The following is a 70,044-nucleotide window of genomic DNA, read 5'->3' on the forward strand; positions in this document are numbered from 1 at the left end:
AGAGGAGGTAGAGGCATCTTCTGAGACTGGGACGACATGAGGCACCTGAGAACCCCAGAGGGCACGTGGCTGCTGGATGTCAGTCTGCAGCTGGCCAAGAGGCCATCTCCGACTCCTTCCAGGGCAGCAGGATGCAGGGATAGACTTGTGACCCCCTCACTTCCCAAGAAACTAGACCTCCTCTCAGTTTTCTGGTATCCCTTACTACCCAGAGTCTTCCGATGATTCTTTTTTTTTTTTTTTTTAACGCATTTTAAATGCTGAATAGATAAAATTAGTAGGTATCCACTACACCTTCCATGATGATGGTGGTGATGTGGTGCTGGGGACTGAACTCAGGGCCTTGAACATGGGAGGCAAGTGCTGAGCCACCAAAGCGCACACCTTGCCCCATCTTACAGTATTCTTAGCATCTCATGGTCCATACCCTAATTGGAATGAATGATGATCCCAAATCCTCCACTTCCTGCAACCCTCCCGCCTTTCCATCTAAGATCAGAATCCAATGCCTGGAGTCTGTGCCCTTACTACATACCAAGGAAAATCAAGTCCTTCATGATCTCTGAGGACTCTCAAGGTGGGATTCCCCTCTCCTGGGTCAGGCAGTGCCTAGATGATTTCTTGACTGTCACTATATGTGCTTGGCCTCGGGAGTCACTGTCCTCTTTCTGCCCGTTTTTGGCTCCAAATGGAAACCCCCGAATTCCTGATTGCTCCAAAGCTCCACTAACTCAAGGTTGGGTGATGAACAATCTCCTTCCCTCAGCTGCCAGTAAATACCTCTAAATTGCTTTTCTTCCACCCACATTTCCATCCTAAACCAGGCACTAGATGGTATATAGTCTTGACATTTCTGAGAGGGAGGTGCTGTTCAGGGACTCCCCCTCACTGATGTGAATCTAAGTTGAGGGGGCATCTATTGTGCTGAGCAAAAGGCAAAAAGGGGCCTTTGAGGTTGCTCCTTCCAATATCCCTTGCCTTGGAGAGCTTGTGGGGAAAATCTGCATAGAGTTCAAGGAGCGTCTTGGGAAAAAAGGAATCCAGATCACAATCTTTTCTCCTTCTGAAGTTCAATGTTATTGGAATTTTCTGATGGACTGAGTTAGTTCAGATGGGAGACCACAGACAGAGAAGGACACTGAGCTCATGTAAGAGGGAACTTCTCATGATCAAGAGGAGGGGACCCAGGCTAAATGAAAGCTCCCAGGGGGCCTATAAGAAACCTGTCTGGTTTTCATGCAGTGTGTGGGTGAAGCTGCCCTAAACCTTTCTTATCAAGCTATTAGCATGGTGGGGCAAAGGCTTTGTGTGTTAGGTGGTGATGTTGCCAGAGTGGCGGAGACAGAAGCCATAGCAACAGGAAGCCAAGGCCCCCTAGTGGTAAGTTCTGACATTCTTGGACACATCGGGAGTCCTAAAGAGGTGCTAATTTGTACACCAAGCTGGGGGACCCACCAGGCTATGCTGTTTGCATTTGTAGATTTCCTCTCTACGCTCCAATCTATTCAAGTAAAGGGACTATTGCCTCAGGTGTCTGTCCTTACCATTGCAGGATGGTGGTAGACATTTTGAAATGAGTTTTTCTTTAACATATCCTAGATCAAATTCGTGGGTAGGAGTCCTTCTGCTTCTGATCTGGTCAGGGTGGCTTTTTTCTTTTTTTCCATTTCTTTCTTTCTTTTTCTCTCCCTTCTCCCATGTCATAGATCATTATGTAACCTATTTAATGTCTGTTTTCCTCTTTAGGAAAGAAACTTCGTTTTTTATTTTTTGGTATGGGGGATGTGAACCCAGGGTTGCTTAACCAATGAGTCACATCCCCAGCCCTTTGTTATATTTTATCTAGAGACAGGGTCTCACTGAGTTGCTTAGGGACTCGCTCAGTTGCTGAAGCTGGCTTTGAACTCATGACCCTCCTGCCTCAGCCTCCCGAGCTGCTGGGATTCCAGGTGTGGATAGCCTGCCTTGTCTGCTGCTGGATCCTCTCTCCTAATGCAGTGTTGGGTATTCGTTTGTTAATTTCATCAATTGTGGCGAAGTTCCCATCATGCACCAGGCCCTTTACCAGGCATGGAGGGGGCGGTGGGGAGTCGCAGTTCGCCAAATCCTGTGTCTGCTCTTATGGAACTTGCATCCTAGGAGGAGACAGGGATGACAAACACATGGCACTGCAGTGTCGCCTGTGCAGTGTGTAATGAAGTCGGATGAGGACCCGCAATCCCAGACCTTTGACGTTTGGGCAGGGGCCTGAAGGAGGGAGGGAGCCCTGGGGAGAGGTGGGAGAGCCCAAGGTAAAGGTGAAGGCCCTCAGGTGAGAGCATGCTTGGCTTTCTGGGAGCAGCAGGAGGCAGCATGGAGGCAGGTAGTGCTGGGAGAGGAGCCCGGATGAGGCTGGAAGGCAGGAGGACCAGACCTGCTACCACATGGGAACTTCGGGGCCTCTGAGAGGGCTCTGGCTTTGATTTGGAGAGCTAGTGGAGGGTTCTGACAGAGCGACAGATCTTTTAACCCTGCTGCTCTCCCGTGAAGAGCTTGAGGGGACTGTGAGCCAAGGAGGCTATTGCGACAGGCTGGGGGGCGGTGCTGCCTGCAGAGTCCTTCTCTTGACAGGAGCAGATCATCAGCCCGCATTGCTTTGAATCACCAACCTCCTCATAACCACCCCACGTGCCCAGCTTCAGAGCCTCCATTGGCCTTTGGCCACATCTGTGGCCCACTGAGCTTCCACCGCATGAGTCCCAGTGCCCAGAGAACTAACCCTCCGGTCCTGGGGAGTGCCAGTGCCTGGCCTTCTGTTTGGGTAACGTCCGTGTCCATCATTAGATGGCTGCTGCCAAGTGCAGGGGCCCTATCTGTCCTGCTCACTGCTGTGTCCAGAGCCAGTATACCAAAGGTGCTCAAAAAATGGTTGCTGAGGGGTGTCCAGATGAATTGGCCTGCTCTGTTCTCCTGGGTGTTGGCCTGTTTCCTGCCCAGTCTGAAGGGCTCCAAGCTGAAGCTGGACACCAGGCCAGGGACAACTCCCAGCCCATCCCCAGAATCAGGTCCTCAGTGCCCCCATCTCTGAGCCCTGGCCCGGGGTGGCTGCCCCAGCTCTGCAGATGCCACCTCAGAGCACTGATCAAGATCAACCTTTCAGTTTCCAGAGAGGCCCTGTGTGTTCCCTGCCACCCACAGCCAGACCACACAGCCACCAGGGATGATTTTTCTAAACTTTTGTTTATTTTATAGCAATTGTCATGATTAGAGAAGTAGATAACACATTTAAAAACCTTCTCAGGGCCAAAGGGTGCCAGAGTATTTACAAACACATACTGGGGGTGGGGGTGGCGGTGGCAAGACGTGAATCTGGGGCTCCGGGGCTGGGGTCCGCCCAGGACCCTGCCCCAGGTCCCGAGCCAGGCTTGAATGCTACCAGCCTGGGGCTCTGTTCAGTGGACCTGGTGGACACCCTCCAGCTGGCCTGTGGCCCCCTCCCATCCACGGGGCTCCCCACACCCCACAGGCCAGCTCAGAGGGCCTCTGGGAAGCACCGAAGGACGGGGGCAGTGTGGGAGACACAGGGGCTTGGACAGAGGTCCGGGACGCCCCGGCCCACCCCAGGGTGGGTGAGACACCCACGTGCGCACACACATGTACACATTGTACCTTCACAGAAGAACCGCGAGGGGGAGGTTTTTTTGTGTTTTTTTTTTTTTGTTCTTTTTTTTTTTGTCTTCTACGTTTCCATGTCTACGATGTTATTAATTTTTTGCTATTTTTTGTTTGTTTCTTCGACAATGACATAAACTGAGGTAAACATCTGTGACCAACACCTCTCCTAAGGGGCAAAGGGTCCCAACCCGACCAACAGAGACGGTAGCAGCAGCAGCGGCGGCGGCGGTGGCAGGAACAGAATCCTGGCCCAGTTCCAGTCCTGCTCAGGGTCAGGCTGGCTGCTGCCGCTGAAAACGAGGGGACTGGGCTACGTACCTACGGTCCCCTCCGAGCTCTAACATCCTAGATACGAGTACGGAGTACGACGAGGGAGAAAACTCCCACACAGGATCTCAACAGAGGGGGAGAGGGCGTCTGGCGAGGGACGTGGACTGTGGAATCTCGCTTCCTTGTTATTGCAGGAGAGATCAGGATGTCGAGAGGCCTAAGGCAGAAGGAGGAGTGGCTGCTGGGAGAGGAGGGCCTGGGCGGCCCAGGAGGCGGCCGGGGCAGTGGTGGGGCCTTCTCTGAGATGTGGCCCTTGGCGGGAGGGGGTTTGCTACTTACCTGGCGTATTGGGCCCCGTGCCCGTGGGGGAGGTGGGGTCTCGAGGATCGGGTGCATCGAGGCGCAGGCCAGGCCCTGGGACGACCACACGCTGATTGTAAACTGGACCCGGGCAGGGCAGGGGCACCTATAGCCCTTTTGCGGGATGGGACTGAGGGGTGAGTGGAGATGTGGGACTCCAGGCCAGAGGGTGGTGGTGTCCCATGTAGCAGGCCTGGCCTATCAAGGAGTCCCCTCAAAGGCTCCAGAACCCCAGGAGGAACCCTGGTAGAGGCAGCCCCGGCTGGTGGGTGGGGCACTGCCAGGCAGAGGGAGCAGCCTCACCCACTGAGGTTATTGCGGGCCCAGGGCTCCACAGAGGGCAGGGTGGCGGGGAGCGCTGGCTGAGGCTGGCTCCTTTCCTCTCCATTTTGCTGCCCAGGGACCTGGACCAACCTGCAGGTGCCTCCTCACCGGATTCCCTGAGGGGTGTGGTCAAAATGCAGGCCTGGCCGCCCTCTTTGACAGCTGCCTGGTGAGGAGGCCTTGGGGGGCTGGGCAGGGGATGGAGGCGTCTGGACGCACAGTCACCGGGATGCACCAGGCTGCACACGTGTGTGCTCTGCGCACCCGCACACACCCCCTCACACTTCCACGCCCCCCACGCCCACAGATACACTCCTACCCCTGCTTCTCCAGGGGCTGTGGAGATGGGGGGGCAGCCTGACAGAGCAATGTCGAGGTGTCTGACCCCAGAGAAGCCCAGGAGAAATTACTGATGCAAATCAACTCGCTGCCTCCTGGAGCCCAGGCCTTGTGTCCGGCTGGAGCAGCGAGGGCTGGGGGATCTGCGAGGGGGTCCTGTGGCAGGCAGCAGGTGGCCCTGCCGGGGGAGCTGGACCTGCCCTGGGCTTCCCTGCCCTAGAGGTTGTAGTGGCCCCTGAGACCCCTGCCCTGGAGCCCTCTGTCCCCAGAGGTGTAAGGACAGTAGTTTGGGGGGATAAGGGAAAGGGGAAGGTCTACCAGAGCCCTGACTCAGTGGCTGTGTGGCCAAGGCAATGGCCCTCCCTCCTGGGCTCAGGGTTCTCATCAGCAGAATGGGGGTGTAGGGGCGTACTAGATTCTTGGGGGTCTGTGCCCGCACACACGCTTATGTGACATCCAGACTTCTGCTACATTTTCCAGGGGCTTGGCCTCTCCCTCCAGCCTCCCAGGAAAGGGGCAGGACATGCCCACAGTCGCTGGATCCTCTACTACCTGGCCCCATGCCAGGGCTCAAGGCCCCTTCTCTGCCCTACACTTCAGTCCCTTTCTGTGCCCAGGGTGCAGAAGGGACAGAGGAGTGGCCAGAAGGGCAGGAACTGTAGGATGATCTACCAGGGGGTGCAAAAGGTCAGGAGCAACTTTTAGGGGGTCCCAGGGCTCAAGGAGGTATGGGGGAGTCTGGCCCGCAAGCTCCCTGGCTTCCGGTGTCAGGGGGTCTCTGAATCCTCGGGTCTGCGGGGCTTGGCTTCTCTGGGCCAAGGCCCACGAGCCGGGCCGCGCGCGAGGTCTCCTGGTGGCTCTATCACCCGCCGCCGGACCGGCCGGGTGCCTGGGCCGCCTACTCTACTACTACTCCCTCCCGCCGCCGCAGCGGCTGTTCCATTTCCCGCCGCCCGGCAGAACCGGCTCAGCGCGGACCGAGGGCTGCTCCCCAGCCGCCCGGCTGCGTGCTCGGCGCCCTGGCCCGAGGGCGGCGGGGCCGGCTCAGACGCAGATCTCGATGGCCGTGGCCAGCACCACCTGCCCTTTGCTCTTGTCCGGGCGGCCGTCGGTCCTGCCGGGGGGCCCCGGGGGCGCCAGGCCAGCCTCGGGCACCGGAACGGGCACGGGCACGGGCACGGGTACCGGGCCGACGGCGGGGGGCGCGGGCCGCGAGCCGCTGCCGCTCTCGGTCAGCACCGTGCGCTTGAGCGGCCCGGGCGCCTCCAGGCGCAGTGGCCCCGCAGCGGGCAGGCGGTCCCCGGGGCCGGGCGGCTTGCGCGCGCGGTGCGAGGGCCGCCGTCGCAGCTCGGACGTGAGCTCGTGCTTGAGGAAGCGGAAGACCTCCTTGGCCGGCCCACGGCGCTCGGGCTCCAGGGCCAGAAGGCGCTGGAACATGCGCAGCGCTGGCTCCGTGAAGCGGCGCCACTGCGACGGCAGCCCCGGCAGGCGGCCGCGCTGCCAGCGCACGAACTCCTCGAAGAAGGCGTCGGCGCCCGACGCCGCCTCCCACGGGAAGTTGCCGGTGAGCACGCAGAAGATGAGCACGCCGAAGGCCCACACGTCCACGCCCGTGTCCACCGCGAAGCCGTCGGCGCGGCCCGCCTGGCACACCTCGGGCGCCGTGTAGGGGATGGTGCCGCTCACGCGCTTCACGCGGCAGCCCACGCGGCGCGTCATGCCGAAGTCCGCCAGCTTCACCCGGCGGCACTCGCGATCGAACAGCAGCACGTTCTCTGGCTTGATGTCGCGGTGCACCAGCTGCCGCCCGTGCATGAAGTCCAGCGCCAGGCCCAGCTGCTGCACGCAGCGCTTCACTGTGTCCTCCGGGAGCCCAACCTGCCGGCGGGGCAGGGAGAGCCGGGCTAAGTGGTGACCCAGCACGCCTGCCCAGACCCCTACTTCCTCCTCCTTTCAGGCCCTTCCCCCGGGCTGCGACCCTATGGCCATGCTCTCACTGGACACTGCCCCTCTCCTGTGACTCTGCCCCAGATCCTGGTGCCAGCTACCCTCCCCCATCCTACCAGGCACTTTCCCACCCATCTCTGGAGAGGTGGCTTTCATCCCCCACCCTTGTTCAAATAATGGCATATGGAGCCCCAAGTACAGACCAAGTGCTGCCATAGCTCCTTTTCTGATTGGGTCCATCAGATCCTCAGTGGTTACTATGTCCATACTGAGGCTCCAGGAAGCCTCCTGAGCCAGCACCTGGCACAGCAGAGTCTGTCCTGGGCCTGGAACCCTCCCCCACTCTCTCTGCTCTAGGGTCACCTCCTTTCCAGGTGGACCTCCCTCCCTGTGCACAGCAGGGTGCCGTTGGACTAGAGCCCATGGCTCTGGTTGTCTGCTTCAGAGGGCTCATCTCAGTCTGCTGTCATCTGGCTTATCAGGGAGGGTGTGTTGCCCCACTAGGACAGGGGCAGGACCTTTCAATCCCCAAATAGTGATTGACATACAGTAGGCACTCAATAAACACTTGTTGATTAAACAAGACTCCTCCCCAAGTCTCATACTCTGGGGACCCTGAAGACCATCTCCCCTCTCTATGCCACCATCCCAGGTACCTGGGGAGGGATGATGTCAAACAGGTCCCCAGCAGGCGCATACTCCTGGGCGAAGACGTAGCAGTCCTCCGTCTCAAAGACCACGTCGAACACCTTGATGATGAAGGGGCTGGACGAGAGGCTGTTGGTGATGCTCACCTCCCGCAGGAAGTTCTTTAGCTTTGTTTTGCTCTTGTTCACAAACTTCAGTGCCATTTTTGTGCCTGGTAGAGGCCATGGTGACAGTGGTGAGGCTCCTTCCCGCACCCTGCGCCCGCCACATACCCATACCTGTCTGTCTGCACAGCCTGTCCAGCAACAAGACTGTCCCCATCCTGTAGATAGGAAACAGACCCAGAGAGGCAAAAGGACTTGCTTGAGGCCACACAGCAGGGCCTGGCTCACGCCGTCCACTGCCGGGTGTGCAGCCCTCCCCACAGGGAGGTGCTCAGGAGGGCCGCTGCCTCCCGCCCCTGCTCTCCTGTTCCGCTGCCATGCTGTCTACTTCTTTGTGGCATCTGTTTTCCCAGCTAGAACATGGCTCCTTGAACACAGGAAACTATCTTGTCAACTGCTGTCTCTCTAGAGTCCAGCACAGAGTAGTTGCTCAGCAAAAATGTTTGTTAAATGGACGAACAAGAAGAAGAAGATATGGCACCGTAAGACACAGGTCCTTGACAGTGCCTGGACAGACGTGTGCACTGTCCACAGAGCACCGACATGTTACAGGCCGCCTCCAGCACTTTCTAGAAGAGGGAATGGAGGCACAAGGAAGGTGGTCACTTGTCACCCAGCAAGTAGTCAGGGGACCCCATGTCCAGGGCTCTTCCTGCTGCCCTCAGTGGGTACAGAGACCCAGTCCCAGCTGTGTGCTCCTTTGATTGAGTGGGCCCAGCTGTGAGGTGTGGTCTGGGACCCCTCAAGCCGAGCTAAGCTCGATGACTCTGGAGCTGATGACTGGGTGTCATTCTAGTTCAAGACCTGTCCCAACGGCACCCAGATGGCCCCCAAACAGCCCGCTCTCCAGTCTGGCACTCTGCCCCGAGTCCTCCTTGTCCCATCTGCTCAGGCGCCTCTCTGGGCTGCTTCAGGTTCATCCCACCACCTGGACCGTGATCTCTGCCTCCTTGCTCCCCACCAACCTTAATGACTGTCCCCCTGCAGATACTCACCCGTACCCTTGTAGGCCACCAGGTCAACCTTTCCGTAGGTGCCTTTGCCCAGCTCCCGGACGAGTTCATAGTGCTTGGTGACATCGCTGGCAGCCAGAGTGCGGAGGGTCAGCGCCTGCATGTCTTCCGTGAGGAGGGGCACACCTGTGCCAGGCCCCGGGGTGGTCCCCGGCCCACAGCAGGGCAGGGAGTGAGGAGGGTCGGGCTCTGGGCAGCCCACACTCATCTTCTCCCTGTTGGGGGTGGGATTTAGTGTGAAGAGTGACATCAGACCAGGTCCCCATTCTCCACCTACCTCCTGCCTGCCCTTGCACTCAGGAAACTCTCCTGGGCCCCATGCCAGGCCCAAGCCGACCACAAGGGGGCGACAAGCATCTCTGTGGAATCACCTTTCCAGAAGCTTCTCCTGCCAGGCTGGAGTCGGTCCCTGTGCCTCACTAGCACTTGAGCACCCCTGGTCCATTGGTTCTGCTGTCATCCAACCAGTGCCAGGCAAGGCACACATTTATGTCACATAGCGACAGGACCATAAATAGAGCTCATGTGCATGTGTCCATTCGTGTTTGTCGTTTTGCTTTTTATGGAGATGGGTGTGCGCATCTGCTTGCTGGGTTATCACTGAGCCACAGCCCAGCCCCAGTCCCAAACGCGAAGCAAGTGCTGACTGAGAGGCGGACATCGAAACGCTGGGGACACGACACTGACCCATCACATACAAATCCGGGCTCTCCAGTGCATACGTCCCAAGGAGGATGGACAATAAACAGAGAACACACAATTTATATATTATGATCAAAGGGGACATGGGCTGAGGGGAAAATAAGGCCGGGATGGAGGAAGGGCAGGCCTGAGGCGGGCTGTGGAATCCAGCACCTCAGCCATGTGGTCTTGCTCCCGCTGTGGCAGGACAGTGCGGACGTGGCCACACACCGCACTGCCTAGGTCTCCCTCAACAGATGACAACACAACCCTACTCAGGCACAACGCAGCTGTGGTCCCAGGGCCCTGCCCTACCCAGTCCCTGACACTGGGACAGAGCACCTGTCCCACAAAGATCCACTCCTCCCTTCCAGTCACTGCCTGAAACCCCTTTGCTGCCATGCAAGCTGGGGTGAATCCTGACTACTGAGTTTGTCCCCACATAGACAGGTGTCCTTGAATCTACACATAGATGTGAAGATGGGGGAGCAGGGTGTCACGGGGTGAGCCTAGGGCTGGGGACAGGAGACCTGACTTAAAGGTTCCAAGTGGGTGACAGGAAACTCAATAGGGTGATAGAGAGCTAACACCCCATCCAGGGCCTTTATTTTTTCCCTGTTATATTACTTCACTTAATTTTCCTAGTTTCGTTGAGGCATATTTGATGTACATAAACCAACATTTAAAGCATATGATTTGATTACTTTTGACATATACATATTCATGAAACCATCACTTTGATCAAGATAATGAATGTGTCCATTACCCCGAGAGTTTGGTTTTGCCCCTTTACAAGCTCCTGTCCCTCCCTACCCTCGTCTTCCAGGTGTCCACTCTGGAATCTTCATTCCTTACGTGCAAAGTAGGGAGGGCTTGGCTAGGGGAGCCGGGCCTTTTCCTGGCGCATGCGTGAAGGTGCGTGTGTGCAGGCGCGTGCGCATCAGCAGTGGAGGCCAGTACGCGCCCTCTATCAGCTGCGCTCCTGACGCACCTCCCTCCGTCCTGGCCTCGTTCCCTGTTACTTCTAATCCCAGAGGCCTCACCCAGCGTTCCCAGCACCCCCAGTCCTCTGCTCCCTGAAGGACAAGCGCCATAGCTCCATCTGAGAGAAAGCAGAGACTGGAGTGAGCCAGCCTGGATTTGAATCCTAAATCTGCCACTCACTAGCTGGATGTGCTTGGGCAGGTTAGTTCATGTCTCTCTGCTTACGTTTACTCATTTACAAAAAAGATGTAACAACAGCACCTATTTTCTATGCTATTAGGATCAAGTAAAATAATAGATATGAAGGGCCTGGTGCCTGGTATACAGTAAGCACTTCATAATTGTCTGGCATGATGTTCCTAGACCTCAAGCTGCATTTGCTCTTTGGGAGGGGCGGCCCCCTCCCAGGCCCAAAGCCTCTTCCTCTTCCCTCTCACGACCCAGCCTCCCACTTCGCAAGGAGAGGAGGAACATCAGGAGGGAACTTCCTGGCCTCCCACCCAGCCACAGGCGGAGCTCCATCTGCACCATCCTGGTGGCTGGCTGGGGCGCAGGGAGCCCTCCCCCAGCTTTGACTTCCACACTTCTGGTTCCTCAGGATCCTGCTCCCTCCATTCAGGAGCAGCTCTGTTCCTGGACCCGGTTCTAACAGCACCTTCCCACCCGGGGCTATGGCCTTTTCTTTCCTAGGTTATTTTGATCAGAACGTGTGCTGGGGACTCCATTGGAAATGCCACATGGTTGCCCTCGGGGTCTAGTCTGCAGCCTGGTGAGCCCTTTCCAGAGACCCCCAGAGGGAGGAATGGTGCCAGGCCTCCGGAAACCCAGTCCTGCTTCCCCTTCTCCTCTACCTCCAATCCTGAGGGCACCAAGTCTTAGCTTGGTGGTCACAGCTCTAGGCTGCACAGCGCTGGGTCTTTTTGCAGCAGCCCCAACTGGGCTCTAGGGGGTGCTGTTTCCCCATGGTGGGCTCTCCTTGGTGTCCGGGCTGCCAGGGATCACTTCTTCCAAGCCCCAGCAAACATCCACTACTTGGTGAAGAGGACCGATTCAGGAACAGGCTGGCTGGCTCAATGCCAGCAGGGAACGATATGGTTACTTTTGTGTGGGCCAGCATGCCCCAGGCCCCCTGCCTTTGTGCGTGTGTGGCACTGGGGATCGGACCCAGGGGCTCGTGCATGCTAGGCAAGGGACCTGCCACTGAGCTACATTCCCCAGCTCTTCAAAAACGTTGAGAAAGGCTCTCCCTAGGTTGCTGAGACTGGCCTCGAACTTGTCATCCTCCTGCCTCAGCCTCCCAAGCATCTGGGATTATAGGTGTGCGACACTATGCCGTTTCCTCAGGTCCTTTCTGTGGACGGTGGACAGCTCTCTTGCCTTGAACCCTTCCCCATCCATGGGATGCTGGGCTGCTCTCCTGACCTGTTCCCGGTGTGTGGACTCCCCAGGGCTGAGGCGGACAGCCTCCGTGCGCACAGCACATGTGTACACACGTGCCCCCTCCCCTGGGTTGCAGCCCGCCCAGTGGCTTCAGGGTGTCTCTGCTGGGAGCTTGACGGGCAGCTGCAAGTGGCCACAAGCCTTCCCTCCTTCTCACACCAGGGACTGCTGGGCTCCTGGCTTGCCCCTGCCCTTTGGCCTCCAAGCTGTCTTGGGTCTCTACTGGGCTGGGTCAGAGGCACAGCCACAGGGGGCCACAGCTCTCCTGGCCCCAGTCTCCTCCAGCACTCCAGTCTCCTCTATCGCCCAAGTCACGTCCCGGCCACGCAGGCCTTGTTCCTCTGTGAAGCTCCCCTGATGCCCGGCAGGTGCCAGCTCCTGCCTCTGATGAGCCCCAGGGTTCCTGCACCCTGTCCCTTTTCCAGGGACTCTACTGACCATGTGGGGAGGGGGTGTGTTCTGACAGTGCCCCTGTCAATCAACAGGCCAGGAGCTCCCCAGAGGCAGGGGATCAGATTCACCGCTCTCCCTTCCGTGGTTCACAGGGCCCGTTTTGGGGGTCCCCACACTCACCCCTCCTGCCCAACCTTCCTCTCCCTCAGGCCTGTTCTCCACAGGGAATCGACCCACAAGCCTGTCCCTGCCGCCACATCACCGCCCAGGTACACATCGCCTCTGACCCAGTTACCATGCTTGACTTAGGAGGCTCAGCGGCAGGGACAGCAACAGCACGGGCCTAGCGGCTCCGCAGCCCTGGCCTTGATCTAACGTGTGCCACATTTTGGCTGGGCGACCTGCAGTGGGTCCCACCACTCCTCTGGGCCTCAGCTCACTTGTCTGTATGGTGAGGAAAGCAGGAGTGCCACCAGCACGAACTGTCCCTCTCGCTGCGGGGCCAGGAGCCGCCTTGCCTGAGTCTCAGCATCCTACAGGGCAGGTGTTGTTTTTATGATTTTCATTTGATTTATTTATTTATTTTTGTGGTATCAGGGGTTGAACCCAGGGGTGTTCCACCACTGAGCCACATCCCCAGCCCTTTTTTATGTTTTGAGACAGGGTCTTGTTAAGTTGCTGAGGCTGGCCTCAAGCTTGTGATCCTCTGGCCTCAGCCTCCCAAGCCACTGGGTTTACAGGCGTGTGCCACCGTGCCCAGTTAAGGTAAGTATCATTGATAACACCGTCACTTCAGAGACAACAAAAATGAGGTGCAGAGAGACTAAATACTGCACCCAAGGCCACACGCTGAGACTGGCTCCAGGTGGTACCTCACCCACCGTAACCTCCTGAGCCAGAATGCTGGAATCATCTCACCCAGATCCCTTAGGAGCCAGTGAGAAACTGAGGCCCAAAAGAGGGCGGAGTCTTGGCCGGGATCCCGCCTTCTGTATGGCTCCGGTTGAAGCCGCCTGGCACTGGGCGCCGGTCTCGGCCGCACAGGCACGAGCTCCGCCGCTCCTCACTACAGCACCTCCTTTTCCAGAGAACCCCAGGCCCCGAGTGAGGCACGACGTGTGCTTGGCTGTGGGTTCAAAGGCTGGGTGTGTCTGCTGGCACTGAGGGGACAGGATCCTCACTTTATCGTCACTGCAGCAACTGGAGGAGCAGCTGTGGACTCCATGGCCTCTGCTGCCCTCAGCTTCCTCCGCAGAGTGGCCGCCATATCCACCCACACTCAGGCTCACTGTGTGGCCCCTGGGGACCTCCTTGGGCCATGCACCTTGAGGGATGTCCTCACTGCTCCCGAGGGAGGCCTTCCATCTCCCTTCTAAGTGGCCGAGGGCAGGTGGGGCCCCGGTCTTTACCGCAGCAGGGGCGGCTCTGCCATATGCTGGGAGGGCCACCGTGGTGGGGGAGGGTTTCCCAAGCAAGAAGCAAGACTGAACCGCCTACCATTTCCTGTTGGCAGGCAGCTGGGCTGCTGTCACCCCGTGAAGCTACACCCATCTCAGGCCTGCTTGGAGCCCCTGCTCCCCACTCGCCTGGACACACACAGACACACGAGTGTGTATACGGGCACACACGGGCACACAGACGTAGCATATACACATGCGCGCAGACTCTCAAACACGTGTGTGCACACGTGCGGAGTGCTGCCAGCTTGGCAAGGTTTCACTCATTGAGTCCTCAGAGAACCCTGAGAAGGGACAGGAAACTTCCTGTGTTTTCTGAAAAAAGCTTGGCTGAGGGATAAACTCTGTGCGACAAGGCTGCCATCGGAGTGTGCAATTCAATGATCTTAGCGACTGCCCAAGCTGGGCGACCACGGCCATGATGGAGTGTTGCTCGCTGGTTTATAGCTGAAGGATGGAGGCCCATTTGCCATGGAAGACAGCCACCTGGCCACCAAACTTGTTTCCTCTCCCGCAGTACCAAGTCACTGCTGGAAAGTGGCTGCCCCACAGAGCGCCCCATCCTCAGCCTCCTTTGCATCTAGGTGTGGCCACGAAGTGGGTTCCCCCTAGGGGGATGTGGACCAAAGTGTCACCCCTGGTCTGGGGCTTCTCCAGAGTGGGAGGCTCCTCTATTCTTTCTTCTGGGTGTTGGCCTGGTGCAGAGGACTCCAAACCCTAGAGGGATGGGGTCCCCAGAAGGAAGGAGGGGCACGTGCATCAGGAGGACCCTTGTTCCTGGATGGGCACCTCACTTCCCTGGGTTAGTATTATACTTCAAAAACACTGAAAAGGCAGCCACACCGTGGGCTCTCAGGCCCTGAGGAGCCCCTGTGACTTCACCTGCTGACCAGGATAACCTGTCCGCATTGTTCTGTGCCCCAGAAGTGAACTGCTGTGTCAGTCGGAGACCCGGACTGACTTATTGCAGCAACCGGCACTGCTCCAATCCAAGGGTTATGTAGCCAGTAAGCAAAAGAGGTGAGATTTGGACCTCCGTGCGTTCAAATGCCTGGAACGTAGCCAGAGGTTACAGACAGTGACAACACTGAGACCAAGTGACAAGAATCTAACTGTGGGGGTGGGTGTAGAGTCTGTAGAGAAGAGAGCCGCTCTTACCCTGCTTTGTAGGAGACTAACACTGGCCAAATATTTACTGAGCATTTACCACATGCTGGGTGCAGTGCTAACCATGGTGGGCTGCATCACTTCATGATCACCATCCTGGGAGGCAGATGCTGGCTGTTGCTATCCTTGTTTCCAGACAGGGGTACGGCTGTGGCTTCAATGTCCCTTCTAAAACCCATGTTGAGATTTAATTAAGGGGTGGGATTGCAAGAGCTGGTTAGGACATAGTGGCTGTGTCCTCATGAATGGGTTAATGCTATTCCTGTGCATGGGTTCATGTTCCTTATGAAAGGCTGAGTCCAGTCCCCCTTGCCCTCTCCTCCTGGAGATAGTGGGATAGCTCAGCAAGAAGGCCCTTCCCAGATGCCAGTGCCTTGACCTCGGACTTCCAAGCCTCCGGGATCGTGAGGGATAACAGTCTGCTCATTATTAATTACCCAGTCTGTGGTCCTGCTATAGTAGCCCTAAGTGGCCTAAGACTGCTACTGAGGAGTTCGTAATTAGCAGAGCTGTGATTTGAACTCAGGCTGGAGGCTGCAGACCCCACGCTGTCACGCTCCGTGTCCTGTGAGGCTCCTGAAGCCAGACCCAGGCAGAGCAACTCAAAATAAGACTTGGCAGGAAGAAAGTGTGTTACCCATCACTGGGGTGCAGTGGGTTGGAAGCCCATCTACTGGGGACTCAGTGGGGGTGAGGCTGGACCAAGTGATGCCAGCCAGGTCGTGCCGATTCTCACACGAGGATCCTAAGATCCTCTGTTCATGCCCAGGTCCCCTCCCCTAGGTCCCGAGAATGGGCAGACACTAAGGTACCCTAACAAAGGCCAGGCTGGGGAGGATGCCATGAGCTGGACTCTTGTCCCTGGGTAGGTCGCCTCCCTTCTCTGGGTTAGTATTAGTATTCAAAGATCGTGTGAAGAGGCAGCCCTGTGCTGGAACTCCCGGCACCGAGGACCCTGTGACTTCACCTGCTTCACAGTGCGGCTCTGGAAGCGAGGGGCGGGAGCTGCGCTCCCGGGTCTGCAGACAGAGCCAGCTGAACACCTCCTTTGTCCTCCCACCTGCCTCCAGGCTCCTCCCTCTGGTCCTGCCCATCTCTACAGTCAAAGCACTTGTCTGCAGAGCAGGTCTGGCCCGTCCAGGCCCGACACACATTTTCGCTGGCTTCTTGAATAAGCACGGGCTTTTCCTTTGGCTCGATGGGAACTCTCCTTTCTTTGGTGATGGCCTCTCTCTGCCTGTGTGGCTCAGGAGGGTGGGCTCCCCCCCGGGGTTCAGGATTCCTCCTATCTGCCTGAGATGGATATGTGACCAAACGTGACCCGCTGAGGTCAAGCGCTAGGACTTCTGCTGCAGCTCAGCACAGAGGCACCCTCTCGCCCTGGGCTGCAAAGCTGGAGGACAGGGTCTGCAGCTGCTGGGGGCTGCCCACCACCACAAGCAGGTAAGTCTGCCTGACCATGAGGCCACAAAGAGAGAAGCAGAGAGGAAAGATGGAGGGATTTCTGTGACTCTGAGCCAATTACGCTCCTGAACATTTACTTCATGAATCATTCTATTTCCTTTTTGGCTGAATGGAGCCTGCTTGCGTTGGGTTTTAGAACCCCCAACCTAAAGAGTCCAGAAAAGTGTAGGTACAATCCAGCAAGAAGCCCAGGAGCTCCTTGAAAGCAAGCCCCTGCCCCCATCAGCCAGCTATTCCCAGCACTTGGCCAGGATGTGACAAATGCGAGCTGAATAATTCTGTGCGTTTGGGAAGTTGTAACTTTTTATATCTTGGCTTTTCGGAATGTGACCCTGCAGGCACATAATTATTTTTCCAGGGGCGGCGTGAGGGATCTTTAGGTCCATTTCACAGACACAGAGACTGAGGGCTAGAAGGGAACAGTGCTGTGCTCAGTCACTTAGAAAGTCAGTGGCAGGGCCGGGCAAGAAGCCAGAACCACCACAGGACAAGGTGCTGTCCCCTCTGACAGCCCAGTCCCAGCCCCCACACAGCACAGATGGGAGCAGCTGTGAGTGGCACCAGCCACTGTGCACAGAAAGGCTGGCAGGGCTGAGACGGATGGTGACAGCCACAGAGAGGAAAGTGACAGATAACTAATGCCCAGGGAAGCCCTGTCGAGTGCCAAGTGCCTCGTGTCATGAACTCATCTCATTTTTACACCATCCCTTGACATGGGGACTGGTATTACTCCCAAATTACAGATGAGGAAACAGAGGCATGTCCCTTGATCAAGATCATCTCATCCAGGAAGCGACAGAGCCAAGACTCAATCAGGCATCATTAGGCACATCCAGAAGCCTAACCACTAGGCTTACTGTCTCTAAAACCATGGAGTGAATGTCACCATTTATGTTGCCAACTTCCTATCCACTACAACCCCATTTTGCAAATGAGGACACTGAGGCTCAGAGGGGGGAGGCAACTCACCCAAATTCCATCCATTCCCCTTCTTAGCCCTTGGTCTCTGGTTTCCAGCCCCAGGTCCCCCTCCAGCCCCACGGCATTCAGCACCATGGGTGTGGACAGCGCCAGACAGGCTCAGCCCCAAAGTGCAAGACCAGTGGAGTCCCTTGAGGATCATGAGCCAGACGTGGAGGGGCTGCTGCGAGTAGGAACCGGACCTGTGGCTGGAAAGCCACATCTGGGTACGCTGCCCTTTATTTAACTAAGCTCCCACTGAAAGACACTGGTCAGGCCCGACATTTTGCTACTTACTATAAACCAGTGGCCTGCACACAAGTCATTTGCCAGGTATCTCTGTATGGTAAGTTCTAGAAACAGGGCTATTGGGTTGAAGGCCAGGTGTGTCTGGGGTACCTGGAGGTGCCCGACCCCCCTGCTGGGAGCTGTGCCATTGTGCCCCTGGTCCCCCTGTAGGAGCAGGCTGCTTCTTGGAGGAACACTGCTGCCACCAGCCCTTCCTCCTCTCTGGGCCTCCACGTCACTTTGGAATGAGGTCGGGCAGTTCCAGGTGGTGAGTACTACCTTGAAAGCAGGGAAGGCTTCTCGTATGGATAAAGTACCTTGAGAATCCGTGTGACCACTGTGGCACCCACTTGGTCACTCACCACTCATGCCCACTGGCCGAGCCAGCAGTGGCTCTCGGCCGCCACAGCTAACTTCCCAACTGGCCTCCTGGCCCTCAGAGCCTGTTGTCACAGCAGCCAAGGAGCGCCACATCTCTGCCAGGCTCAGCACCTCCCTTGGCTCCCACTGCATTCCAAGGTCCTCTGATGCCCGTTTGCCCCTGACCTGTTCTCTTCCCGGCCCTTCCTGCTCAACGCACTGGTCTCCCTGCTGTTCCCGGGCATGTTGGGTCCTGCCTGGGGCTGGTCCTCTGCCTGGAGAGTTCTTCCCTGATGGCCACGTGGCTCGGCTCCTTTTCCCCACACTCCGCTCAGGGGACACCCTGTTGACCAGGGCTGCCCTCCAGACCCCCAGACCCTGCTCTCCTTTTCCCCAGCAGAATGCATTATATAATTTACTGATGTACAACAACTACTGTGTGTCTTTCTCCCACTGGATCTTAAGCACCTAGAGGGCAGGAATTTGCCATCTGGGGTGGGTCACTGCTGCACCTGGAGGCTGACACGGTACCTGGCAGATTTGAGGAAATGAGCCACTGAATCTCAGAAGTGCTGTAGGAAGGTGACCTCCTCAGGGACAACCCTGAGGGGCCTGGCAAGTAAAAGGAGCCAGGTGTGCTGGGGAGCAGGGAGACCAGGGGACAGTGACAAACAGGTCGCGTTACTGCTTCCACCCAGGCACAGAATGGGGTCCCCAAGAGGGGCAGACAAGAGCGACTTGCCCAGCAGCCACCTGAATTCCCACAGTGGGCCAGCTTGAGCTGAGGAAGTGAAGCCCCCTCTCTGAGTCCCCAAAACAGGTCTCCCTTGGAGGTCTCCCAGCTGCCTGCCTCTTAACACTTTCCCTGAAAGATGTCCCTGCCCCTCATGTTAGTTTATCCCAGTGCAGAAAGCTATCAGCACCTGGACTCTCCCCGTCACTGTCAGGGAGAGGGGGACCTACAGCCAGGCTCTCTGGACCCTGAGGGAGGCCTGCAAGGTGCTTAGAGAGGCTCTGGCTCTGCCACTGCTCCCCGGGCAGCCCGGCCACTCCTCTTCCATTTCCAGTCTATGAAAGACTAATCTAGTGGTTCTTACCCTTCAGGATCAGGACCCTCTTCCCTGAGAAATGTCCCCATGTAGCAGTGCCCACTTCTATATATGACACCAGAGGACAGGGCCCCAAGGTGCCCACAGACTCTAGATGAGACCCTTGCTTCCCCAAGGTTCTTTGACATAGGTATAGACCCTATCGAACATTCTATTCTGGTTCGAAAGGAAGAAGAGGACAATGTTCTCAAATCTCTTCCTTGTCTTCTGTTCAGGGTGCAAACTGTGGCTCTGTCTCTTCTTAGCAGTGTGACCTTGGGCAGGTTGTGCACCTGCCTAAGACCCAGCTTGCCCAGCAGTGCGACAGAGCTGCACGTGCCCAGTGAACATGGTGGGCTGCAGCAGAACAAAAGGAGCATTTTGCAAAGTGCCTGGTTCTGAGCAGACGCTCGGAGGGGCCTGGGAGCTGGTTCTGCGGCTGCCGCTGCAGGTGCACTTGGTTTTCTACTCTGTCCCTGAGGCCATCTGGGCTCCCTAAATCTCACCCTGAACCCACTCCAGCCAGAAGGAGCTATGATCACTTGACCTACCTCTCCCATTTCCCAGATGAGGAAACCGAGGTGGAGCTGGGAGCGTTCGATACCCAGTGTCAAGCCGGACCACACACAGCTCCTCTCTGCCCTCCCACCAGGAGCAGCCCGGGGTTCCCTGTGCAGTGTGTGGGGCCCCAGGTTTGGCTCCAGCCTCAGCCTCCCCTGCCCTCCCCTCCCAGCTGGCGCACAGTCTGCCCCTTCCCTGGGGCACAGCCTCGGTGGCTATTAATAGTCTGTGACACTGCCAGCCTGCAGCTGGTACCCAGAGCTGAACGGGCTGCTTAGCCTCTTTTGGCCCCAGGAGAGGTAGGAGGCCGGGGGGCCTCATCCTCCCAGTTACTTGACGGCCTGGGGCAGAGGCAGCCCCTGGGGCTGTGGGATGCGGTTTTCTCAGTCTTAGTGCCTGGATAAGGTGGGCAGCTCAGGCCTTGGGGGAATGGGGCAGAGCGCAGAGGGCTTGTGGTCCCCGCCACCACCTGGCGGGGCAGGGGCCTTGGCTGCATGACTGCTAGAGAGATGGCAGGAACTCCCAGATGTGGGCCTTCCCTGGCCATGGCCCTCACCCCTGCCCTCCCCTGCGCTCCTGCAGGAAGGGAATGGGGGATGGGGGGTGGGGGATGGGGGTGTGGTATCCCCCAGCAGGCCGTGGTCTGGGCTTGGACACCACCGTGCCGGGCCATGAGGCTGAGGGCAGATCTCTCTCTCTCTCTCTCTGTGCCTTCTTTTCCTTGTCAGTCCAACGAGCATAATAATGATGCAGGTTTGAATAGTTAATAACAGCCAACGCTATGAGCCACTTAAAGCAAAGTGCTCTGTATACATATTGACTCACTTAAACCTTACAACAACCTCAGGAGAAGCTATTTATTATTCCCATTATATCCCTTCCAGCTAAGGAAACCGAGCAACCAGAGAAGGAAAGATTAAGTGATGTGTCCTGGGTCACACTGCTAGGAAGGGCCTTAGAGATTATCTGTCTGGCACCAGATCATTCAGTAAATATTTGTTGAGTGTCTGCTGTGTGCTGTTCCTGGACCTGGAAGACATCAGTGAGCCAGGAGAACAGCCTTCCTGCAAGGAGCTTATGTTCTCATTTGATGGCAGACGAGGAAGAGCCGGGCACAGTGGCACAGACCTGTAATCCCAGCAACTTGGGAGGCTGAGGCAGGAGGGTCTCAAGTTCAAGGCCAGCCTCAGCAACTTGGCGAGACTGTCTCAGAATAAAAAAAGGCTGGTGATGTAGCTCAGTGGTAGAACTGAGATTGAACTGAGTGGTTCAATCCCCAGTACCACATTTTTTTTTTTAAAAGGTAGGTAAAAGATAATGTCAGCAGGGAGACACTCTGGGGGAAACTCAAGGCAGGACAGGGAAGGACACCATGGATAGGTGGTCACGAGGCCTCACTGAAAGGCCGCAGCACGTGGATACAGAGCTGAGAGCTCTCCTGACTGCAGCGTGGGGAGGTCAGTGGTGGCCGTGCAGGCGTGCTGAGGGACAGGACTGCCCAGGGGTGAGTAAGGGGACAGGGGTAGCACCTGAGGGTGGAGGTGGAGGGGGTGGCAGTTGTCATGTAGGGCTTCAAAGACGACGACAGATCTGGTTTTTCACTCTCAGTGAGATGCACTCTAAATCCTAGGCTTGAGCAAGCCCTTCCTGAAGCCAACCCACATGCCAGTCCTGACTGGTAAAGGCACACCACAGTGACCTGGGTCTTGAACTCCTGCACTCAGAGACTCCCCAGGATCCAGCCAGAGCAGAGACTCCTCCTTGCACCACAATATGTTAAGAATGTGGCCAAACCCAAGCTAGGCCCTGCTGGGTCCTTCTGACAGGCCATGCTTTGTGGACTGTGCATGAGTGGTGGAGAAATCTTCCCTGAACTGCAGATATGGGGACTTGAATAAAGTCCTGTCTCTGACCCTGAGCCTCCATTTTTCCACCTCTAAAAGTGGGGCTGGTGTTCCCTTTCTGCTCAAGGCTTCTGGGTACTAATATTAACAGCAAAACTTTGGTAGACACGAGGTGCCATTCACAGCACTTTACAAACATTCATTCCCTTAAGCCTCAGGATGGCCCTACAAGGCAGGTACTAGTATCACCCCCTTTTAAATAGACAGTGATCTGAGGTACAGAGAGGTTAGGCACCTTACCCAAAGCCACACAACTAGGTCTGGAGTGCTTTTTACACTAAACTAAGTCAACCACAGGCCTCACGGCTCCTTTCTGGAGACATCTGGGGTCAGGGCTAGCAGGCACCTGAGCTCCCAGGCTGGGAGGGTCCTCTCTCTCAAGGTCTTGGCTTAGAGTCAGAAGCCCTATATTCAGGGACAGCTAAGGGCCTTCCTACTATGGCGGAGGGTGCTCACAGACCCAGGGAAGCTGCCTCAGAGGGAGAGGGGGCTGGGGCTGTGCAGTCTCTGGGCCAGCCTCTCTGGGGCCTAACTAAGAGGAGGAAGAGTGGCTCTGTCCTGTCCAGACCCACCCCTGGGGGTCACCCAGTCGCAGGGGCCATCCCAACATCCAGAGGCAGCTGGAACAGTCTCTGCCCCTCCTGTGACTGCTGCAAGCTGCAGGGAAGGACAGCTACTGCAGCGGGAAGTCACAGTGGTCCCGGGCCTTGGGCCAGCTCATGTACACACCCAGCAGGGTACAACAGAAACAAGAGCACTGTTCAAGCAGGGGACACCTGCAGCTCTCAGGCCTCACCTGCGGCACCACTGAGTTCTCACGGCACGGCCTTAGTGCCCCCATTCCACACAGGAAGGGAATGCGGTCGGAGGATGAGTGACTTGCCCAAGGTCAGCAGCCAGGCAGTGGTGGAGCTGGGCTCCGAGCCCTGCTCGAGGGTAGGGGGTGCTACACGGGGGGCTGAATGAGAAGATGCCCTCCGGGTGCGCTCCCCGTGGAAAATCCTTCACTGCTTCCTTCCAGCTCCGACAATGACAGGGTTCCAGGTGGGGTTGAGCTGGGAGTCTGCACCAGTCCTCCCTCCAGGTATGGCCAAGCTATGGCGTGGATGGGGCGGGGGCAGGCAGGAGAGGCGGCTGTGGCCCTTCCAGGTCTAGCTGCTGCTACTTCCTGAGACCCAGGGGGGGCAGGGGAGGGATGGGGGGGCCTAGAGGAGGTGCTGGTCCTGGTTCTGGCCTTGGGCCCATCTGCCTGGGGCAGAAGCCTCCGGCAGTCACTCCAGCAGAATGCCCGGCAGCTCTTGCCTAGACAGCAGAGGCTGGGGGTGAAGAGGGCCTTACCTAGGAAACTAGGGCTGGGCCACCTGGACCCTGCTCCTTAGGCTGAGCTCCAAGACAAGGTCCAGAGAACCCCTAGACCCTCAGCCTTGAGCCCCATCCCCACCCCATGCACCCCAGAGCAGAACAAGGAGTTCTTAAGCACTATACGTTACTTTCAAAGACGCCTACCCTCTCTTAGGGACAGCACCGAGAGCCTTTGCCTCCCTGGACCAGCCCAAGGAAGCATAACCACCAAGGCATAGCCACCCTCTCACCGAGGCCCCTTTGAAAAAGTGCCAACAGTTTCTGAGCATTTTTTACAGGGCAGATCCAGTCCTCAGCCCTCTTCATGATTTCACTCACTTAATCCCCCAGATGGCCCTATGTGTAAGTATTATCCCTGTCTCACACATAAGTAAAACGAGGCCCAGAGAGGTTAAGTGACTTGCTGAAGGTCACACAACAGCCAGATGAGGTGCAAACCCAGACAGAGTCCAAAGCCTGTGCTCCCAACCACAGTGCTCTGCCATCTACTTTGACCTCGGGCTGCTGTAGACCTTTGTCCTGGAAGATGGCACACTTCCTTCCAGGGCCATGTCCAGTGGCTGGGGCCCAGTGCTGGCCCCTGGCCCATCTGCTTGGCAACATCCATCAGTTTCATTAACGTTTAGGGAATGCTGGGTGTTTGAGCAACTGCTGCATCCAGGCAGCCTCCTGCCTGCCTGAAACTTAGATCTGTCTTAGGAAGTCAGAACGGGAGGAAGCTTCTAGCCAAGGGAACTTCGGTTTAATTTTCTCCGGACAGATGGGTAAACGGAGGCCTAGAGAGAAGCCTTCCTCTGAGAATCCTTGGCAAGACCTGGATCTAGAACCTTGGACTTTTGCTCTGGGGCAAGTGACACAAAATAAACAGATTTAGATGGCTGGATGCCTCTAGCACAGGGGTGGCAGCGTGAGATGCGACCAGAGCAGGGAGGCTCACTTTATGCTGAGCCCTAAAGACCCCGGATGGTCACTGCTCTGTGCAGATGCCAACCTGCGCAGGGGGAGGCAGGGGACACACGTGTGCAGAGGACACACAGAAGAAGGTCTCCTGCTGAGCAAACATTTCTCGAGCCTCTGCCCTGGGCCTTCAGACCTGGATGCCAGCAGCAGCCGCCAGCAGGTCACATCGATGAGTGAACAGGCCGGGGGGGTTCTGCGGGGGCACATGCCCTGTCCAAACAAAGCGGCCATTCTTTAGCTCTGGCATAGGGTTGCCACATCACCTGATTCTTTGGGAGGACCCCCAATCAGTATTTGAGTATGAAACCTTCCAATTTTTTTTTTTTAAAGCACTGATAGCAAATGCAATCATGTAAAATACACCAGATCGACTCAAGGCTTCTATAAGCTGTAGCTGACAACACATGCGGGACCATATGCTGGGCTCTGCCTTGACAAGGGACAAGACAGCACTGTCTCCTGGAGGTCAGAGTCTGGATGTGCCAAGGAACTTTCACAGCACATGCAGACCCATGCCAAGGTCTCCAAGTCACCGATCCACCAACCAATCAAATTCAGCTCTTTACGATGTGCTAGCCCAGGTCAGGTCAAAAGGGGAGGTAGAGGCAGAAGCTGCTCCCAGGCCATTCTAGGGTGGGACTCTAGGCCAGGGGCACAGCATGGGACAGAGGAAACCAATTAGAAAACATGGAGGAGATGGGCTAGGAGAGGGAAGGCCAAGGAGTAAGACTGTGTCCCAGAGGTGGTTCAGGGCCAGACTGCAGCGGCCTGGACTCCTCAGCCACTTTATTCTGGACTCAGTGGGGAGTCACTGCAGACTGGAGAGGTGGGGAGGTCTTCCTCCCTGTCCTCCTCTGGCCTAGTGGTTCCCCTGGTCAATGACTCCGGTCTCCACCCTGCTGGCTCTGGTTCCACTCTCTGGCTGTGAGTGTGTGGCAAGGGCCCCAACCCACCAGGGCAGACAACTCCTTCCAGGATGCTTAGGACACACCTGGACACTTCTTGCAGTCCAACTTCTATCTACAACTGCCCGGCTGGCTGCAGAGAGAGTGGCTTGCTCTCTGTCACCCTCTCTGGGAAATGCCACATGCTTGCCCAAGGTCACACAGTCTTCAGGGCAGCTGCCTCTCCCCAGCCTGTGCTGAGGGTGGCTGCCTCAGCTGTCCTTGAATTTGCATGAGGGGCTACAAGAAGTCCGGCCTAAAGCAGTCCCCAGACTCCGCTCCTTCGGGTTTCATCCTTCCTTACCCTCGGGTCCAGGCCAGCAGCAGGTGTGCGGGGTGAGGAAGCAGGAGGGGCACCGATGGTGTGGAGGGGGAGAAGATGCATCAACCGCTCAGGGTCAGGGTCCCCACATCTGCAGAAGCATGGGGGTCAAGGTGCCTCAGGTTTGGGGTCAAGAACTGATCAACTGGAAATGATGACAGTGAGGGCCACCTCACTGTCCAGCTTAGTGTGGCTTAAGCAAACTGCCTAGAGGTCTGATCAGGAACAGGAGCAGCCCAGGAGAGATCAGGATGAAGGGGGAAAGGCCCTGTCTCTAGTGCGCGGTGCACAGGTGCCAGCTTAAGGTTCAAATGAGTCAATAAACAAAGGAGCTACTGGGGGGGTGCTGGGTACCCAGGGTCCTGCCTGCACCTATCAGCTGGGTTTGCAACCAATGCCTGCCTGCAGAGGGCTCCAAGAGAAGAGACTGGGGGAATCCCAGCAGCCCAGAGTGTTCTCTGGTATGGTCCTGCCCCTGCTCAGGATCTCCCATCCAGAATTTCAGGGGGGCTCCCCACTTCCCCATGAGTTGCAGACCCTGGGGTTCAGGACCACCCAGGTGGAGCCAGGGGATGCTTTGCAGACTGCCTGGAAATCTAAATCAAGAACCTGGAATGGCCCCTTGGCTGTCTAGGACACACTGACCCAATCCTAGGCTTGGCCCTGGGTGTTTTGGAGGTCAGGAGAGAGGAGGAACTTGGGTTTACAGTCCCTGGGACATATGGGGACAGAAAAGTGCTCTGACCTGAAAGGGCTTCTTCATCTAGACTATCTCTCCTCCCCAGAGATAAGCGCCTCACTTTGGGGAGGGCTCCCCCTTCCCTGTCCTGCAGGGAGTGGCCTGGGTGAAGACGCCCACTGTGGCCTGAGTGGTGGGCAGGGATTCCCACTCCTTCTCTCAAACACACCCCTTCCCTGTTCTCTCAGACAAAGACACCACTGAAGCCACAGTCATCACTGAGCCACAAGCTGCAGGCCCCCTCACCTGTGGACACCCCCATATTTTCTCCTCTCAGGGGACTTCACTTGAGAACTGAGGCTGGCCTTGAGGGGAGTGGGGGGGTATATACACCCAGGACCTAGGAACCAGTGCTCCAGGCTCAGGATTTTGAGGAGACTCTCCACCCACTGCCCTCCTCTCCACGCACAAGGGGCTCCATCACCACTCCCTCCTGGGGCCCGGGAGCAGCGCCCAAACCTCAGGGTTAGGGTGTGGGGTGGGGGAAGGGAGAGGAGGAGGGGGCGGCTCCTCCAAGCGAGACACAAAGAGACGTCCTTCAGCCTCGGCACCATGGCGACGCTGGGGAGGGGGAGCGCGCACCCAATACTTCCTTTCCCACCTGCAGGGATCCAGGGACCTCGGGGGCCACTCACCTGCCGCCCCTCACCTGGGTCCGACTTACCTGGGCTGGGGCCGCGGGGACGACGCGGCAGGGGGCCTGGGCGCCGTCTCGGTCTTGATCAGCCCGGCCCCGGGGGCTCAGGGCGCCACAATCATGGGCCGGGATGCGAAGGGTGCCGTCAGTGGCTCAGTCGCCCCGGTCCCGTAGCTTTGCGGGGGGTGGGGGGTCCCCGAGGCTTCTTGCTGGTGAGGGTTCCTAGATCTGGGATTTCTGTGTACCGGAGCTGGGGGGGATTAGGATCCCCTAATCTAGGGGAGTTCTGAGCTGGGTCTTCGTGTCTTGAGGTGTGGAGTTGCAATGATCAGGGTCTTGGGAGGGGTTCCAGCAATCCCGTTCCGGGAGCACTGCGTTCTAGGTCTTGGGGGGCCCAGACCGAAGAGGGGGAGTCTCCGCGGAGCCGCAGGGAGATCTGTCTTCGGAATACAGAGGAAGTCTCCGCTCTCCCCGCTGGGAAGTCGCTCGGCGTTGGATCTGGGGGGCCCCCGCTTCCTGGGGTTCGCTGGATGCTGGATGACCGGGGGATCCCCGCGCTCCGCCGCTGCGGGGCTTGCAGGGTCCCGGCCACCGGCAGGCGCTGGGAGGACGCCCCTCAGCCGCTGGGGGGCTCCGTCGCCGCCGCTACGAGCAGCCCGGCCCTGCGGTCCCGAACCCCGGCCTGGCCCGGGCTCCGGCTGCGGATCCGGCTCGCGCTCCGCCTGGCGCTCGGGCCCCAGCGCCGGTGCCCGCCCGGGCTGCGCTCCATCGCGGCATCGCGGCTCCGCCCTCCCGCCGGCGCGCACCTGCCCGCCCGGCCCGCGGCTCCGCCCTCCGACTCGCGCGCCGCCGCCCGCCCCTTTGTCCGCCCCGCTCGGCGCGCGCGCTCGCGCACGCGCGCTCCCCCCGCGCGCGCCCTCCCGCCCGCCGCGCGCTGCGGGGCGCAGAGGCTCCCCGCTCGGGGAGCGGCGCGGCGCCCCCACCCGCCTTCCGGCCGCGCTGGGTCCTAGCGCCCGTGGGCTCCCTCCCCATCCTCCCAGCCCGCCTTTTCTAGGTCAGAGCCCACGAGGGGGCGAGAACGAGGTTACAGAGGACTCGGGGGAGTCTCACAGGGTCACCTGGTCCAGCTGCCTGAACCCCGAGGGATCAGACTGCCCCAGACTGTCCCAGTCAGTGCTTGTGGGGCGGAGCCTGGGTCTGTTTCAAGAAGGGAAAACAAATCCGAGTTCTCCAATTCGATAATTCACTCAATCGTCTGTCTGTCCATCCGCCTGTCTGCCCATCTATCTAGCCATCCACCCAATCCTCCTCCATCCATCCATCCCCCCCACATGCGATTTCTAGCGAGACCTCAGAGAACAGTCTGCTCAGGGATGAGGTCTTAAACCAGGGTCTTGGGCTGTGGACAGCTCAGGTGCCGAGACCCCTGCTGTAAACCGGCGGTGACTAGTCAAGGAATGCAGTTGGGGTGACCGGGGCTTGGACAGAAGGGAAGAAAGGGGATTCCTGGCAGAGGTAGAGGTAGCAGCATGTGCAAAGCCACCCGGGTGTGAAGGAGCTTTGTCTGCATGATAACCGGAAATTGGTGGCCTGAATGGAAGTGGGGCGGATGAGGACAGAGATGAGATGGGGACAGCGCATCTTTCCAGGCCCTCGTCCCTCTCCCTCTCATCCTTGCAGCACACTCTGCTTTATGAGCAAGCCCCCAGCACCCCAGCCGCCTCCCCTATTTCTTCTGTGATTAGGAGTTTTTCTCGGCCCTTACCACTTTATTTCTAGAACTTTTAGATCCAGGGATTGAGAACTCAAGTACATAGGTCACATAAATGACCGGATAGGGGATGGGGATGTAGTTCGGTGGCAGAACACCTGTCTAGCATGCAGAAGGCCCTGGGTTCCATCCAGAACTGCAAAAAGGAACTGGGGTCTAGCAAAAGGCTAGGGAGCGGTGGCTATAATCTGAACTGGCGGGATCCTCGGCTGCCTGTGGCCAGATGATATTTCGAGAGAAGCAGGAAATTCATATTCTAACATAAAATCTTCCAACTTTTAAATGTTTGCGGTGCATTCCCCAAATTCGGAAATACTGAATGGACCAGATGAACTACGCTTTGGAGACAAATCTGATCTACAGGTCTTTGGTTGGCAACCTCTACTATTGAAAATATTGCTCAGTGCCTAACTCGTCTTTCTCCTGTCTCTTCTAGAATGCAAGTCTTTTGTGGTCATCAGCTCTTTAAAATGCAAATTGAATTAAACTCCTCCCCTATATGAAATTTTCAGAACTCCCTGTTCCCTCCAGGATCAAGTCTACCCTCGGAATCTTGGCGTTCAAAGCCCTTAGCATTTGAAGCCTGCCTGCCATTCTCCTGTTGAAGGAGCTTTCTCTTCTCCGTTTAGCCTTGACCTCAGTAGCACTGTTCTGGAACATCTACTTTCTCTTCTTTTTGTACATTTGGTTCCCTTTATCTAGAACATTTTTCTCTTCTTTGTTTTCCAAACAAATTATCCTCCCAAATAATTCCTCTGTGGCGGTTCTTCCCCCCACCTCCTTGTCCTACCTGTGTCAGATTCTACCCTGGCTTGGTTCTAATGCTCTCCAAGTAAGGCATCGGTGCCCCCCAAACTAATGGAAGGGTTTGAGTTATTGGGTACATACTAGAGAGGGACTGAAGAGGGAGGAATTTGGGAAAGAATGTCATCCTGTGTCTAACAACCAAGTCCCAGGGCATTAGAGCTTCGAGAGTACTTTTTATACAGATGAGGAAACTGAGCCCTGGAGAGGGCAGGGGTAGACTCAGGCCTTGACATGCTCCCAGCCATGGTTATTGCTATTGTTTGGATCTTAAATCTCCCAAAGGCCATCAAAGGTTTGGTTCTAAGATTGGTGCAATTGGAAGGTGGCAGAAACCTTTTCTGTGAGGCCTAGTGGGAGATCTTAGGTAACTGGGGGAGTGCCTTTGGAGGAGGCTCTTCCTCTCTCTTCTCATTCCTAGCCATGTCAGGAAGGAGCTTCCTCTGCCACGTCCTCCTGCCATGCTGTACTGCCTGCCTCACCATGGGCCCAAAAGCAATGAGGCCAAGAAAACATGGGCCGAAGCATCCAAAATGGTGAGCTGAAATAAACCTTTCCTCTTTATCAGTTGGTCGTGTCAGTATTGGGCAACAACGGAATGCTGACTCACACAGTTATCAAGGGCTAGCTGAGTCAAGGCCCCCTTCTGCAGAAACCTTCCTTGATTCCTCACTTGGGGCTGTGATGACCCACAATGCAATTAGTAAAAGTTTGCCAAAATGCAATGTGGGAAATAAAACCCTGTCCTCCCACTCTGCAGAGCTGAGAGGGAGCGCCATAGCCAGGAGACACGGCAAGGGTCCCACCAAATTTAAACTATGGCTGCTGCCAGGAAACTTTAGACTTTATGTGTTCTGGGGTCAACGGGCAAGAAGAGGAGTCACTGTCCTGGCAGAAGAAGGCAGGCCACTTTCTAGAGTGGAAGCAGACAGAGATACAATGAAATCCAAGGATTCGCTGCTTATGATAACCAACGGTTTGGTCCCTTAGGACTGAAGGTTGATATAGGAAGGTGGTAGAAACTTCTGGAATGGGTAGTGGAAGGGGAAGGAGTGAGTGTCCAGTTGGGTCCCCAGACAACTGCAGCAGTGGGGAGAGGAAGCGGTAGTTTGTTCGACTAACTCTTCAAAGTTTCCTCTTACAAAGAGACTCACAGTGCAGTTCAGTGGCAGAGTACATGCCTCGCATGCGCAAGACCCTGGGTTCAATCTCCAGTACTACGAGGATCATGGGGTCCGAGAAACTGCTCTGCAGCACAAGGGGAGGAAGATGGCGACCATGAACTTGTGCCACTCAGACATCAGGGAAAGTCATGCACCAAGGGTGGCCGCTATGAAACCCATCTGTGGCTCACAAAAGAGGCTCCAGTTTGTTTCCCATGGACTGATCCCAGCCAAGGAACAACAGCACACCTGTTACCTGGAGACACAGACGCCTGCTAACGAGCAGCCTTGGATCAAGGCCTCCCCCTTGGCTTTGTCAAAATGACCTCAGCCCCGCAGCCTGAGTCCTTCTCTCTTCCAAGTGCTGGGTTTGGTGCAACCTGAGGGTTCTCCCAGTCCCCTCTAGCTCCTGCTCTTTCTCCAACAAATTGCTGACCCCACCTTGGCCTGCCTCTCAGAGGACTGAACACGACACATCTGGAGAGAGGAACTAAAGCAGCTGCTTGGGATGCTATGGGTCCTGGTCACCGACCATCTAGGGATAAACCATCTTGCCAGCTCCAAGCTGCTTCCCCAGCAATGCTGCATTTCCAGGGGGTCTTTATGGGCGTCATTTGGATAGCAGAACACAAAGATCAAACTTGGTCATGATTTCCACAGCCACATAGGAGAGAGGTTGAAAAACAGAGATCATCTCCATTCAGATTTCCTCTGTCCAGAGCCCACAACCCTTTACAGTGACGACACATTTGTATGCCCCTGGGAAGTTAGTGACTGCTTGCTTCAAGTAACCAGGAGGCCACAAACCCCAGGCACTTCTGATTATGATGCACCATCCCTGTGGTTGCATCTACAATTTTTATTTAGGTACAGGGAATTGAACCCAGGGGCACTTAACCACTGAGCCACACCCCCAGCCTTTCATATATACATGTGTATATATATATTATATATATATATATATATATATATATATATTTTTTTTTTTTTTTTTTTTTTTTTTTTTTAGAGACAGGGTCTTGCTAAGTTGCTTAGGGCCTCCCTAAATTGCTGAGGCTGGCCTTATACTTGCGATCCTCCCGCTTCAGCCTCCTGAGCCGCTGGGATTACGGGCGCGCATGCCATGGCACCCAGCTGTGGCTGCATTTTATATGCACTGATGTGTTGGAAGTTTCTGCACTGTTGGGGGTGGGGTGCAGTCTTTCCCTGTCCTCTAGAATCTGTACATCATAACCTTTCAGGTAGAGTTTGGGTTGTTCCAAGAGCTGTAGTAAAAGTGGTCTGTGAGGATATGGTACTGTATTGATGGTCCGTATCGATGGTCCCTATGCTGAGGAAATGATGGCATTTGGGGCTTTCCCCAGAGTTTTCTGTGATGCTTCTTCTTCCTCACGACACCTGTCTTGACAGAGGCATTCCCAGCTTGCTCATCTGCATGACCACAGTCTTGTCCAGGAAGAACCCCTGCCCCAGAATGGCCACCAGTATGCCAAAGACGTTGGTACTGGTGACCAGCCCACACAGCTTGATGGACCCTGGTGGCATTGGCCACTGGGTAGCTCCGAGAGCTGATCAGGTTTAAGATGACAGAGACGATGACATTTGGGGCCAGAGTACAGAAGCAGTTGACAGGCACAGGAGCATCCAGGGCCTCCAGAAGCTCGTTATTGCTGATTAGGCGAGCCAGGAAGTTCTCCAGAACCCGAGGGGGATCGGAGAGCGACAGCTCGGCAGGCCAGGATGTGCAGCAGCTGGAGGGGGCGAGTCTCCAGTCTCTTTTTGGAGAATGTATTCTGAAGCGAGAGGCACAGTGTTCCAGAGACTGCCGACGAGCTCCCCCACCCCACGTGGAAATACAACTCTGTGACTGTGGGTGGCCAGCAGGCTGCTGCTGTGATGGCGGTCAGAGCAAAAGACCTGCTTCTCTTTGGTGTCACCGACCTGCTGGGCTGAACTTGAAGTGGCTTTGAGTGGGGAATTCTGCTCCTTGCACTGAAGGTGTGCCAGGTCCTATGAGAAGAATATCTCTAAAATCATGACAGTGGCTGTTTCCGGGGATGGAACCCAGGAAATGGGATCGGGAGGGGGTGTGATGGGAATTCATCCTTCTCCGTCATGTTTCGTCTTTTTTTAGTAAAAATATCTGACACAAAGATGAGAAAATGTTAGCATTGATTCTCGTGGTAGCTGTGCATGGGTTTACACGGTCCTGTAATTTCCTTCACCTTTTTTTTTTTCCAAACAATTAAAAATTATTCAGTGGGAGTGTTTTTAAATGGGATCTTCTTTCTTTTCTCTCTTCTCTTCTCACGCATGCTAGACAAGTGCTCTGTCATTGAGCTACATCCTGAGCCTTTTTTATTTTGAGAGAGAGTCTCTCTAAGTTGCCGAGGCTGGCCTTGAACTTTCGATCCTCCTGCCTCAGCCTCCAGAGTCACTGGGATTACAGGTGTGTGCCACCATGCCCAGCTTCTTTCTTCTTCTTTTTCTCCTTCTCCTTTCCCTTTCCTCCTCCTCCTCTTTCTCCTTCTTCCTTACATTTTTGCAGTGCTGGGGATGGAACCCAGGGTCCTGCACATGCAAGCATGCTACCATGGAGCTACACCCCCAGTCTTAAATGGGATCTTTTTAAAATTTTTTTTAGTTGTAAATGGACACAATACTTTTGTTTTATTTATTTATTTATTTATTTATTTTTTGCGTGTGGTGCTAAGCATCGAACCCAGTGCCTCACGTGTGGTAGGCAAATGCTCTACCACTGAGTTACAACCCCAAACCCTTAAATGGAATCTTAACAAGAAATGAGAAGAGGAGAAAGAACTTCTCCAGGATGGGATTCTGTTCTCTAAAGCAAGGTCCAAGATAACGTCATGGACCGCACTCTGAGAAGCGCGAGGATAGGCTATGGTTTTGTGCCCTGGCTATGCCACCCTGACCTACTGCTCATGATGGTCCTGTGCCTCTGTGCTCCTTAGGGCTGGTGAGTGTGGCTCTTTCTCCAGGGAAGTTATAGAATGAGATCTGATAGGTATTGACCCCCGCTGTCCTTGATCATTATGCCTCTGGACGCCAGGCAGGTTTTTGTTGTTGTTGTTTTGTTTTTGTTTTTGTACCTGGAATTGAATTTGGGGGTGCTTAACCACCAAGTCACACCCCAACTCTTTTTATGTTTTATTTAGAGACAGGGTCTGGATGAGATGCTTAGTGCCTTGCTGCTGAGGCTGGCTTTGAACGCGCGGTCCTCCTGCCTCAGCCTCCCGAGCCGCTGGGATTACAGGCGGGCGCCACTGCGCCTGGCCAGGCAGGGCTTCTTGGAGCTGGTCCAGTCCCAGCTCTTTCCATGGGAGGGGTCACTGAAGTCACCCCAGAGAGCTGCAGACATCTGGCAGGATCCAGAGCTGTCTAGCACACATCCCACGGGGTCTGGCTCCGATCACGTCCTAGTTTGGGTTTCTCAGAAAGAGACCCTGAGACAAGGAGTCAGGAGCAAGTCGTTTGATAGGTGAACCCAGGTAGGGGACAGGAATTCGGTGACGAAGGGGGGGGGGGTCATCAAGCAAGTCTGCGTTGCAGGAGAAACGCAAGCAGGTCACTTGTGTGCTGGGGACCTCCCAGAGACCGTTTCCATCTCGCTTCTGAGTTACCCGGTCCGAGGACAAGGGCTGGAGGGGCGGGGCGGGGCGGGGCTGGAGCTGCTGGGCGGGGCTGCGGAAGCGGCGGAGCAGGCTGAAGCCAGAAGGCTCTGGAAAAGAGATGAGGATGCAGGCAAGTGGAAGTCGGGAAGCCGGCCAAGGATGTATGGGAGGGTGGGTCTGCCACAAACGCCCTGCGCTTGGAACAAGGCCCTAGACCTGCCACGACGTCTGCGGAGTCCCGGAGGCTCTTATTCAGCTCGTTCTCTGCTCTCTCGGTAACAGAGCCCTGTTTTCCTTTGAGAATTTACACTCCCTGTCATACCCCGCTGTACTCATTAGGGGTCCTGATAATAGGGGGCCCCACAGGGGCTCACCTTCAACTCTAAGGCTGGTCTTGTGACCCAGCTCCCACCAGTCAGTGGATAACACCCCCTGGTTAGAGCGATGGTTTCTGAGATGGGTCTGTGCCCCCAGTCGGGAGAATAGGCTGGGTTCTCTCCATTGCACTGAAAGGTGGCAGGGTGTAGGCCTGGAGTTCCACCAGCAGGGAGAACCTCCCAGAGGATGACACCAACGCAGCAGATGGCAGAGCAGAGAGATGGAGCCAGTCAGAAGGCCGACATTGCTTGCGCCCCTTGATCTAGCCATACCTGAAGACTTTTTAGTTCTGTGACCCAGTAAATTCCTTTTTGTGTTTAAGTCAGAGACTTGGGCCTCTATTACTTACGACCCCAAGCTCCCTGCACTGGGTGTACATGCGGGTTTCTAAAGCATTTAAAAATGCAGGAATAAGTGGAACATTGGCTCATCTGCTCCGTATACTCACTATTCCTGCACTCTCTATTTCCTTAGCGTCTCAGATTGTGTAATCGGGTTTTCAGAGGAAGCTCAGCCTGGCCAGGAAGAGATCTGAGTCCTTGGAGTCCGGCTCCAGTCCCTACAGGTGGAGCTGGGTCTGGTCAGGGCTCAGCAGGCTGGACAGCTGCCGGGGCTCCTGTGGAAGCTCCAGGAATCTCGGCACCAACCATGCATGTGTTCAGAGGCACCCATGGTAGGAAGGTGCTGGGATAAAGATGGGCTAAACAGCCCGTCCTGGCCCGCGGGAGCTTCCAGTTGAGTGTGGGGGGAGACATACACTCATCAGACCAATACACACAAAATTGACCTTGACCAGGGTACCAAAGAAAGACAAAGGCCAGGGGCTTCCTGGAGGTGGAGGAAGTGATGGGCTGCATTGAGATCTGCAGGGTGAGCAGGAGCACCATGGGCCAAGGCCCTACCAGTGCTCAGGTACCTCCCACCTCTTCCCCCACAATGGGCTCTAAAGGCCATCTCTCCCCAGAGCCCAGTCCCTGCAATTGGAACATACTCTTTCTCCTTCTTGCCTTTGAGATCTTGCACTCCTCAACCCTGGAAAGTTCTACCTGATGTCTAACTTGCATCCTGCCTGCTGCCTGTGCAGCCTACTGTCTTTGCATGGGTACTAGGGGAGATGATGGGCTGCTGAGCACCTCTCTCCAAATGTTTCCTGAGTCATTTCTCAGGCATGAGTCTCTAGGCTGAGTAGACATCTAGGATGCACAGGTATCTTCACCAGGAGAGAACCTTTCTCCAGATGAGGAAACCAAGGCCCAGAGAGCCAGGCCCTGCACCAACAGGGCCAATGTCTTCCACCCCTGGAGCTGAAGGGAACTCCCACCCGAGCCCTTCTTGCCACCGATCTCCTCCCCTCCCCAGACCAAGAGCCCCACCCAGCTGCAGCCTCCAGCCCAGTCTGTCCCTGGCAGCCCCAGGCCCTGGGAGATGGCACCCTGGCTGCCCCCTCCCCTCCTCCAGCTGCTGGCCCTCGGAGCTTCCATTCACACCACCCACTTATTTAACGCCTGGATCTGTGCCAGGCTACATTTGAAACACTGTATACATTGTAACTACTTCAAACTCGCCAGGACCCTTGGCATGGCGCTGCCACCTTATATCACAGACATGGAAGTGGAGGGGCCTGTGAGGATCCTAATCCGAGGGACCTGAGCCCACGCAGGCTCCTGGTCTGAGCCGGGCCCGGCCGCCTCTTGTCTTCTTGAGCCCTCGATTCCATCTGATCCCATTTCCCTCTCTCTCCGCACGCACCTCCCCGTCCCCATTTCCATTCCAGCCTATGGGCTGCTGCCGGGGAGGCCACTGTCCTGGTGTCCTGGGACTGGGAGGAAGGACAGCGGGCAGCTTGGGTGCCCAGGCCACACCGGCTCCCTTCCCAGCTCTTGGGGGCTCAGCTGAGGGGCTGGAGGAGGCGGGCAGGGGCGGCTGCGGAGGGGGCTGGGCGGAGCAGGCCTGCAAGCCCTAATTAAGCGAGTTAATTAGGAGGGGGGGGAGGAGCGGCCTCGTGGGAGTTAATGAGCCTGGCTAATTAAATGGATCCCTGAGAATGGCTTGAATTCTAGTGGCTGGGGACAGACAGGGGCTCAACCAGGATGCAGGGAGGGGGACAGACGCCAGGAGGCTCCCTGGTGTCACCAGGGCTTGTCTGAGGCCATTATGGAAGTCCGTGGCCACCACTGGGGGCTGAGGCCACTGAGGCCACTACCACCCCCGGGGTCTCTTTTGCAGTTGCCAGCAGGGTCTGGAGTCCTCACCGGCCATGTCTGGTTTTGACACCTGGGCCCGAAGTCAACACGGAGTCTCTCGTGACCCAGCCCCCAATGGTGCAAGCTAGACCCCTGTGAATGTGTCAGGGGATGAGGACGGAATTTGAGCCCCCCCAGGACCCTTCAGAGCAACAGCGACAAACCCTGGGACTTGTAAGGGACCTTGGCAGCCACCCCACCCCTCTCATGGCTCGGTTTGCAAAGTCAGCTCCCTAACATTGCCAGGGGACAGGGGCCGCAGGTCCTCCTCCCAGCTCACAGAGGGGACAGTTGGGGCCCAGGGAAGAGGAAGGGGCTTGACCTGGCTCCACCCCGGCCTGCTACTCAGGCCTGGGACGCGGAGCCATGGGGTGGGCAGGGAATGTTCTCTTCCAGGCCTGGCGCCAGTCACCTTGCAGGCCACCAGCTGTCCCACGAGCCTGAGGACTTTCTCTTGGTTGGCCTGGTTCTAACTGTGGAGTCCTAAATAACACCAACGGCTCCTCAGGACAGAGCACTCAGCACCTGTGAGGTGCCAGCCCTTGCCACCAGGGTCACTTACAGAACAAAGGGCACAGTCCCTTGTTCCGAAAGCAGAAGGGAAAAAAAAAAAAAGCCCTTTCTTTCCTCCCAAGGTTGTTCTCAGTCTGTTGTGGTGGCTTTATTTCCTATTTAATGTCACGCTCCCTTGGGCGCGGAAACTCTAGCTGAGCAGGTGCAAACCCTCACAGAAGCCTGGGCCACCTGGCTGAACACCTAGGGATAATCCACCCGACCCAGGCCCCCCGAGGGGCAGTGGCCGCCTACAAGCTGTGGGGTGGGGCTGGAGCTGACTGCGCATGCTCTGCTGTCCCTTGGGGCTACACTTACAAATTCAAAGATGAACTGATTTAAGACTCTCAAGACACCAGCCAGGTGTGGTGGTGCACACCTGTAACCTCAGCCACTTGGGAGGTGGAGGCTGGAGGATGGCAAGTTAGAGGTCAGCCTCAGCCACTTAGTGAGAGATCCCCGGCAGCACCTTAGCAAGACCCTGCCTCCAAACAAAAAAGTAAAAAGGACGGAGAGTGTAGCTCAGTGGGACATCCTGGGTTCAGTCCCCCGTACCCAGGAAGAATTTCCAGTCACCAACCAGACAGCATGAAACCCCACGCTTCCTTACTGGCCACACACCCACAAAGCTGACCCTGCTGGACCCAGGTGACCTGACCAAAGCCTCCTGCCACGCCGTGAGCTTGGTACAGTAACCGCCCTCCTTGTACATATTTGTTTATTTGCTCATTCAATTACCGATTATTTGTTTATGTATTTATTTATTGTGGTGCTGGGGAGGGAACCCAGAGCTGGATGGAACTCCACCTCTAGGGTACAGGAGAGCCGGGAGGGATGTGGCCCCAGAAGTGCCACACTCCCTCCTGCTGCCCAAGGGGTCACTGGCTGTGCCCTTGCCTGGCAACCACGTCACCCATGGAGAAATGTCACTGCCCAGCATCCAAGGCAAACCCTCCACCATTGGGCTACACCTCGAGCCCCAGATATTTCTTGGGTGTGTGCTGAACACTGTTTGTGATGAACAAAACAGAAAAATCTGTCCTCATGGGGCCTCTGCAAGACGACAAACAGGATGAATAAGTAAATGATTATGCTTCAAGGGATTAGCATGAAAGCAGAAGTAAAGCAGAGAACGGGGTGGCTGTAGGGAAGTCCTCACAGAGACGCTGACACTTGAGCTGAGACTCGAAGTAAGTGAGGGAGGGAGCCTAGCAGATAGGTGGAGGCGGGTGGGGGAACAGCAAGTGCAAAGGTCCTGCGGTCAGAGTGTTGGGATGTTCTGGGACCATGAAGATGCCTGTGTGGTTGGAGAAGCATGGGAGATGAGAGGTGATGGAGGCAGCTCATTAGGGCCACTATGAGGTCTTTGATTTTGAGTGAGGTGGGAAGGTCCCCAGCAGAGGAGGGCTATGTCAGGTTTAACAGGCTCCCTCTGGCTGTTGTGAGGAGAACAGACTGTGGAGGGAGGCAAGAGGGAGGCAAAAGGGAGGCAAGAGGGAGGAGGCTACGGCCCCAGACTGTGGGAGAAGATAGCAGCTTGGACCAGGGTGGCAGGAGTGGAGGGGGGAGAAGCAGTCAGACCAAATAGGATGCTCAGTCACCCGGATGTGCTGGCAGGTAGACAGGGCAGGAGGCTGGGGTTGGAGGATGGGGGATGCAGGGTTCTGCACCAGGCGCCTGGACCATGGCGTCCCTTGGGCATTTGAGGACACGGTGCTCTCTCCCAGCCTGGCTCCCAGGATTCCTCGCCCCTCCTGGGGTGCCCTCCCCCCACTTCCTCACTCCACCTGGCCCAGCGGCTGCAATGTGGAAATACCTCCATGGACCTACTTCTGCCGTTCCTGTGAGGATCACAGGCTGAGATGCCCACAGGGGCCAGGAAGGTACAGGGGCCTGGCTGGGGCAGGGACAGAGGTCAACCGGAGAGCCCTGGACCAAGAAAGGGATCCTCTGCTGTTCGTGGGAATGTAGACTCAGATTCTCAGAGCTTCTAATTTTTCCAGGGAAGGTAGAAATCTGGATCTTAGACTGCAATGCCCTGCTTTTTAAATATCAGCAAATTATTTTTAAAAGTCACCTTTCTGAGGGACCAAGGACTGAGGGGGCCTCCATGCTCCGGGTCTCTGATTCCTGCCTGCTGCAGTACCTGGGAGCGTAGATGCCACTTGGGGTCTGGCTGATGGCTTGGCTCTCGGCTGGATTGGGCAGGAGCCCGGTGAGGGCCAGTTAGAATTGCTAGGAGGGAGAAGCTTGGGTGCTGGGCAGTGACATTTCTCCATGGGTGACGTGGTTGCCAGGCAAGGGCACAGCCAGTGACCCCTTGGGCAGCAGGAGGGAGTGTGGCACTTCTGGGGCCACATCCCTCCCGGCTCTCCTGTACCCCAGAGGTGGAGTTCCATCTCTCTCCCTGTGTCTGGCCCGGGACAAGGCTGGGCAGAGGGACTGCAGAGAACCAGGAGACAGCGGCCATGGCAAAACCTCCTCCATTCCTCCATCATCACTAAGACCAGCCTTCTCACTCTGGTGCTGCTTCCTCTCAACCATCCTTGGAACAGCTCAGAAGAACCAATTAGCGCTGGGCCCATTTTTTTGTGGGGGGCGGGGGTATGGAGGGATTGAACCCAGGGCTGCTTAACCACTGAGCCACATCCCCAGCCCTGTTTTATGTTTTATTTACAGACAGGGTCTCGCTGAATTGCTTAGCGCCTCGCTAAGTTGCGGAGGCTGGCTTTGAACTCTCGATCCTCCTGCCTCAGCCTCCAGAGCCACTGGGATCACAGGCGTGTGCCACCACACCTGGCCTGGTGTGACCATTTTATGACTGATGAAGCCATAGAGGCTTTGGGTAACCTGGCCAAGTTCAAAGACCCGAAGTAGAGGGCCTGGGGTTAAACCTAGGGTATGAGGCTGCAAAATCCCAACTTCCAACACTGAAGTTGTCAGAGAAAGAGACTTTGCGGTGCCAGTCCCCGCTTGTGTGAGCGCAGCGCTCCCTCTAGTGGCCGATCTGCTACAGTGCAGGGCAGACCAAGGGACGGCGGTGGGAAGAGCCCGGTTCACTGTCTGGATCACTCACATTTCCATCTTCTGCTCTGCACAGCCCTGAACCTGCAGCCCCTACCCAGCGGGTCCACCCAAGGCCCTTTTACGAATTCAAGGTCTTCATTTGTGCCATCCCCGTGGTCCTTCTTGTTGTTCCTGTTTTTCTTTTTCTCTATTAGAACCTGGGTCTCTGTCTACACTGAGGTTCTCAAACTGGGGCACATTGTAATCCCCAGCCAGGTCAGAAAACTCAGTGTCCTCTCCCACCACCGTTAGATTTTGGGGGTACAGAGCTCACAAGGGAGGGCGGGGGAGATCTCAGGCAGTCTGGAGCTGGCCTCTCAGTGCCCTGGCATCCTGGCGCCACCTTTAAAGCTCTCCACTCCTTTGGTACCCGCCAGAGGACCTGCTAATCGCCCGCCCCTCTGAAATCTCCGTCTCTGTTCTGTCCCTCTGTCCTCTTCATCGCTTGCCCGGGCCTGCGTGTGAAGCTCTTTGACCTCACAGAGACTGGCAACCCACCCCTACCTCGCCTTCTTCCTACCCAGCACCCTGCCCTGCCACTGTCCACCCAGCCCGCCCGGCTCCGCCTCCACACTGGGACCGCTGCCAGTCGCGCCCCCGCTGCTGCTGAGTACCTGCTCGGTTCAGCACCAGCCCCGCCCGCTCTCCGCCCGCACTCAGCGAGCCCCACGCCAGGCTGGTGGCTTCCCTTCTCATTCAGGGGCACACCTCCAAGGGGCACGCGTCGCTGGCGCAGACCCACTCTGCCTGCCGTCGCTCCTCCCTCGTCTCTCTCAGCAGCGCTTCTCAGATTCCCCTTCACTTGTGAATAAATCTAGGGATCTCGGAGAGGCCAGCGGCTCTGCACGTCTCCCCAGCCCCAGGTGCTGCCAGAGTGGGTCCGCAGACCCCAGCCGCACAGCAAGGTCTCGGCTCACTCTTTTCCCACCTCCTCTCTCTGCCAGCCTTGGCTCCCACTTCACCGGGAAAACACATGGATCCGATTCTCTTCCACTGTCTCCCTCCATCAGCACAAGCGCGACGGACCCGCCCTGATCCCGGGCTTCTTCCCAGGCACCGCTGGGGGAGGAGGGCCCTTCCCGTAGGGCCAACCCCACTGCACACGGGCGCAGGGACCTCGTTTCCTCCTGGGCCGTCACCCTGTTCTTTCCCCAGAGCCACCCTCCTGAGCCCTGGGGTCTTCTCCTTGACGCACGTCTCTCCCCATTTCTTGGTTCCTCTGCTCCCCCTACCCGCCCATGCCCTTCTGGGGACTGAACCCAGGGCTTTGCATGTGCTAGGCAAGCCATCTATCACCCAGCCCTTTTTATTCTGAGGCAGGGTCTTGCTAAGTTGCCCAGGCTGAACTTGAACTTGGATCTTCCTCTCTCAGCCTCCTGAGAAGCTGGATTACACCACACCTGGCCATGACCTGCTTTTTGGGGGGAGGGGCACCAGGGATTGAACCCAGGGGCGCTTAACTACTGAGTCACATCTCCAGCGCTTTTTTTACATTTTATTTAGAGACAGGGTCTCACTGAGTTGCTTAGGGTTGCTGAGGCTGGTGTTGAACTCAAGATCCTCCTGCCTCAGCCTCTCCAGTCTCTGGGATTACAGGCGTGGGCCACCAAACTTGGCCATTTTCCAGCCTCTTAAGGACAATCATTTCAACTCCTTCAACTGATCATTAGTAATTTTTTTACCTCCATGTTTTCTCCAGAACAGTTTCCCGCTTTGGGAGGTGAGGATTTAGCTCCTTTGTGTCCTCTCCCCCTCTGGCCCACTTCCACTTCCTGTCCCCCACCCCACAATACAGTGGTATCGTAATATCCATCAGACTGGTTATGTTTACATCTTGTGGAAACAGTTACAGCTCTGGATAGAATCCTCTGATTTTTTCCCCTTTTTGTAATTGACTTTCTTTTTAGTGAAGCTTTAAGTTTACAGAACAACTGAGCAGAAAGTGCTTGAATCTACCAAGAGGCGATCTTTTAGCTTTGTCACATAGTCCTTCCCCCACAAATCCTGTTATTAACATCTTGCATTAGTGTGGCATGCTCGTTACCATTAACGAACCAGGAGTGATGCACTGTCGTTAGTTCAAGTTTGCATGGGACTTGACAAAAGCATAGTGTCATGGATCCACCATGACGGCATCATAGAGCATGGTATCACAGCCAGGCATGGTGGCGCTCGCCTGCAATCCCAGCGGCTCAAGAGGCTGAAACAGAGGATGGCAAGTTCAAAGACAGCCTCAGCAGCTTAGTGAGGCCCTAAGCGACTTAGCGACTTAGCGAGTACTCTCCCTCCCCACCCCACCCCCCCCCCAAAAAAAAAACAAGGGCTGGGGATGTGGATCAGTGGTTAAGTGCCCCTGGGTTCAATCCCTGGTACCTAAGTAAATAAATAAATAAACTGATTAATTAAATAAATAAAATAAAATAAGAGAATAGCATCACTGCGCCACCCAGTCATCCCTGCCTCTCTCCCCTCAAGTCCTTGGCAGACTGATCTTTTCTGTTTTTATGGTTTTGGTTTTTTCACATCATCATAATGTTGGAGTCACACAGTACTTTTCAGACTGACTTCTTTCACTTAGCAATATGCACTTAGGGCTCTTCTAGGGCGTTTTGTGGCCTGATGGCTCATTTCTTTGATTGCTCAGCCCATTATGTGAAGATACCTATTGAAGAACAGTGTGCTTGCTTCCAAGTTTTGGCAGTTCTGAGTAAAGCTCCTGCACACACTCATGTACAGACGTAACACTAAAAGCAAGTAACAGAACCAGAAATAGAACCCAGGTGAATTGGCGTATGCCTTTAATCCCAGCTACTCGGGACTGAGACTGAGGTAGGAGGATTGCAAGTTTGAGGCCATTTGGGCAATTTAGTGAGAGCCTGATCAGAATAAAATAAAAAGGACTGGAGGTGTAAGTCAGTAGCAGAGCCCTTGCAGGGTATGAGAGAGGTCCAAGGTTTGATTTCCAGTACCGGAATTAAAAAACAAAAGCAAAACACAACCTGGGACTTTATCAAACTAAAACCTTCTGTAGAGCAAAAGAAACCATCAACAGAGCACAAAGGCCACCTGCGAAGGAGAGAAGATATTTGCAAACCATACATCTGATTAAGAGGTGATCTCCAAAAAAATATAACTCAATAGCAAAAAGAAAACAACAACAACAAAAAAAGAACTTAGCTGAGCATGGTTGTGCACCCAGCAACTGGGGAGGCTGAGGCAGGAGGATCCCAAGTTCAAAGTCAGCCTGGGCAATTTAGTGAGATCCTCAGCAGCTTAGCTGAGGGGAAACAGGATTAACTTTCTTCTCCATCCTAGACAGCTACCTGTCCTGAGTGCACACCCACCAAAGGAAGGAAGTAATCCGGACTTTGTGGATAGCACCAGAAGATCTCAGAAATGACTGTCTCCCACATTAACAAGTGAATACAACTCCAGATAGTCACCTCTTTAAAAGCCCCCTGTTCCTACTGATGGGCAGAATCACAGCCTCTGGGACAGGAGTCCCCTGTGTTTCTCCTTTGCTGGCAAAGCAATAAAACTTTTTTTTTTCTTTTTCTAGGGAGAAAAAAAAAAAAAAAAAAAAAAAAAGGCTGGGATATAGCTCAGCGATAAAGTATCCCTGAGTCAATCCCCAGTACCAAAAAACAAACAAAACAAAACAACAACCTAGTAAGCTAATTAAAAATGGGTTAAGGTCCCAGTACTGGAAAAAAAAGGCAAAAGATGTAAATAGATATTTCTCCAAGGAAGACGTATAAATGGCCAATAGGTATTTTTTAAAATGCGCAGTGTCACTAATCATCAGGGAAATGTGCATCAAAACCACACCCCTTGGAATGGCAATTTTCGAGAAAAAATAAGTGCTGGCAATGACTTGAAGCAGTTGGAACTCTTGTAAGTCATTGATGGAAATTCAGAGTGGTACAGCCACTATGTAAACCAGCACGCAGGTTCCTCAAAAACTGAAAGCAGAACTACCGCAGGGTCCAGGATCCCACGGGTGGGTATTTATCTGGAAAAATTGAAATCAAGATCCCGAAGAGACATCAGTGACCCTGTGTTCACTGCAACACTATTCACAATAATTATGCTATGGGAATAACTCAAGTGTCTTTTTCGGGATCTAACCCAAGTGTGTTTACCACTGAGTTACATTCTCAGTCCTTTTTTTAAATTTTAAGACAGGGTCTCACTAAATTACTTAGGGCCTTGCTAAATTGCTAAGACTGACTTTGAACTTGTGGTCCTGCTGCCTCAGCCTCCCCATCCGCTGGGATTACAGGCGTGCGCCCCTGCGCTATCAACAGATGAATGCATAAAGGAAACGTGGCGTGTACATACAATGGAACCCTTGAAGCCTTTAGAAAAAAGGAAATTCTGGCCGGTGTGGTGGTGCAGGCCTGTAAGTCCAGCAACTCAGGAGGCTGAGGCAGGAGGATCTCGAGTTCAAAGCCGGCCTCAGCAGGGCAGAGGCGCTAAGCAACTCAGTGAGACCCTGTCTCTAAATAAAATACCAAAAAGGGATGGGATGTGGATCAGTGGCTGAGTGCCCCTGAGTTCAATCCCCAGTATGAAAAAAAAAAAAAAGGAAATTCTGCATTACTGTAATATTCAACAATAAAACATTCTGCAGAAGTGGACACTTTGGAGAAGGGCCTTGTGCTGAGTGATATCAACCAGCACAGAAAGACAGGTGCCGCTGGATTTCACTTACACGAGGTAAATTCACAGACGTTGGTTCTACAGTTGCCAGGGTGATGGGGAGGAACCCAGGGAACTACGAATCAATGGGCATCAAGTTTCAGTTGAACAGTATGGATAAGCTCTAGAGATATACCTGTAGCTGTGTTTCAATAAAACTTTATTTAAAAACAGAAGACATGGACTGGGGCTGCAGCTCAAGGGTAGAGCACTTACCTAGCCTGTGTTAGGCACTGGATTCGATCCTCAGTACCACATAAAATAAATCAATAAAATAAAGGTACTGTGCCCATCTACAATTAAATATATATATATATGTGTGTGTGTGTATATATATATATATATATATGTATATATATATATATATATATATATACATATATAAATTAAAAAAAAACAACAGAAGACATGCTGGACTTGGCCCACAGACTATAGTTGCCAATCCCCTGTTTCAACACTTTACCATTTCTGCTGATAGTCTTAATTTCTAAAAGGTTTTCTTTCCCTCCCTCCCTTCCTTCCTTCCTTCCTCCCTCCCTCCCCTCCCTCCCTCCCTTCCTTTCTCTGTCACTGTCTCTGTCTCTGTCTCTGTCTGTCTGTCTGTCTCTCTCTCTCTCTCCACACACACACACCACACACATACTAGGGATCAAACCCATGGCCTGGCACTTGCCAGCTAAGCACATGATCCACAATGAGCTGCATTCCAAGCCCGACTTTTTCTTTCCCCCGCTCATTCTTGGAGGAGTGCACCTAGCCTGCCCCTCACTGCCCCCAAAGCATCTAGCTTTTGTTTCATCATTCGATATTTCTTCTTAGATCTCTGAACATAATAGTAATAGGCTCCTTTTCCCTGCAGGGGCCATCTCCTCCTAATTCTGTGCGTTTGGGCTCTTCCTCTTCTAAGGCGGCCTTTCCTCAGATGTGCCTCCCTGGTTATCTGCTCGGACTTCAGAAGTTTCAAAAGCCAATAGAAATCACAGCAGTGGTTGCCTCAGTGGGCGTGGTGGGAGCCGATGGACCAGGTCATGGATGTAACTTTCGGGGCAATGGACACGTTCTCTGCCTTGACCCACGTGTGGGCGACACAGGTACGTACACATCTGTCAAAATTCCTTAAACGGATCGATCACTTAAGACCTTTGCATTTCATTTTAAGTAGACTCTACCTCAATTTTTAAAACTATGGTTTATAAAAGCAAGCTGATGAGAAACCTCCTGGTGGCCAGTTGACTTGGGGGCTCAATATGGGGAGTTCAGGCTGCGCCGTTTCCTTGGGAAATCCCTGAGGTCACTGTATCTGCATTTTCTTTTCTTGGCTAACTCAGACTGTCAGCTGGGGGTGTAGTTCCAACGTAGAGCTCTATGTGAGGCCTTGGCTTCCATCCCCAACACCAAAAAATAATATAATAGAATATAACATAATAAAATAAAGAGCTAATACCAACAGGCACACACACACACACACACACACACACACACACACACACAAGGCCACTTGGAGGATACAGAAACTACCCAGGGAGCAGAACTAGAAGAGGAAACAGAAGAACCGTAACCAAATACTCATCACTCATATATCCAGAGAGGGAAGGGGCCGCCTTAGGCCCTCCTGAGACTTCAGAGAGTCAAGGGCAGACCCTCCGATTCTGGAGGCCCAAAGGGGGATGAAGGCCCGGGGCCTCCCCGCCTCAGGAAGGAGCAGCCACACCTCTGGGGTACAGACGCTGCCCTCCTTGGTGCTCAGAGCACCCAGGCCCAGGCGCCCTGTGTATACTCTCTGGGGAATAAACCTCCAGGCTCTGCAGAGCAGAGGGACACCGTCCAGTCCAGCTGTGCTGGTGGACAAGGACCTCTGAGGATTAGACCCCTTCTCAAACCAATCCCCCTGCCTTTGGCTCCAGCTCTGTTCTCATTTCCCTGAACACAGGTGCCTGCGGGGCATCTGCGGCCTCCTTGGCGTGCCCACTCTCGGCGTCCAGTTTGCGTAAAGAGCGCCTTCCTCCACCTGTTTAGTCAGCTCCCACACGCTCATGCCCCAAACGCCGCCGCTGCAGCCCCCTCCTCTGAGGAGAGTTCTTGCAGGGGTGCCCTGGGAGGCAGAACCCAGCCCTGCAGAGTCCGCGTCGGAGTCCGGGGAACCTGTGGCTCTGTTACCTTTCCTGGCCTCAGAGACTTTGCCAATGTGGTTGAGGTTAAGGACTCTGAGTTGAGAAAATGATGCTGGATTATTCAGGTGAACCCCAGTTGCTAGGCTTTGAATGTGTCCCCCCAGTTCACGTGCTGGAACCTAAATTCCTGCCCTGGGAGGTGGGGCCTAGCGGGAAGTGTCAGGGTCGCCAGGGGCTGAATATCTTTCTCTTCTGAGTGAGTTCTTGCTCTGGAAGGCCCACAACAGCGAGGTCGGGTCGTTAGAAGTGAGTCGCCCCGAGTTCTGCCTCTTTCCCGCGTGCCCACTTCCCCTCTGCTTTCCAACGTGTGTTGAAGCAGCACAAAACCCTCACCAGAAGCTGCGCCGTGCTCTTGGGCTTCCCAGCCTCTAAAACCATGACCCAAATAAGCCTCTCTTCTTTATAAATCACCCAGTCTCTGGTATTTTGTTATTGCCACAGAAAAAGGACAAAGACACCAATCTAATCTCATGAATCATTCAAACCTTCCCCTGCTGTGGTCAGGGAGAGTGATGGGGTGGGAGGGGGCCAAAGAGATGCTACCTTGCCAAGTCCGCAGGCAGTTGAGGGCCAACGGAGGCAAGGCAGGTGCCCTTTGAAAGCTGGAAAAGTCAAGAAAATGGACTCTCCCTTATAGCGTCCCAAAAATTTTTCCAGAAAGACCTCGCTTATTGACACTTTGATTTTAGCTCAGCACTTTTGATCTGGTATATAGACTTGTAGGGAAACAAATTTGTTTGGTTTTAGGAAACTAAGTTTGTAGTGATTTGTTATGGAAGCGATTGAAGACCAATAAACATACAGCTAGAGTTGGGATATTGAATGTCCCCACGACCCGTGGGTTTAATAAGCCTTGGTCCTCAGGGTGGTGTCACTGAGACCTCTAAGAGATGGGGCTCAGTGACAGGTCTTTAGATCACTGGGGCTGTACCCTAGAAGGAGACCCTTCCTCCCCATCTCTTCCTCACTCTTTTTGTGGTGCTAGGGATCAAACCCAGGGTCTTGTCATTCTAGGCAAGTGCAGGACCACTGAGTTATACCCTCGACTCTTTGCATTTTTCATAATTAGAAAGGGTCTCACTAAATTGCCCAGGCTGGTCTTGAACTTGAGATCCTCCTTCCTCACACTCCTGAGTAGCTGAGATTATAAGCATGCACCACCAAGTCCAGCTACCTTTTCTCCCTATAAATGGATCATCTCAGGTATTTCATTACAGTGATGGAAAGCTAACACACCTATGTTAAAAAATTCACTCACTATGATCTAAATATGGTTTGAGGACACAGAAGTTAGACCATCGTTAACCAGAAGTCACTGCTCAGACCTGCTGTCATCTCTAGCCCTTCATGACATGTTCTCATCCAAGTCACTTTTGACTTTTATGTCACTAAACCTGTTCCTGTTTTCCTTGATTGTTCAGCATCTTTTAAGCCAATTGACTGCTCCTTCTCTCTGTCTTGAGACATTCTCTGGTTCCCTTGGCTACATGTATCCTCTGATTTCACCAGCTGCTCTTCTCGGCTGACTTCCTGGATTCTCTTCCACATGATCTCAACAGTGTGGTGTTCCTCAGTCCTGAAGCCTCTTCTGTCCCTTCTCTTGCCAGTGTGATCTCTTGGCTTTCAATGTCATCTTTATGGGGTTGAGGGTCTCCTCCGCTCAGCTCCAGCCTCTCGTGAGCAAGTCCTCACTTGACATCTTCACTTGAACCTGTCACATGCTTCTTGAGTCTGGAATGTCCCCAAAAGGTCCATAAGTTGAAGGTTTGGTCACCAGGCAAAAGGTGTTGGAACCTTTAAGAGGCGGGGCCAAGCGAGAGGAAGTTGGGCTATTGGGGGCGTGCCCTTGAAGGTGATGTTGAACCACAGCCCCTAACTCTCTTTCTTTGCTTCCCAATCACCATGAGGCGAGCAGCTTTGTCCTACCATGCACTCCCCACCACGATGCTCTGCCTTACCACAGGCCCACAAGCAATGGAGCAAACCATGGACTGAAAACTTTGGATCTGTGAGTCAAAATAAATCTTCCTTTTAAGTTTATTATCCCAGGTGGCCACAGTAAGGGAAAGCTGATTAACATACTTCCCAAGTTAAAAATATCTGTGGTGCTGGGCAGGAATGGAACCTGGGGTCTACACATGCTAGGCAAGCACTCTACCACTGAGCTGTACCCCAAGTTTGTGTAGCAGGATTCTTGAGTGTCACCAAATCTCTTCCCTCCCTTGAAGCTTCCCATCATCCATGTATGTATCCAATCCCCAGGCTCCAGTTTCACTTTTGATTCTCTTCTTCCCCTAACAAATCAGCAAATTCTGTAGACTTTGTCTCCTAAATATGTTTAGAAGGTGCAATTAGTCAGCTTTTCATTGCTATAAAGAAAGACCTGAAGCAAGTTACTTTATTAAGAAGAAAGGTTTCATTAGCTCCCAGTTTTGGAGGCTAGAAGTCCAAGTAGCATTGCATGGGCTCTGGTGAAGGTCTCTATGACTGCATTACATCATGGTGGGTGTGCATGTGTATCTCCCTGGATCTGTGTGATCTCTCTCCTTCTCCTTATGAAGTCATCAAGATCCAGTCATGGGGACTCCACCCTAATGACCTAATCTAATTACTTCCCAATGGTTTTACCTCTAAACACCATCATCAGATTCCTTTTCTTCCCTCTTAATATTAACATAAGACTTTGGGGTTAAGCGCCTACATGAGTTCAGGGGGACAAACCAGGTTCAAACACAGCAGAAGACATCTCTTCTCCCTGGGTCCAGGCCCTGCCTGTGCTTCCCCCTCCCTGCGCAGCACCACTGTGACCTCCCTGCTGGTGTTTTTTGTCCATGCTGGCCCAGCGCTATTGATTCTCCCCAGAGCAGCCCCAGGGATCATTTAAAATGTCAATCAGATTATATCACTTCCCCCACTTAAAAGCCTCCAAAGGTTTCCCAATCCCATCTAGGATAAAATCCATTCTCCTCAGTGTGGCTGACAAGGCTTAAGTGATCTGGTCCATTCCTGTCTCACCCCATGACTCACCCCATGTCACTGTCCCTATTATTTGCCCTGCCCTGGCCACACTGATCTCTTATTTCTTGCAATCACCAAACTCGAACTGCCTCTGGGCCTTTGCACCCCCCAGTTCTCTTTGTCTGGGCGCCTTTTCCCCCAGTCTTTCCATGGTTGGCTCCTTCCCACTCCCCAGGTCTCAGATGTCCCTACCTTCCCTGTTTACCTTGTGCAAAGTGGGTGTCTCCTGTACTATCCCTGTTTATTTCCTCAACAGCAGGTTTTGAACCTTGATGATCATAGTTGTCTGTTTACTTGTGGTTTTTTTTTTTTTGGACTCTCTCATTAGAGTTAAGCCCCAGGGGTGCAGGGCGGGTCTTGTTTCTAGTTCCTCATCTAGTTCCACAGTCCAGTTTCTGTAGAGACACAGTGAACTTTGCTGAGTGAATGAATGAACACCGTAGGCACGGATCCTGTGCCAGTTACTTGTTTTCATGTGTACTTTTTCATTTTCTCCAAGACCCTTTGAGGTCGTCACTGGACTACATTTCCCAACTTCCCTTGCAAGGAGCCCTTCTGGCCAATGCTTGCATGCAGAAGTGAAAGAAGCCGGTTTCAGGTTTGGCTCATGAAAACCTTCCTGTGCAATCTACACTCTTATTTTGTCTGCCAGCTGTAGGCAGAGGATCCAGCAGTGAGTTCTGAGGTCCTGGGTGACAACAGAGTCACAAGACGGGAGGAACCTGGGTCCCTGAAGGAATGCATGGGGTAGAGTCGTCTCCCTGCCGCCAAGCTCCTGTGGACTTGGTGTAGTGGCCATGCCTAGACTGCTGTTGGGAGAGCTGTCCTCACCACAAGCAGGTGGCTGGTGAACACCGCGGGGGACACTTGCCGACACAGTTCCATCGAATGCAGATGTGTTGCTGCCTTGACCCCCAGCAGCAGCCGAGGGCACTGTGCTCACGCCTCCATGATGACACGCTGCGCTGCATGTTCGCGGGAGAGCCCTCTGTCCCTGCCAAGCCCTGAGCCCCTCCGAGGAGGTGTGTGTCTCCATCGCCTTCATCTCCAGTCCCTATGAGACCTCAGGGCAAGTTCACCCCATGCAGGAGAGAGCGACCATCTGCATCCTCATTGCCTCTCTGTCCCTAAAAGTGGCCAAGAAAATCCAGCTCTGTCAGGCCCGAAAGGTCACACGGAGGCAGGAGGTGGTGCCTGGGGCTGCTCGCTGGGCAGCGGGCTGCTCAGGAGTGAATCCCGGTGCCCTCCAGAGCTGGAGGAAGGCTAGGAGAGGTGGGAAGGGGGTCTTCAGGGATGGCCACAGATGCCCCTGAGCCCCCAAGGTGACCTCAAGCAGCCTCGCTACCCGATGCCCCTCCTCCTCCAGCCGCGGAGAAGTACTCCAGAGCTTCCCTCCACCCTCTGGCCAGTCTGCCTGGCAGCCTGGGCGTCCACATCAGTCAGTATTTTTAGCTTCACCACCTGGCACCTGTGGTCACTGACTCTGCCCAGCCCAGCCTGGCGGTATCCCCTCCTTAGACCTTAAAGGGCCAGTGTCCACCAGCTAGAAAGGAGACCTACTCTTGCAAACACAGGCTGCTATACCCCCAGAGCAGGAGGTAGAGGAGCCTCCCCTACAGAGGTCCCCAAAGTCGGGGGTGGGAAATTGAGGGAGGAGGGAAGAGGGGGCAGGATCTCACGGCTGCCTGGCCCTCGGGCTGGTGCCTGTCCCTTTCTGGAGCTTCCCAAATGCTGGTTTGCTCAAGTTGCAAACCACATCCATCCCCTCTGAGATGCACAAGACTCAGCAGGGCCTGGAGTGGTGTCCACAGCAGTCACCTCCGGTGAGTCCAGCGATTCACTCCTCGTTCCCCGGGCCTCCTGAGTGCCCATGCACGCGGGAACATTACTGTCACCAGGGTCTTGTCCTGAGTTCAGTAAGTGCGCCTGCACAGCTGACTTTGTTGGGCCCCCAACGTGCCCCTGTCTGCCTTCGAGTCCCCTCCATGGCTTGCTCGGCTGCCTCTGGGTCAAGTCCTCTGCTCAGCGGTCAAGGTCCTTTGTGATCTGCGCCCCCACCCTGTCCTCGTCACCACTATACCCGCCCAAGTTCTTTTTCAAAGCCCCGAGTCTTCGCTCTAGCGGTTTGCCGGGCCTGGGTGGACGTCCTTTCTCGAGTGTCTGTCACCCCTGGGAAAGCACTGGCACTTTTTTTTTTAATTGGTCCTGGGGATTGAACGCTGGGGTGCTGTGTGACTGAGCAACCTCCTCAGCCCTTTGTATTTTGAGACAGTGTCTTGCTAAGTAGCCCAGCTGGCCTGGAACTTGCCATCCTCCTGCCTCAGCCTCCCGAGTGGCTGGGGTCACAGGCGCGGGCCGCTGCACCTGGCAAGCATCTGACCTCGAGACAGACCTGGAGGGGTCTCGTGGCTCCTGCCTTTCCTCCCGGCTCCCTGGGCACCTGTCACTCTGCACCCAATCTTTCTGCCCACTCCTGTGTCTCTACCCCCAGGCCGTGACCCCGTGGGTGCTGGGGCGAGGGCTCCAGTTCTCTGCTGAGTCTCCCAGCTCTCTGGGTGCCCAGTCACTGTCACAGAGTAGATGAACAACCAGGCCAGGGAGCTTCTCCCATTTCACAGGTAAGAAGACAGAGGCGCACCGAGGGGAAATATGAGCCCAGGGCCCCACACAGGAAGTTGAGGAGGAAACTGTTCAGGCTGCAGGAGCTTCCACCCTGCCCTCCTGTCCTGCCAGGGCCCGGGGCGGGGGCGCCCGACTTGCTCCACACCTGCCCTTCTCCCCACCCAAGCCGGTGCTGACTCAGTTGGTGATGGAGGCTGGGCGGCCTGGCCTGGGACAGAGGTGACCCCTGTCACATTGTCCAGCCATGCCCAGAGCTCGTGGGCACAGCCTGGGGAACACGCTCTGCTGGAGGCTGGGTTTCCCTGCGGGTGGGGGTGGGGAGTGCTGGCAAAGGGATGATAAGAGTCCTTAGGCTGTGAACCCCCTCGGGCCTGCACGCAGCCCCTCTCCTGACTCAGGAACGCAGAGCTCACACCCGCACCTGCAGACCTGTGCACACACTCACCCCCAAACACCGGATCACAGAGCGCACACACCTTCATCATTGTACCCTGGTCACACACACACACACACACACACACACACACACACAACTTCCACTTATTGATTCAACAAAGGCTGGACATCTGTTGGGTGCCAGTGTCTGTGGGAAGGAAGGGAGGCGCTCAGACCTGGGCGGCCCGGGCCACCAGAGGCCTTCCCGGCGGAGGCGGCTGCAGCGGGTGGGTGGAGGAGGCGGGAGGGAGGCCTGGACAGGGCTTCCCTGGAGCCCAGGGGGATGAGAGGGGACGGGTCAGCCTGGCTCCCCAGGCCTGCAACGCCCAGCCAAAGGACTTCATCCCGTGGGAACCAGAGAGCCACGGAGGGCCCTGGGCAGAGCAGAGGTGTGACCATGGGAGGGACAGGAAGGTCCCTCTGGGGCTAGGGTGGGAGAGACAGGGAGAAGGCTTTGGTGACAACGGGGCTGAGCCTGAGCAGGATGGTGGAAGCGGACAGGCAGACTGGCAGGCAGCACCTCCAGGCCGAGGGCTCTGTCCCCACCCTGCCCACCTGCTGCCCACCGCAGACACTGACCTCCGCAGAGGGACCTCGTCCTGCAGCTCCTCTTCCTCCTTCCTGTGGAAGCAGACCAGGCAGAAGGCGGGCACCTCATCGGCTCCACAGCCCAGGGGCCAGGCCGGAGGCAGCTCCAGGACAGGGCAGGGTGGCCAGGGGCAGCCTCGGCAGCGTCATCCCTGGCCAGGGCAGGGGTCCCCGAGCCAGCATGCTCCAGGGTCAGCAGCCTGTCGGCCTCCGGGCCCCGCACCTGCCTGCCCGCCACCTGCGCCTTTTCGCTCAGGTTGCCCGTCGCCTCGGTGGGTGAAGAGCCCGTGGCTCTGTCTCACGGGAGCTCCTGTCCTGACCCCTGAGGGGGTTCCAGACACCGTGCTGGGCCTGGGAAGCAGCTGCCTGGACTCGAGGTGGCTGGCAGGTGGCCACAGGTCCCCTCCCTGCCCCTCCTGGAGCCCTCAGCCCCTCAGCCGCCCACCCTGCAGCTGTCTGTCAGAGGCAGCACTGGGAGGACAGGCCTGCAGAGGATCTGTCCTTCTGTCCATCTGTCTGTCCAGCTGTCTGCTCCTCCCTATCCAGGCAGCAGGCGCAGGGATGGTTTCCCTAAGAAAGTTCTCTCTCCTCTGCTGGGGTGGGTGGCACCGGTGGCCTCCAGATCAGGCTGAGACCTGTAAGCGCAAGGTGGGTGAGGACCGGGTGAGGCTGGCGCGGTGTCCACGCTGGCCCCAGGAAAAGTTCTGGCCCCCGCAGTCCGGTGCCGGCTCCCCGGACGAGGTTCCCTGGACGCGCGGCTCCGCTCCCTGCGCTCCAGTGGCAGTGGCGGCTCGCGGCCGCGGCCGGCTGGGCTGTGGGTATTAATAGCTCCACATTCACGCTGAGAAGCCGGGAGGTTAACTCCTTCCCTGCCAGAGCACGGGAGGCAAGCAGGCGCGCGGGCGGGGCCGCACCGGCCACAGCGAGGAGACAGGGACGGTGCCTCGGTCCGCACCCCCCCGGAGCCGGGCTGCCCCAGTGGGACCCGCAGTACCGCCTCCCTCCGGAGAGTCCCTACGCAGCCCCGCACACCCTGATCGTGGTCAGACTTCCCAGACCACCTGGACCCTTCAGGAAGCTGGGACTGAGGGCTCAGGGTGGCACCCCTGGGATGATCAGGGCTCTCCCGCTCACACTCAACTCACAGAGTCCCTCCACATTCCCCCCAAAATCACCACAGGCAGCTCTGGGTCCAGTTCCGTGACTAGTTTCCTGTGGGACCCAGAGATGAAGCTGATACAGTGCCTGGAGAGCCTACTGAGGAATCAGAGCAGGGAACGCGTTTGCTTGAGAGATGTTTACTGAGCACCTGCTATGTGCCTGGCACACAGCAAGGGAGAGCGCAGGTGGTCTTCCTCCCTTGGCAGGTCTGCTAGTCACTGCCGGAGGTCGTCAGTGTCCTTGCGCAGGTGCACCAGCCTGCGGTGGGGATCCAGGCTGGGTTTTTAGCCCCGCTCGCTTCCGCTGCAAGTTACAACATGTACGATCATTCACAGTGGCCCCGGAGCCCCTGGAGACGAAGGAAACATAAATCCAGACTGTGACAAGTGCAGCTGGGAAGGGACTTGGATGGGGTTTCCACCAGCCGGAGAATGAGGTGGAAGAGGAGGAAGTAGATCTGGAGGGAGAACATTCCAGAAATAGGGACCAGCAGGTGCTGAAACCCAGAAGCAAGAGTGAGTTGGCACTTGAGGGAGAGGTGATCTTTGGGGTGGGCTTTGCAGGGGGAGTAGGGTTTTCCAGGGGCTCAGTGGTACCCTGAGGTGGAAAGAAGACAGAGATGGAAGCCATGTGGTCAGAGACTTAGGAGCTGCTTGTCCCAGAGTTGCCCCTTTCAGGGCTCTGAAGAGGAAGTCTCGGTGGAGGAAGACGCAAGTGGGTACTTGGGTCAGAGTTGAGGCGTATGGAGACGGGGAGACAGAGGCCTGGAAGGAACCGTCTATATTTGTTGACCTGGATTCCACTGGCTGGATGGACAGGCCTGCGCTTCCTTGGCCAAGAAACACTGGGAGATGGGAACAGAGCCACCATGTACAGTTGTTCAGGCTGTACACTGTACAGGACATGCTGGCAGGTAGTAGGTGGGGGTGATGTCTTTCCTACCTCTGCTTTGCCAAGCCTTGTATTTTATATGGTGACAGAGTGGAAGTTCGCCTTTTTGAAAAATAATCCACCCAAAAGTTACCTTTTTCTTACTCAGTAACTCGAAGGTGCCTTTCCTATTGGTTCACCAAGAGGGGTGCCTCTTCCTAATGGGTCTGTTTAGAGAGCTTGCTTTTATATAATTGGTCCCCTTAGCGGGGTACCTTTTTTGAATTGTTCCCCCCAAAGGGGATGCTTTTCTTCCTGCCAGGTTCAAAGGGGCCTCATAACTCGGGCTGAGGGAGATGGCCCAGGGGCCCCAGGTTCTAGTGCCACGGACTTGCTGTGTGGCTTCGGATCAGTTGGTTCCTCCCTAGCACCACCAACTTCCAGTCTCAGCTGGTCCAGTCCCCATACAGCCCAGAGGAGACCGAGCCCAAAAAGGGCTCTCCCGAGGTCTCGCAGTGACACAGGGCCAGCACCCCATCCCACTGTCCCACCTGCCCTGCTCCAGTGGCAGCGTGGGTCACTGGGGACTTGGTGTTTCTTCAAGGGGAGGACAGAGAATGAGAGGGGAGGGGAGGGAGGGGAGGGCATCCCTGCCCGGGCTCCCGAGGGTGGAGGTCAGAAGGGGCCAGGGTGGCCCTGGCCTCTAGGTGCCCCTCCCCTCGCCCAGGCCCCATGGGCTGTCATTTGCAGATGTGAATTATTCAGGAGGCTGCGCTTTGCCGGGTTTTAATGCACTCTGATAGCGTTCTCCAGCTAATGGGGAAAATCAATAGGTTTTAATTCTTAGTGGCTGTGAAGCTCTGTCTGTCTCTTGTTCGGGTGGCAGGGGGGCTGGCTCTCCAGGCGGCGGGGACTCCACTTTCCCTCTCCCACCCACCACCCGCTTCTGCCACTAATCTGGGGAGCGAGGATTAGAGTCATGAAGCCACTTCAAACTCTGTCCCAAACACGATGGAGAGACTGAGTCCTTGATTCTCGGCTGCTTGCTGCCCTCCAAGTGGGACGGTGGCTCCTCCAGCCTCTGGCAGGGTACCCGCTGGCAGGGTAGCCTGACCGCTTTGGATGGGACTGGAGTCAGGCCCGCAGCCCTGGGGTTTTGGAACCCAGGGGGTCTTCTCCTACCCACCACTCAGGGTCTGCTCTGGTCAACTTCCTCGGGTGTGTGTGCGTGTGTGGAGGAGTCTGGCCAGAGCCCCACTTTCCTGAAGAGTTTTAAAGGTAGATTTCTGATGTTCTCTTTATGGGCAGTTATATATTCAGGCATGACAATCTCTGCAGGACTGAGAGCGGAGATGTTCAGTAGGTGCTCGTCTCATCTCAAACCACATCCACTTCCTGAATTGGTGTCCTTTATGATTCCCGTAATTATCTTGTGAACGGAACAACTTGATGGTACTGTATGTGTGAGTTATTATTTTTATTTATTTACTTTCTGGTACTGGGGATAGAATCAAGAGTCGTTTTACCACTGAGCTACATCCTCAGCCCGTTTTTACCTTTTGAGATAGGATCTTGCTAAATTGTTGAGGCTGGCCTCGAACTGGAAATCCTCCTGCCTCAGCCTCCCAAGCTTCTGGGATTACAGATGTACGCCATGGCAATGGGTGTGTATGTTTTAAAAGTGTTAATTAGGCAAGGTAAGCATTTAACATACATGATTTCTCAGTGTTTCCAAAACCTAACATAGCCTGAAATTATTCTGGCTACCTAGAAGGGCTGTCTGTGGGGACCCAAGCCTAGGACTGTGACCCTTTGGAACCTGGGATCTAGACTTAAAGGGTGATGACCATGAGGTCTCATGGGCCAGGCTCATGGCCTCTACCCCTCCCAACCCAGGCCCCAGCAGACCTCAGGCCCAGGAGCTTTTGGGGTGCAGACCTGGCTGGAGTCCCTCGGACACCTAAGCTTCCTCACAGCCTGGATTTCCCCTCTCAGACTCAGGTGTGCAGAGGCTGGGTCTGTCCTTCTCCTCACTTCCTGACACATTGTTATTCTTGGTCCATGTGCGGTTCTCCCTTATTTCTGTCCAAGTCTCCATTCCCTTCCCCCCTCCCCCAGAATACTTGGCAGGCAAAAGCCACTGAGGTTCCTCCATATCCCCACCTCGTGGGATCACTAAGAATATTGTGTGAGCTTGTGCCCTTAAAATGGCAGGATGGCACAGAGCACAGAGACACTGACCACTTAAAGGTCCCATTCCAGCTCCGGGTGGCTCTTTCCCCTCTGAGGCTTGGATAAGACACTTTCCCCCCGGCACAGCCAAGTATGGCCAGTATTTTTACAAATTTTCCCCTAAAAATCCGATTGGTCACCTGGGACAGAATCCTTAGCTTGCTCGTAGTTGGAGGGAGAAGCCCAGCTCTCATTTATTGGGCTTCCGGTCTTTTTTATTTTTTTTGCACAGGCTAGGCAAGTGCTTTGCCATTGAGACCCAGCCCTGGCTCTCATTTCAAATTCAAATTCGGTGCTGACTGGCTGCTCACTCCAGACTGGACAGGATGCTGGGCAGTACACATGGGAGCCCGGATACCCAGAGAGGAAAGGGTCCCACCCATAGGGAATTCTCAGCCCAAGGTGGGTGAGTGGGAGGAGACGTTTCTCTTTCTATTATTTAAGGTGCAGCTAAGCTGCTGTAAGGAAGAGGCCCCACCTTACAGCGACTCAAAAAAATCTAAAAAATTACTCAGAGGCACATGGCAAAGTTTTATTTCAGGTTCACCATGAGGAGAAAGCCTTCTGACCCAGCTGGTGCCGAGAGTCCTTTCCCTTTATAGAGAGTGGTGAGATAATCCTTGTTTGACGAGGCACAAGAAAAAAGTCTGATTCCAGATCATTCGAGTGCCCTGCCTGACAGCTAAGTGGAGGGGAAACTGGTTTCGTAGAAACCTTTGGTCAGGAATGCCAGTGTCTTCCCAGAAAGCATTTGGGAATTATACCATCTTGAAAAAAGGAAGTTATGTCCCTAACCGGGTTTGGTACCGTTTTTTCCTGATCACAGGAGGGGTTTGTTTCTCAGGTGAAGGTTCTTCTTGGCTTAAAGTGGCCTGAAGAACATCCTGTTCTCTCATTTTAGTCCTCGAGGAGGAAAGGTGGGGTGATACTGAGGTGCTGCTCCTCATTCCCACTCATTTCTATCAACAAGAGCTGGTCCCTAGCCACAGGGAGACTGGAGATTCCATTTCTACTGCACAGCCACAGGCAGAGCTAAAAGCTGGGGCAGAGGTGGGGTAACATAAAGGCAGGAGGAGAGAAAGGGAGTCAGCTAGCAGTCAAGAGGGTCTAATTCATAACTGAGGCTCTGCCCCCTGCTCCCCCGCTTTTTGCCGCAAACTGTTTATTAACCCATTTCTTGTTGTTTTTTTTTTTTTTAATTTTTAATTTTTGGTACTGGGGATTGAACCACATCCCCGGCCATTTTACAAATATTTTATTGTGAGAGAGGCTCTCACTAAATTGCTTAGGGCCTTGCTAAGTTGCTAAGGCTGGCTTTGAACTCATGATCCTCCTGCCACAGCTGGGATTACAGGCATGCCCCACTGTGCCTGGCTCTTGGTAGTTTTATTTGAGAAAATGTATAAAGCTAAGAGTTTATATCGGACCAGGAGAATAAAAGCTCAAAAACACAGATTATATGATGTGTTTGAATCTACTGAGAGGAGATTTTCAGTTTTGACAGGAGGTCTTGTAAATGCATTGATGAAGGTGACTAGAAAACCAACCCCGAAGCAATAACAAACTCCAGGGAAAACAAAGAGTTGCACAAGAAAGGGAGCGTAATCATTGACTCCTCTGTACCTGAACTGTGAATCATCTACAAAGGTGTAATCTTATAAATACTACAAATCATTTTAACCCAAAAGGACATATGACCATACCAGGAAGATGAAGACAGGATGCCTGTGTGTGGGAGGGGACAGGCGAGGGTTGTCCCCTACGTTTTCATTTTCAGAAGAAGGAAGTAATATGGAAAGTCAAGAAGTAGCTGTATTAGCATGTTACTTAGATTCTTGCCATTCAAAGAAAAGTCTATGGACCAGCAGCATCAGCAATCACTGGGAGCTTATTAGAAATGCAGAATCTTGGAAGCTACCCCAGACCTGCTGAATCAAAACTCATTTGGTAATTGTGTGTGTGTCATGCTGGGGATCAAACCAGCACCTCCTTGTGCAAGACAGCTAAGGGCTCCACCACTGAGTTACAACCCCAGCGACCTGCTTCCCCCACTAATGTATTTTAACAAGATCCCCAGGTGATTTGCATGGCTCCTTGAAGTTTGTAAAAACTCTGACTTGGAGAGTTGGGCTGTGTAGCTTAGTGATAGAGCACTTGCCCAGTGTGTGCCATGCCCTGGGCTGGAGGACTGTGCTGGAAGGGGAACTGAGTCAGAACACTAAACAGAAGGAACAGTTAAAAGAGTTGAAATCATTGCCTTTCGGAAGAGAAGAGCTGAAGAGCAGAGTGGTGGAGTAGGGGACTGTTAATTTTTCATATAAGTCCGTAGCTTTGAGTTTTAAACTGTGTGGACGATTTATGTCATTGAAAAAAGTAGACTGCATGCATGCTTTCACGTCCCCATGATACACAATGGAATGCACAGGCCTTCTCCTACTAGGGTTCCCCAGGGTCCCCTTGGTCTTGTCCTCAGATCCCAGAGTGTCCTTCCAGACCATTCCCCTGCACAGTCAACCTTTGAGTGTGTGGCTATCCTGTTTATATTTTTACAGATAAGAACACTCTAATGCACTGTTGGGCATCTTGAGCTATTTTTGTTCAACAATATCTTGGAGATTATTCCATATAAGCACGTATAGATCCACCGGACTCATTTGTAGATTGCTTTTATACACTATCACAGGCTGCCTAGAATGGTAATTTATTTAACTACCCCCACCCCCCTGATGGGAAATGAGGTTGTTTCCAACCTTCTGGTTACACACAGTGCTGCAATAAGCATTCTGTAACCACAATGTCGTGTCGGGTTAAGGGCACACCATGCCTGGGATTGGAAACCCAGGGCTGCTGCGAAAGCCAAGGATCTGATCTCTGCGAATTTCAGTTCCTGTAGCTGTGAAATGAGGATCAAAATGATACTTACGGTGCTTACTATGCACACTCACGTCCTACCCACCCGGGGTTCAGGAAGGAACGAAACAGACCCAAATCCCTGCCCTTGCCGGGCTTAGATTCTAGTGCTGGGAAGTAGATAAGAAAGATATTAATCAAAATATAGGATGAGTGGGGTGTGGCTCAGAGGTAGAGCTAGCGCTTGCCAGGCCCTGGGTTCAATCCCCAGTACCACCCCCCCACACACACACACGATAAGTCACAAAGGAGGGGGATCCAGGAACAGCAATGGCACAGGGGGATTGCCATTTTAGTCAAGGGGGTCACAAATGGCCTCACTGATTGACACAGCCCTGAAGGAGTTGGGAACTGTATAAATACCTGGGGGAAGAGCAAAGGAATAGGGACGGGGTGCTCACTACCTCCCTGACCGCTGCAGGCGAGGGGAAGTGCCCTCTGCCTTTACCTCTAGCTTGAAGTCTGTCCTGGGGCACCTACACCAAACGAGTGGAGTCCCTTCCCTGTGCACAGCAGCCATGTCCTAGATGCCAACAGGAGAGCTGCCCCTATCCCCTGACCTTGTGTGTGATGGAACCCCCAAAGCACAGCAGTGGCACCGGTCACAGCTAAAGGAGCCAAATAGTCTCAGAGAGGGACTGGATTCCCAGCTCGGTGGGGTCAGTACCCAGCAACAGGGGGCTCTGGTGAGATAGTGGGGGGGAGGAAGCAGGAGTGGGAGAGGGCTGGGGATTCCCTATGGGGCTGGGTGGGTGGTGTGGAGAAGCAGCAGGGTGACTTTTGGATCTGTGACAGCGGCCCTCCTAGGTCTTGTGGAACTCTCCTTCTGAACCCAGTGAGGTGAGGTCGGTTCTGGAATTCCTCTGCAGAATCTGAAGATTCTGTAGCATCGCTAGCACAGCGATCTGACTGCCAGAGGAAGGAGAGAGCTGGGGATGTTTCCAGGCCGCGCTGGAGGGCAAGCGCGCTGTTTAACTTGGAATATGTTCATTTGGGATGGGTTGGTAGGGTGGACCGAGGAAGTGGTGGGAGGGCTCTCCCCAGCCCCACCCCAAGCCACCCCTTAGCCTCACCATGGCCCCGAGGAGGCGATCCTCCAGTCTTGCGGTCTGCCTCTAGCGCCCCCTATGGACAGAGCGATGGAGCTACTGAGCGGGCAGGAAGGTGGTTTGCGCAGCCGCAGCCTCAGTTTACCAAGGCCAGCCTCGCAAGGGAGGTTTGAGCTTAATGCCTGGCGCGGCGCATATCGAGTTCCTGAGGTGAAGATGAGCTTCTCCATGGTCTTTGGAAAAAATATCCAGCTGGATTCTCACTCGGCAGACAACTCGCTCTTGAAAACCTAGGAAACAAATGGGTCAGAGATTTCAGTGTTAAAGCTACAAAAAGATTTGAATAAAATATGAATGCATTTTTAAAAAATAATCTTGGTATAAAAGGTTTTTCCAGTTGAGTCACCAAATTAAGGAATCACCCGAGACTGGGGTTCTGGTTCAGTGGTAGAGAGCTTACCTGGCATATGTGAGGCATTGGGTTCAATTCTCAGCACTGTATATAAATAAGTAAATAAAATAAAGGTTCATCAACAACTAAAAAAATTTAAAAATTTAAAAATAAAAAAATGTCTACACAACAAAAACTACCATAAACAAACAAACAAACAAATAAAAAAAAACAACTGACAATTTTTAAAGGGTGTAATACAAAGGGTGGGCAGATGCAAAGTCATGTCCATTATACAAAATTATCTCTTAAGAAAGAAAGACAAGGACCACAAACCCAGGAAAAAGTGAATGGGCAATTCCAAAATAAAGAAATAGGAATAGTCGATAAATATATGGGGTTAGATATTTGACTTTTCTCATTATAAAGGTCTTTGACCTTCCTGTTCCTTTGCCTAGAACCTGGTAGCAAGGTAATGGCCACTAATTCCTTCAGTTTACCCAAGAGTCTAAGGGCCATGAATGACCCCAAGGACCTGAACTGCAGGATAGCTCAGGCAGGAAGGGTCTCCAAGCCAAGAGTATTATCCTGAGGGAAGGAATCCTTTCTACAGCAGTGAGATTGAGGCTGGCAAGGAACCAGCCATGCCAGTGGGTTAAAGGATTTATTTTGGTTTGCGTTGATTTTTTTTTGCACACTGGGGATTGAACCAGGGGATTCACACATGCTAGGCAAGTCCTCTATTACTGAACTACATCCCCAGTCCTTTTAAATTTTTTTATTTTGAAGCAGTCTTACTAAGTTGCTGAGACTGGCCTCGAACTTGTGATCCTCCTGTCTCAGCCTCCCAAGTAGCTGGGATTACAGGTGCTTGCCACAGCACCTAACTGGATTAAAGATTTTTTTTTTTTTTTTTTTTTTTTTTTTGGTTTGGGGGTACTGGGATAGAACTCAGGGGCACTTGACCACTGAACCACATCCCCAGCCCTATTTTGTATTTTATTTAGAGACAGGGTCTTACTGAGTTGCTTAGTGCCTCACTTTTGCTGAGGCTGGCTTTGAACTCACCATCCTCCTTGCCTCAGCCTCCCAAGCCACTGGAATTACAGGTGTGTGCCACCATGCCTGGCTGGATTGAAGATTTTGATCTTGATTCTGAAAGCAAGTGTACACCAGTGACAGTGAGGGAGGCACATAAGCTGATTTGTGAGTCGAAAGATCCCTGTGGCTTCTGGGGACGGGGTGGGGGAACCCACACAGGACATGGTGCAGTGGTCCAGACTAATAGTGATGGTGGCCTGGACTGGAGAAGTGGCAGTGGAAATGGGGAGCAGAGGATGAATTAGAAAAATATTTAGAGGTAAATATCAGGACTTGGTGCGCCTTAAGACAAGGTTGAGTAGAGAGTTGTTGAAGATGGCTTCTGGCCTGTGGATCCAGATCAACAGTGACTTAGTCCATTTCCTGTTGCTATAATGAAATACCTGAGAGTGGGTGATTTATAAAGAATAGAGGTTTGTTTAACTCAAGGTTCTGGAGGCTGGGAAGTCCAGGAGCATGACTCTGACATTTGGCCAAGGACTTTTGCTGCATCATGACCTGGCATGATGAGACAGACCAAGCTGCTAGCTCAGGTCACTGAATATAAAGTCACCAACGCCATCATAGGGCCCTCATTTAATCCTAAGGACCTCCCAAATCCTCATATCCAAATATGATTAACATAAATTTGGGGTCACACATGGTGGCACATATGCCTATAATCCCAGCTATTTTGGAGGCTGAGGCAAGAGGATCATAAGTTTGAAGCCAGTCTCAGAAACTTAGTAAGACCCTGTCTCAAAATATAAAATAAAAAGGGCTTGGGGTGTGAGACCCTGAGTTCGATGCCCAGCACCACAAAATAGAAAAATAAAGAAAGACCCTTGGAGAGCCAGATCCTCCCAGTGGACAGCCCCTGCCTGCGGAGTGAGTTTTGGGTGGGCATGTGCCATAGTTTGGATCTTAAGTGTTTTCCAAAGTCCCCTGTGTTGAAGGCTCCATCCCTAGGTGGCACTATTGGAAAGCGGTGGAACTTTGAGAGGTGGGCCTTGTGGGAGGTCCTTAGATCACTGAGGATGTGCCTTGGAGGGAATTGTGGGACCCTGATGACTTCCCCTTTCTCTCTTTCGCCCCCTGGCTGTGAGGTGAGCAGGTTTTGTTCCACCATGGACTCCCACCATAGGGTGCAGCTCCACCACAGGCCCAAAGCAATGGGGCCAACTGACCATGGACTGAAACCTCCAAAACTTTGAGCCAAAATGAACCTTATCTCTTTATAAGTTGACTATCTCAGGCATTTCACTACAGTGAAGGAAAGTTAACACAGAAAATTGGTACAGCGAAATGGGCGGTCTTTGCTGTTACTGCATACTGCTTGTGGAAAGGAGGAATAAGGAGGTGCCTGGAGCAGGCAAGGAAGAGTTACTCTCATTCTTTTAAGAGGAGAGAACTTTGCTATACCCATAAATATTGATGAGTTGTCAAACTTTTGGATTTTTTTTTCCTACACTTTAATGGGTGAAATATGGCCTCTCAGTGTGGTTTGATATGCATTTCTCTTGTTATGATTGAACTTGGCATCTTTTCATAGAGGGAGGAGAATTTTTTGTTTTTTGAGACTAGCTTTTTATGTTTTTAACGTTTTCCTGTTGGGTCTTCAATCTTTTTCGTATTGATTTCCAGGGTTCCATATATTAGGCAGAATGGCCCTTCATTACTAATCTGAGTTGCAACAAAATTTCCCTATTTTGTCATTTTTTTCTTTTGACTCCAGTGAGGTGAAAGCGACAGAGGCTCTCATGTATATTTCCAATGATTTGTACAAATTTGTACAATTCCTGTGATTGATGGTTTGGCATTATCCGTCAAAATTACAAATGTATTTGTTCTTTGACTCAACAGTCTCACTTCTGGGAATTTATGTAATAGAGCTACCTGATATGGAGGGAAGAGTATGTGTGTGTGTGTGTGTGTGTGTGTGTATGTGTGTTGGTGGTGGTGACCCTTCTCTTACAAGACCCTTCTCTTCACTTATAGCCTAAGTGGCCATCAGTAGGGAACTGATTACATCAGCTATGGTGCATCCACAAAATGGAATATTTTGCTGCTATAAACTAATGAAGTTTCTATGTATCATAATGAAAAGATCACTGTGTTGCAGCGTTCAAGGAGAACAAGAAGGGAAGGAAGAGAGATTTAGTGTGCTACATTTTGTATAAGACCCGTGGGAAGTGGAAAATAGGAAAATATATTTGTGCTGTAGTTGCATAGAAACACCGAGAGAAGTTGGACCCCAGGATGGCATGTCCCAGAGGCTCGGGAGGATCATGAGTTCAAAACCAGCCTCAGCATCTTAGCGAGGCCCTGAGCAACGTGTGAGACCCCAAATAATATCAAAATAATATCAAATAATATCAAAAAAGAGCTGGGGATGTGGCTCAGTGGTTAAGCACCCTGGGGTTTAATCCCCAGCACCAAAACAAACAAACAACAAACACCACTGGGGAAAAATCGAAGCCTGATTACCAGAGAGGGGTCGGGTTTGAGAAGAATGGGGAACAGGGATGGCAGATGTAACCTTTTGCTGTTTTAAACCTTGGGAAGTTTCTACTTTTAAAAAGGTGAATGGATGGATCCAATGGAGAGAAAGTGCTTGCTGACGCGGAAGAGGAAAATTCCTGAGAAGGCGGGAGGGGAGATTCGAGGCCCAGGTGTAGGTGTGGGTATTTGCCTTACTTTCTCCCCCACAAAACCGGGTCTTTAGCTGACCATGAAAAGCGCCCAGCACTGACCTTTGTCCGAGGTCGCTCTCATCTCTCAGCTGAGGCTCAGGGCCACTGGGAAGATGCCCCGCCTGGGGAGCAGGCCTTGCCCACAACTCTTCCAAGTGCATCCTGGGAGGACTGTCAGTGGTCAGCAGAGGGCCTGGGTCACTTCTGGAGCCTCACCCTGGGAAAGAGAGGGAGGCCTTGAGCGGAGCTGGGCAAGGGGAAGCTGCAGGCTTGGAGCCTTCACCTTGAGAATCCGCCCACCCCCTTCTGCAGTCCACAGAGCCCAGGTGGGGACAGATCGGCCTACGTTTGGCTGACAAACAGGCCCAGAAGTTGCTTTTGAGAAGCACACCATTGGTTCATGAAAGAGGAAACTGAGGCTCAGAAAGGGCAGAGGAGTTGTTTGCAGAGAGCTGTACTGCAGGAGGGTCCGGCCTCTGCTGCCAAGTGCATGTTAGGTGTCCTGACAAGTGTCCCCCTAAAATTTGTGTGTTGAATCCTAACTCCAGATACCTCAGAATGTGGCTGGGTTTGGAGACAGGGCATTTAAAGAAGTAATGAAGTTAAAATGAGGTCATTGGAGTGGGCCCTAACCCAATATGACTTGTATCTTTCAAATAAAAGTTTAGAGTCGCACATGGTGGCGTACACCTGTAATCCCAGCGACTCAGGAGGCAGGAGGATCTCGAGTTCAAAGCCAGCCTCAGCAACTTAGCAAGACTCTAAGCAACTCAGTGAGACTCTGTCTCTAAGTAAAATATAAAATAGGGCTGGGGATGTGGCTCAGGGGTAAATCCCCAGTACCAAAACATAAAAATAAAAATAAAATAAAATAAGAGTTTAAGACCCAGACTCACAGAGGAAGGCTAAGGTAAAGGCTCAGGGAGAAGACAACCCTACCAACACCTTGATGGCAGACTTCCTGTCTCCAGAACTGTGAGGAAATTAACTTTGTTGTTTAAGCTGCTGTCTCTGTTTTGACAGACCTAGCGGACTGTCCTCCGGCTATGCAGGTGTGCCCAACCTCTGCCTCAGCTTCTGCCCTTGGCCTCGGCAGGAGCAGGCTGCTTGTTTCTCTCTGCATGGTTCCTTTGGCCTCTTCTAGTCCATGCTCAAACTCAGAGATGGTCTGTTGCTCTCGGATCCATGGGGAAACAGGACATGTATGGATATTTTTTCCATCTGCTTCTGGGCTTCTCAAACCTCTCTTTGGGTTCTCGCCATTTGCCCCACAAGAAGTAGGGTTCAGAGCTTCTCTTCTAGGATTTCCCAGACTAACTCTCTGTCTCTCTCTCCCTCTTTGTGGTGCTGGAGATCAAGTCCAGGGACTTGTACCGACTGTACCACTGAGCTCCATCCCCAACCGCCGCCGCCTCCTCTCCTCCCCTCCTCCTCCTCCTCCCCTCCTCCTCTTCTCCTCCCCTCCTCCTCGTCCTCCTCCTCCTCTCTCTCTTCTTACTTCCCCTCTGCTCTCTTTCCCTCTGCTCTGCAGGAACAGTCCTGATCTAAAGGGAATAAACCTTATTCTTGGCTCTTATATTTCTTCAATAAGGACTTAGGCTACCAAGACACAAAAGCCAGGGACTTTTTTTTTTTTTCATTCCTCTCTGGAAGGACAAGGACAGGTTTTGGTTTAAGATCAAGGAAAGGAAAAAAGCAACAATAACATAGAAAATATCAGAAAGTTAGAGTGTTTGCTGTTGTCTCAACAAATACGGTCCCATCACATTTACGACAAACCGCCCTGCCACTGGCGCCTTCGGGTTCCTCCACCCCTCCTCTCCCGCTGTGCCCCTAGAGAAGCTGACGTCTCTGTCCCAGCCCCTCCTGCAGCTTAGGGCGGCAGTGCTTCCCAGTTCTGGTCAATGAGATGGGAGTGGAGGGCCACTGAAGGTTTGAAGAAGGGTTTTGTCTTTATAAAAAAAATTGTGTGAGTTGGGAGCCAAGTGTGACCATCCCATCCCTTCCCTCTGCTTCTGCTTAGAGTGTGAACACAATGCTGGAGCCACAGCAGTCATTTTGGCACTATTATCTTTGGATCTTAAATGAATGTCCCCCAAAGACCCATATTGTAAAGGCTTGAGGGCTGGCCTATGGGGCTATTGAAAGGAGGTGGAACCTTACTGAGGTTTGGCTGGTGAAAGAAGTTAGGTCATTGAACAACTGGGGCAGGTCCTTGAGCAGGATATTGGGACCCCTGCACCTTTCTCTCTCTCTCTCTCTCTCTCTCTGTTTCCTGGGCCCCACCATGATGTTCTGTGCCAGCACAGGCCCAAAGCAATGGGGCCCATGACCATGGACTGGTACTTCTGAAACTGTGAGCCAAAAGAAACATTTCCTCCTCTGAGGTTGATTTTCTCAGGTATTTTGTCACAGGAATGAAAAGTGTTTTAGTTAGCTTTTTCACTAATGTGACTAAATGACCCGTCCAGAACAATTTTAGAGGAAGAAAAGCTTATTTGAGGGCTCACAGTTTCGGAGGTCGTATTCCATAGAAGGCCGGCTCCATTCTTCGGGGCTCCAGGTGAGGCAGAGCATCATGGCCGAAGAGTGTGGTGGAGGGAAGAAGCTCACGTGATGGATGTGAGAGGTCTCCACCTGCCAGATAAGGATATATACCCCAAAACCATGGCCAGTGTCCTCCTCCTCCAGCCACACCCCACCTGCCTCCAGTTACCACTCAGTTAACCCCACCAGGGGATTAATTCACTACTTGGGTTCAGACTCTCACAACCCCATCATTTCTCCTCTAAACCTTCTTGCATTGCCTCATATGTGAACTTTTGGGGGACACCTCGCATCCAAACCATAACAAAAAGCTCACACAGCCACAAGTGCAAGGCTAGGAGGACCATAGGCATGCCACAACCCTGCAACAGAGTCATACAGTATCATTTACTAACTTTGAAGCAGGAAAACTAAGTCCCCACTTTTGAGTTTTGTTACTGGCGGCTGCAAGCACACTGCTAACGTACAGACTTTAACTTTATTTAAACTAACACCAGAGGTTTTTCTCTTTATTGTCCCAAACCGTGCCCAGACAGTGGCGGGTGTTTTGAATTCTGGAGCCACATAGAAGCAAGACAGTTTCTAAGCATTCCTCCATCCTGCTCAGCACAAGTCCACACACCAGTTCTGACCTGGGGATCTCATTGCTGTGAAATGTTTGTGTCCCTTCAAAACGCTTAGGTTGAAATCTCACCCCTTTGCTGGTGAGGTGGTGCAGGCCTGTAATCCCAGTGGCTCAGGAGGCTGAGGCAGGAGGATTGAGTGTTTGAGGCCAGCCTCAGAAATCTAACAAGATCCTCAGCCACTTAGCAAGACCCTATTTCATAATAAAAAATAAAAAGGACTGAGGATACAGCTCAGTGGTAAAGTGCCCCTGGGTCCAATCTCCAGAACAAAAGAAGGAGAAGAAGAAGAGGAAGGAGGAGCACCTAACCCCATGGCGATGGTATTAGGAAGGGGGTCCTTTGGGAAGTGACTAGGTCATAGGGCAGAGCTCTCCTACATAGGATTGGTGCCCTTATTTGCCCCCTCTGCTATGCGAGGACAGAGCAACAGGAGCCATTCACAAGGAACAAGCCCTCACCAGATGCCGAATTTTTCAGGACCCTGATCTTGGATTTCCCAGTCTCCAGAACTGGGAGCAAGAACTTTCCATTGTTGAAAGACACCCAGCCTAAGGTATTTTGTCACAGCAGCCTGAATGGACTAAGACGGTCTGGAGGTGCTGGGCAGGGTCTGAGTGCTCCAGACAGAGTGGCCAGGCTGAGGGCTCTTTCTCCAAGAGAAGTCCCTTTGCACCCAGGCCTGGAAATGGAGGGGGACAGAGTGCACAAGGGTCAGTGTGTGGAATGTGTGTACCATGTAGACCCAGGACTTTAAATCAGACCCCAGTCAGCTCAAAAGTGATGGCCCAAGCCAAGCCAAACATTAAGTCCTGGGACATTTTGTAGAACAATTCGGGAAGAAAAGTTTTTTTCTTTTAGACTTAATCCTGAGGGGATGACAGTCAGGAACAGTCAGGTGCTTCACTAGG

The 70,044-nt window shown here is 53.9% G+C and overlaps 1 protein-coding gene across 3 annotated transcripts; it reads right to left on the reverse strand.

The window, feature by feature from the left end:
- Positions 1-3,200: 3,200 nt before the first annotated feature.
- On the reverse strand, positions 3,201-54,359 carry Sbk1 (SH3 domain binding kinase 1). Of its 3 annotated transcripts, XR_007106138.1 has the most exons (5): positions 26,458-27,273; positions 8,702-8,934; positions 7,551-7,753; positions 4,264-6,825; positions 3,201-4,141 (listed from the first exon to the last, which is right to left on the reverse strand). XR_007106138.1 is itself a non-coding variant. In XM_047533885.1 (4 exons), exons 2-4 carry the CDS (start codon positions 8,925-8,927, stop codon positions 5,992-5,994), a joined length of 1,263 nt encoding a protein of 420 aa, XP_047389841.1. In that variant the 5' UTR covers positions 8,928-8,934; positions 53,569-54,359; the 3' UTR covers positions 3,201-5,991. The 3 variants fall into 3 exon arrangements, 2 of the variants coding, with proteins under 2 accessions (XP_047389841.1, XP_047389840.1); XM_047533885.1 differs by lacking the exon at positions 26,458-27,273 and adding an exon at positions 53,569-54,359 and having other exon boundaries at positions 3,201-6,825; XM_047533884.1 differs by having other exon boundaries at positions 3,201-6,825.
- Between the last annotated feature and the right edge of the window lie 15,685 nt (positions 54,360-70,044).

This window comes from Sciurus carolinensis, chromosome 18 (assembly GCF_902686445.1).
Source record: "Sciurus carolinensis chromosome 18, mSciCar1.2, whole genome shotgun sequence".
NCBI classification, from domain to species: Eukaryota; Metazoa; Chordata; class Mammalia; order Rodentia; family Sciuridae; genus Sciurus; species Sciurus carolinensis.

Excerpts from the sequence above, each read along its gene's own strand:
- Sbk1 (XM_047533885.1), bottom strand. The coding sequence starts at position 8,927 with ATGAGTGTGGGCTGCCCAGAGCCCGACCCTCCTCACTCCCTGCCCTGC. Across the intron at positions 7,754-8,701 it reads GGTGGCCTACAAGGGTACGG|GCACAAAAATGGCACTGAAG; the intron begins GTGAGTATCTGC and ends GGCCTCTACCAG. Across the intron at positions 6,826-7,550 it reads TTGACATCATCCCTCCCCAG|GTTGGGCTCCCGGAGGACAC; the intron begins GTACCTGGGATG and ends CCCCGCCGGCAG.